At 43.8% G+C, this 61,204-nt stretch overlaps 1 protein-coding gene and 2 long non-coding RNA genes across 3 annotated transcripts; 2 read left to right on the top strand and 1 right to left on the bottom strand.

Moving 5' to 3' along the window:
- The first annotated feature begins 3,763 nt into the window (after positions 1–3,763).
- Positions 3,764–6,452, top strand: LOC140258843 (uncharacterized). Its single transcript, XR_011905303.1, has 3 exons — positions 3,764–3,866; positions 4,401–4,503; positions 6,119–6,452. It is a non-coding gene; the product is annotated as an uncharacterized lncRNA (long non-coding RNA).
- A 6,835-nt stretch (positions 6,453–13,287) lies between these two features.
- Positions 13,288–16,729, top strand: LOC140258540 (uncharacterized). The gene is made up of 3 exons (XR_011905267.1): positions 13,288–13,415; positions 14,241–14,423; positions 16,605–16,729. It is a non-coding gene; the product is annotated as an uncharacterized lncRNA (long non-coding RNA).
- Positions 16,730–19,062: 2,333 nt separating this feature from the next.
- TEKT4 (tektin 4) lies at positions 19,063–31,276 on the bottom strand. The gene is made up of 6 exons (XM_072349428.1): positions 30,683–31,276; positions 24,833–24,903; positions 23,324–23,467; positions 21,880–22,102; positions 21,025–21,179; positions 19,063–19,420 (listed from the first exon to the last, which is right to left on the bottom strand). Exons 1-6 carry the CDS (start codon positions 31,262–31,264, stop codon positions 19,201–19,203), a joined length of 1,395 nt encoding a protein of 464 aa, XP_072205529.1. The 5' UTR covers positions 31,265–31,276; the 3' UTR covers positions 19,063–19,200.
- Positions 31,277–61,204: the final 29,928 nt, after the last annotated feature.

Below are 61,204 nucleotides of genomic sequence, written 5' to 3'. Positions count from 1 at the left end.
AATAGGTTTGGTATGATTAGCATTAGCTGATCTTCTAGGGTTTAGGTGTGGGTTGGGTATGCTGCTCGACCCTTGGGGTGCTCCCGTTGGGGACAGTAGCACAGCTTTGGGAACAGCTCTCATAGCTTCTGCCTGATGGTGGGAGGCGTTTGCTCAGGTTTATGCACACACCATGGAAGTAAAATTAGGCAATGAGCCCTGAGCCTTCTAATCAGACTCTCTACCTGCCACCCTGCTTGGACTCTTGGCATTAAACTCAGCATGTTTTCTGGAAGGCAGGGGGATTACCCGCTGTGTGCAGAATACCACCCCTGGCAGCACCACAAGCTGATCCACCCCAGTTTCAGGGGCAGTTATAGAAACTAGGTGATCAAATGGTGTGCAGGTAGAGATGTGTTATTTAACGACCCACTCTGGAGACAGATCCAAACACAAATACTCAGGACCAGGGGAGAGTCCTTGATGTAGCACCAGCATACAGTGTTCAGGTAGGTTTGTCCCACTGACTGTGTTTGTACAGAAACCAAGATGAGCTGAGAAGGAAAATATTCCTCTTTGTTGTTTTGTTTCCAGAACAAAAGAGAGTTTTGATTTTTCACTTTAATTTCCCTTCCAGTTTTTAGATTACTTGTAATTATATGGTGCCAAGCAAATAAATGGTGCTCTACCCTTCTGTAAATGACTTGGAAGTTTGCTTTAATCTGCCGGTAGGGTTCACCTGGTATATCATTCATCACACCACCACTCTGCGTTCCAGCAACTGGGCTCATTTAATTTGCTAGGCTGAATGAAATAGCTTTACCATGCCTACTTATATGGAAGTAATGATGGGTAGAGCCCCATAGCACATAATAATTGCTATTTTCCACAGAGCCCGCATGCATGTCCTCAGAATGATCTTTAAAAAGTCAAAAACTCCAGAGACCGAGACAGGCTGAGGACAACAGAGTAGAAATGATGGAGCAGTGTTTTTCTTCCTGGCTTTGTTTTGGAATCGCTACTTTTCACCTTTAAAATGGTGTTTGCTGGTTGGTTTGCTGGGCTGTGCTATGCTGCTCTGCCTCACCCAGGCAGTAGAGACAGGAGTGGGTGCAGGAAATGCCTGAGGAAGGCATGATGTCCCCAAGTGTGACTGTTTCACAGCAGCACTGTGTGCGTTCTCCTGGCTCACAGTGATTGCAGAGCAAAGCATGCAAGCCTGAATCCCTCTCCCTGACATTTGGGTTCATTCTCTCAGCCCTTCCTACCAGCCAAGGCAGGAACACTTCCACTGATGGCTCAATACACCTTCATGGACATATTTTTTGTTAAGCCATGGATGCATCAGACAGCAAGACGTGCTTTTGGTGGCAGGGAGTGGTGATTTTGGTTGGTCTGGTATAATTTAGAAGACTGCTGTTTATTGTGCTGATTTGTGTCTCGTATTCAGGCAGATGCAGTGTGGGATAGGAGAAGTTCTGGAAGAATGGGCTCAGGTGGGCCAGCTCCAGGGACAGCCACACAGATGTGCTTTGCTTGCTGGATGCCAGACCAAAGAGCTCAGCACAGCACCTGTACCCATAGCCAGCAATGGCTAAAACATAGCAGAAATGCTAAATCAGGGCTTGAAGCAGTGATTGAGCACCTGGTAGAAAGGCAGGACCAACCCAGGGGAGCTCAGGTGCATGCAGTACACCTGAGTGACTGGAAGGGGTGGAGCCAGGATCCACCCCTTCCCAGACCTCATTTAAGGGCTGGCAGTGGGGAAGTAAAAGTGCTTTGCTGGTGTTCTCTGCATACCTGGGGACTTCTGAAGGTAAGCAGCTTCTTCCCTTTATTTCTGTTGCATTTGAGCAAATTCTGACTTGCTGCAGACTCAGACCTTGCTACTCTCATGTTATTGCTGTGCTTTCCATTGCATTACCCCAAAAGCATCCTTTTTCTTCCTGTTTCTAAGGAAAAAGAGGAAGATGGGCAGCATCTAACAGCAATCTGCAGGAACGCTTGACATTGACACATATCAGAAGTATTTTTAGCATCCAAGTGCACTTTTTCTTGGCCACATCATGACATCTGAGACTACTCCTACAGCATCAGTCTGAGGGTAATCGTTTTACAACGGCAGAGTGAAGGCAGGGAGGTTAAATGATTTCTTCCCGTCTGCACAGCATGACAGTAGCAGTCCTGGGAATAAATCTTAGGATCTGCCCACATCTCCTTCTGCTGCAATGGGGGCTGTCAGCACTGGGTCAAGGACTTGCTGCCATTTCTGCCCCTCAGGAGGACGAATTTGTGAAGTCAAACCTTTGCAAGGAAGGCAGGCAATGCGTCCTCTCAGTGACAGTGGTATTCCTATTGCCCTTCCTAGTGTGCACTGCACAGATTCCATCCATTATGAAGCGCCATCTCAGCACTATGCTTCCAAAAGTGGCTGAAGTTTGAGGCTTGGAACAGCTTCCATACCCAGTAGCAGCAATTTCAATGCTGTCCAACGTATGAAGGGACAGAGAGCACCAGTGACACTTCAGAGTGAGGGTGACACATGCATGTTCACCACCTGAACCTCTTCCTCCTTGCTCAGGAGAATCTGCACTACTTTATTCCAAGAAAAAAAACTCATTCAGTCAGCACTTCAGGTCTCCATAGTACAAGTGCTTAGAGGTCAAATCTGACTGAACTGGGGCCACTGGTACCAGATCTGTTGGGCTGACAGGTCTGTTAGATGTTACTCTGGGAACTGCTTTTCTGAATGGGATGGGGCTCAGTATCTTCTGTTTCCAGGGTGAAAAGCTGCCCAAGCTCATATCTACCCCCTGCACTCACCTCCATCTAGCAACACAAAAAGTCACCTGAGATGTTTCATGTCCCCATGTGGCAGGCAGTGAACTGTTGCAAAGAGGTGTAAGCAACTTGTAGAATGGGTTGAATTTTTGGCAAAGAAGTGCCCTTAATTGGAGCTCTTCCATTTACGAAGGCTGCTGAAAGAGGCTGCTCGTAGCTGGGGGACTGAGAATAAGCAAAAAAAAGAGTTTAAATCAGGTGTCTTGATATTGACAAGCTGGTCTTTGATGGGAAGTCAGTTCCATTAAATCTTTATGGGAGTGGCAAGGTTAGCATGGGGTCAGTGCAACAATTGTAGGGGTTGATTTCATTTTCTCCTTGACAGTAGCAGAAGAGCAAAGCTGCTGGCAGCAGTTACCATTATTACTGGAGTCTGAAGGCCTCCCATGGACTGCCTGGGCATTTAAAAATCCTATTCCTGCACAGCCATCACAAATTAAAAGAGCAATTATGGTGAAATGTGTTTGTGCTAAAGCTACACCATCCATTGTTACATAAAAAAATCACGTCTCTCTGTCTTGATTTCACTTTTGGCTACAGACCAAATTCACAGGACAAAGGCAAAGCTGCCCATCCTGCCGGGAAGCAAAGCCTACAACTCTTCTTGCTGACACCTATAATTAGGCTGGGTTCTTATCTCAGGATGATAAGTGCTGATGGGAAAGAGGAACAAAGAGGAGAAAGTTCCTGCCAGGGGTATGGTGTGGAGCTGAGCCAGAGCAGACCCAGGCCATGAGCAGCAGTTGCCAACAGATGTTTGTCTGGTCTTGAATTACGTTGTTTGCATGCCTGGAAAAGATAGTGTCTTATAAATAACTGTGCTTTGATGCTCTGTGGCCTTGCATATTCAGTTCCCACCATTAGGCACGTATGTGTTAGTCAGAACTAGCTGGAAATGGACTGTGGGTGGAATTTCTTTTGTCATGTCCAGCAGTGGGGTGTTGTCAGCTCTTCCTGGGAAGTTTTGAAGGACCATGGAAGAATGACTCATCCTTTCTGCTCTGCACAGGGAAGCCTAGGAAAGCACTGTGCTTCTGCAGAAAAAGGTAGGAAGGTTTTGGATGTTTATGCGGTTCAGCAAAAGCTCAAATTCTCCTTGAAAAGCAGACACGAATACCTGGGAGATGCAAGCTGCACAGCAGCACTCCCTTAGCCCCAATGCCCAGAGAGCCAGCATGGCTTTCTCCTTCCTCAAGCTCTTCCCTCACCAGCCTGCAGGGCTCTGCTTCCCTCCCACGCTTGCTGCAGCTCAGCTGATTACTAATGGGGCTGTCTGCACCTGTAACCAACTCCTAATGAGCTGCTGCCCATTTCAGACCACAACTTGCCCCGTCTTTGCCACTGCCCATGAGCAGTGCTTTTTGCATTTTGTACATGGAGAAAAACATGTATCATCTAACATTCTGGGGAGGGAGAAGGGAGAGAGACAGTGCAACTCACCCATGGACTAACCTGAATCATTTTGCGTAGCAATTTAACATGATGGAAAGCTGCAATTAGCTCTAATTAGGACAGCCTCATTGCCTTAACGAAGAGCAGATCTGCTGTCAATTCTGTTTTCTTTCCTTTCCATGACACAGGCGTGCAATTCAGCAGCTTAATACTCCCAGCACGACGTCCTCCCCATGTACCACTGAAGAATGGGCACTGAGGATTTATAGTAACATGCTGCAGTGCCCTGAGGTAGGGATGCATTTATTCATTCAGAACAAGAAACCAAAACACTGTTGTTATGGAAGGAGGCTGTGCCCAGGGTGATGTGGTCCCCCGGCAGGGCTGGGGTCAAACCTCCTTCACCTGGCTTTAGGGGTAGGGAGCACTTGTCCAGGCATTGCAAATTGAGCATTATTCACTGCTATGTGTTCTGAGGAGTCTCCGTGACATTTCTGAGAACTGCTGCTGAAAGGGAGAAAAACCAGGAGTTATTATGAAGTGCATCATCTTTTAAATTATTGTCTCAGTCAATGAATACAGCTAGGTTTCCTGGAAAGAGAATTAGGACCCCTTTCACATCATTTTGCGGTCTGATTCCTTTGCAAATGGTTTTGTTTGTAGATGAAGCATGTAACTGGCACCTGCATTAGGATGAGTGAGGGTTTGTGTCCTCTGCCTTGGAATAACAGCCTTGGGATTACAGCTTGGGTTGCCCTTCTCTGTACTCAGGTCAATTGAGTAAAGTGAATCATCCTCATCTGCGATGCGCTGTATTCAATGAGCAGAGCTGCTCTCCTTGTAATTAAACGTAATTTTTCGGTTGCCCTAGAGAATACAGAATCTCACCTCATTAGTGCAGTCAGTCTTCTGCCAACACCAGGAAGAGAGGTTTTTTAATATCTTTGTTGCACAGGATACTGGGTACAGACTGGTGCCATTTTGGGTCATGCTATTAAGTGAAGAAAATCTCTATTACAGCAAATGGATTCACACCAGTGGATACTTTGAATTCTTTTCCTGAAATCAATCATCTTTAGGGATTTATACTGCTCTTGTTATGAGAATGTCAAAGCCGCTCCAAATCTCCTTGTATCTGCCCACACGCTTAAGACTTGTCTGTGAGCTGAATTCACCCATGCAGGAAATTCCACCCCCATCCTTCCCATTTGCTTTTCATTCTGAAGCAAAAAGAAATTGCACACACAAATGCTGAGGCTGTAATGCGGTGCTGCACGCAACTTTCCAGTTCCATAAAATATTGGTGCGTGAGATGAAACCATTTTATCTCAAAACAATCATGATAATAAAAATATCCCTTTCAGGTAGGGTCAGGAGAGGATATTTCAATGCCTTCCTTTGCAGGCAATGTCAGGGGCAGGCATCCTGGTGCCCAGCAGTGCAAGCAGCTCAGAGGTAGCAGGGATCTGGGATCCCTGGAGTAAGGCAATGATATCCCACAAGCAACACCTCAGAGTGAGAACATGAGCTGCCAGAGAGGCCAACTGAGATGCTGGGAACAAGCACATGTCATCGTGGTTAATGGCTTATTGATGGGCTTACAGCTTTTCCTTCCATCATTAACATGCGAGGTCTGGGTTTAGATTTTTACTAATTTGTTTGTTCCTAGCTGTTCAATAGATCTTTTTGGCAAACATGCTTCAATCTCTGAGTTATTCACAAACACGCTCGCTAAATATATTGCTGTCCACTTGATGAATTCCAGTTGTTCATTAGCACACCTATCATGTGATATTACTTCTGCTTCCTGAATGGAAGTGATAAAATAGATACATTAAATAATAGTAAATTTAAAAAAAAAAAAAAAGGCAAGTAGGGAAAAATAAAGTTTCAATTATGTTTTCAGGTGGAAGGTGTGAAAAACAGGTGGACTCTATGCTGAGGATGTCAGTGGTTTCCTGTGCAAAGGCAGAGCAGTGGACAATGATGAAGCAGCAGCAAAGCATAGACAGAAACCATAATGATACATTGGGATGAGTCAGTAAGAGAAGTCTACGCTGCAGCATCCCTAATGAAGGCTCCAGCTGCTCTGCAGAGCCTGTTTTGACCCACACTGTCATACTCCATGTGTAAACCTCGGTTGCAGTATAAGCTTGTATCTCCAGCAGACTGGAAAGGAATGCATCTTCTCTTTCCCCAAGGAGCGTTTAGGATCTCCAAGTGGTCTCCCACTCTGCACACAAGAGGTAATTAATAGATTATCTTAATCTTTGTCAAATACAGTCACAAAACTTTCTAATTTTGGTGTAGCTTATGCTCTGTATTGAGATTAAATTTAATTTCCCTAGAAAATTGCTTCTGTTTCACAATGGGGTTTGAATTCAACCCAAAAAGTGTAAGCCCCATGTTGCTTCCCTCCCCAGACGCCATGCTGGCTGTTTGGACAACTCACTCCCATTCTGTCCCTTGGAAAATGATCAAAGTGGGGTATTTGGACACCAATTCTTCCTGCCATGCCATGTCTCTTGGCAAATTACAGTTTGTAGTCAAGATCCATTAATAATTATATACTTAGTTTTAAATAAACACACTCAAGTGCCACTATAGGATTCCTGGCAGATATGGGATGCCTCCCATCTCCATGGAGCCACCATACCCTGGCAGGCGAGAGAGCTGGGACCACAGGCTGAGGAGCACTGAGCGTTCTGGTGCTCTTGCATGAGTGTGTTTGGGAAGTATTTTCAGTTCCGCAGAGCACCTTGTAATTGAATCAGATAAATACATGGAAGGCACTGTGATTTTCAGGTGCCGCTGAGCTCCGGCTGCATGAATACAGCAAAGCTTTCAGCTCCTCTGAGATCGCTGACAGTGACTTATTTCGGTATTTGTATGAGCTGCTGTTTATGATGGAATGGTTCACAGGGCAATAAACAGGATAAAAAGCCAGGCTGAAGAATCTGATTACTGTAAAATCCATTTATTTTAAGTACACCAGTTATTTCCATTATGGGACATTTTAGAAATAATTCTGCATCTTGAAGTAGTTTAAAGAAGATTAATTTTCAAAGGGAAAAACCTTCCTCCGATCCATTTTATCTGCTTCTCGGACAAAGCGTGAAATTAGGAGCTTATCTACAATCACTAAAATCGAAGGCAGGTCTTTCCCTTGACTTTTAGTGGGTTATAAATCAAACAGGATGTGAATAGCTGAGCGGTGCCATTGTGGTGACTGATCTGTGGAGTGATGGGCTGGAAACACGTGCTACCAATAAGCATGGAGGTGTCACCTGTCAAGTGACGGCTTCACTGGGCTCAGTGGCAGAAAGCCCACCTGGGGGCTTCAGAGCTCACCCAAGAGCTTTCTGGATGGTTGGGAGGTACCAAGTGCATCTTCCCAACAGAAGTTCCTGTTTCTCTGCATCCTTCCTTCCCTAACGCCAAACTCTTGCTACTGCTGAATCTATGAATGTGTTTAGACTGAATTTCCATTGTTAACCCTGATAAGAACTGGTGTTTGATCACATCAAACCAGAAGCCCTCTTTACTGCACATGGGCTAAAATTCCCTTGGATTTTTGATTCTCTTTGATTCTCTGCTCTATTGTTCTTCATTTTGGACTGACCCTTCTACTCACTCCATTCAGTGTACTTGTTTTTCAGCAGCTGCCTGGAAATATTCACAAAGAACCCATAAATAACCTAGAACTAAAATAATACAGAGGTGGCAATTAATAAAACATAACAATTATCTTCCTATTAAGTGGGTTTTATTAACCTTTAAGATAGCGAAAAACATGGTAGCCTTTGCTCTATCCACTTATCTGCTGGTCTGGGTTATTTTGTATATGTAATCAGACTGCTATCCTTGCTGTTGCAGTGGAATTGGTTGCCTGTCAAGGAAAAAAAAAGCTACAATTACTTTCCAATGGCCGCAAGCATCCTGATCTGCATGCGTAAGTGATGGTCCCATATAAGCAGGTCAGAATAATTATTACTGCCTGGAAGGGCTTTCAGAGCTAAATCCCTGGCTATTCTACTGCTTCAGATCCTCTTGCAAATCCAAAGAGTTGGTGGAAATATTTTCCTGGGGCAGCAGCAATATGTGCTGCTCATCCTCCTATCCAGGACCCTTTGGGATTTCTATATGGTGATGCAAGAGGCCACATGTGTACCGGTGTCAGCATGGGCAGATCTGTTGGATTTGGGCTCTGTGCTTCCCATACAGTGTGAGACCCCCATTGTGTCTCCCCTTTGAAACTGCCTGTCTCTAACTGTGCAAAATGCTATTTCTGGTAAAATTAAGAGAGACACAGGGTCTGATCCTTGACTGGATGGCTTTGCTTCTTGGAAGTCAGCCTATAGCATAGGTCTGCCTCGTGATGGTCTGACTTCACGTTAGCAAGGATGAATCTCTGAGCGTGCTGCTCAAGGCATCTCCCTTGTTTAATACAATGCTTTAATTTGCCTTTTGAGCTTAACTGATCAAATGACAAAGTGAAGCTGAGCAGGATCACATTTAGTGTGGAAAGAACAATTGATTCTATTTGGTAGATTTAGAGATAAAGTGACTTTTTTTTTTCCCCCCAAAGAGAACACAGCCATCCATCCATTGCATCTAACTTTAATTTATTAATGCACTTCCTCTTTCCTCAGAAGCACTAAAATTCCTCTGCCCTGCTGTCACCTTCTGCAGGTTGAACACCATCTGTGTACTTTGAATCTGTTCCCCACAATCCTGATGTGAAAGCTGCCCCATCAGTGGGCCCTGTGTAATGAGCTCTGCACAACAAGGAGTGGGCCTTGGCTCACAGACCTGGATTAGGGCATCTCAATAATAAAAAGAAGCCAAACACATTTACTTTTCATTGTGAGGAAGGAGAGCATCGTTCAGATTAGCATTCAGGCCTGGTGTAAGCGCAGGGAGAATAATTGCAGATAGTTAATCTATTCCAACTTAATTCATGTTCCTAATTACTCACAAATAATATAATCTATATAAATCTCACTTGAAGAGGCAGAGGGGATATTATTTTTAATGGTCTGGCGCAGAGGAGAACTAGGCTGGTAACAAACTTCAGCCTTCACCTTGCCCCAGGCACCAGCTGTGAGCTTTGCCCAGCTGCAGAGCATCAGCAAAACCTTGTGGATTAGATGAGGAACTCCCATGCACCTACTTCATACTTACACCAGCTAGTTCTGTACTAATCAAAACCAACTTGGTTAAATGCTTTCCTCCTGAATGCCTCTTTTTGTTATGTTTGGAAACCAGGGGCCGAATGAAGGACTCAAGCACTGCTCTGGTGGATGGCTCGTGTGGACTTCTGCAGCCTTTAATATGAAGGATTTGTGCTCTAAAAGAAAGGAGAGAAAGAAGGGGAAACAACCTGACTTGCCTGCGGCTGCAGAACTCATGATCAGTGGGATAAGGAGGTGAGTCCTGGTACCCAGAACATTATCCATGCTGAACATCATCCACTCACCCCTGTGCTGGTGTAGGGTTTTCCAGCAATGTCCCATTTGTCGTTGCTTGTACTGGTCCTGGTAGACTTTTTTATTGTACCAGCTCAAAGCTTCTCTTAATCCTTCTGATCTAGTCTAAAATAATTATTACAATCTGAGAAATTGTGTCTGTCTTCTTGGGAATTAAGTATTTAAACTCTCAGACAAATGGGCCTTGCTTGTTTCTGTTAAAGGTTCTTGCTCACAAATGTCACAGTAAGTTAAATGTACCTTGAAAAATAATCTCATTTCTGGTTACTTTACTTTTCATTCCATTTTATCTCCCTATGAATTACCCATAGTAATTCAATCAGAGGGCTTGACACTGTGGCTCCTTAGGGGACAGCTGGGAAAACAACTGTCACCTCCAACAGGGTGACTGAAATGGTTTGGTGAGAGAAGTGGAAAGGGATGAACATCCTCTTTTTGGCCACACTTGTGGTGAGATGCTCCTTAGTTTCCTTTGGATCAGGGCTGGTTTAACAGCATTTTCCTGCTGGGAAGACAACCTTCTGCCACGGATGGTCACACAGAAATGGCAGCACGTTGCAATGGTCCCAAAGTCAGAATATTTGGGTATGTGCAGCTGGCAGCTTGCAAATGGGGTTGGGAAGAACCAAAGGATGGAGCAGTCCTGCAGTGCCCATACCCTGCTGAGGCTGCACAGCCCTGAAGGAACATCAAGGAAAGCAGCCCAGAGCCTGAGTGATATTTGACATCCAAATCCCTCCATAAACCGTGGTTGGAAAGTCTCTACTTCAGTCAAAATTGACCTGTGGATACTCAGCACTGCTTTCAGTTAAGAAAAATCAAATTGCCACTGTCTCGAAGCAGAGAGTGTGCTGCTGTGGCCTGATATGTTCATTTTAGGGCATTTCAGTGTACAAAGCCCCATAACTGACTGCATCTCCTGGATGTGGCTGTTTTTGCTTCATTTTGAAGGAGGTTGTTTAGCCTACTGAAAGCTCCTATTGCCAGATTGGGCCGGGCAGTTCAGCAGCTGCTCCTCTGTGAATGGGGATTGAAGATGAAAGGATCTCCAGCAGGGAGTTTATGGACTGAAAGCCTCACAAAACCCCAAACTTAAGAAGTCCCTCGTTAGAAGAGATTTTCCAAGTGGTAACGCTGCACTGTTTCAGTCAATTCATTTGACACCCACTCATTTTGAAGTAATTTATCACAATTAAGATAGACATTGTAGCACTGCGTTGAAAACTCTGGCAGATTACATACTATTATGCCATTCAGCGATGTTTGCAAGCCTACTTTTCCTTTTATCTTTTATGCAAAAGAACAACGTTTACATAAATCCTTGTTTCTAAGCCTGGAACCCATCTCTCATGGAAGGGAGGGGCCTGCAGTGTTGCACTGCTGGTCCTGGGCTGCAAAGCTGGGATTTGGGATGCTGTCACCCAGCATCACTTGGGTCACTGCCTCTGAAAGCCCCAGCCCTGAGGGCCCAACCTGGCATTGGGGGTTGTGTTCCCATCAGTTCCCATCCATGTCTAGAGGAAACTGAATCTGATGTAGTACGGAGCTGCTGCCAGCCATGTAAAAGCCAGATGGGAAATAACCTGGTCCATCCCCAGTGCTGTTTTTCTGTTCGTGAGTCTGGGAATCTTTCTTTCTCATCAGTGATAAGAAGATCCTCCTGTTTCTCAAACCATGGGATGTTCCGGGGGGCTGAAGTAGGAAGGTCAAATAATTTCTGTTAAATCAACCAAAGCTGCAGCTCCCCAGGCAGCCAGAGCAAGCAGAGCAGCACTGATGGCTGCTGGGATATTTCAGTCTGAATTTTCCAGAGAAAATATTTCTATCTTGAAATTTACCAGGCATTATTTTTTAAGTAGCGGGGTCAAAAAAGATCAGGCTCGGTAAGCAAAGCAAAGTGCTTCGGTGCAGGTCCTGCAATATGCCTTGATTGAGTCGTCAAGCGATGCATTCCCTCCCCGAGCTTTCATTTCAGCGAGACAGATACACCGCAAAAAAGAAGTCTCAAAGCAGCAGAGGATGACAAATGTGTTTGGATTATTTTTTCCCCCTCCCGTTTCTCCATCTTCTTGTGCAGTGTTTTTCCTCTCCCTTCCTGGAATGAAAAAATGTGTAAAATGCTCCTTGAAAAGAAGACAAGAGAAACTCATCCTGGGGTCTTCTAAAGCTCTAAAGCAGCTCTTTTCTTTAACTATGAAAAATACATAGGAGTACAAACGACAGCTGGACTTGCAAGTGCTTGCAGTTCTGTTTGGCTCTGCATAATGGCTCTGCGTCTATCCAGCAGGACTGAATGCAACCACAGTGGATAGATGGGGACAGCAGCATCCCGGCTGCCCCGTGCCACCAAAGCTCCGTGGCTCAGTGCTCACCTGCATGAGCTGCCAAGGAGAAAATGTAACTCTTGTTCGGTGCCACCAGCAGCCAAACAATACGCAAAAGGTAATCTTTCTGACAGATCATATCCCTTTTCCTGCATGAAAACAACTTGCGGGCTTCTCTTTCCCCTTCACCAAGGTTGTGTTTTTCCCAAGCGTTATCAGTGGATTTTGGTGCAGCAATTCAAGAATGAAAGTAGAAAACTGCACAGATTTGGGCTTTGCAGGTGACTCCAACCCTCAGTGAATGCCCCAGCTCATTTCTTTGCCTTTCTGCAGAGCTCAGCCCTGGCTCTGTGGGCAAACAGCCCAAGGTCTAGCTCCCAGAGGCCCAATTTTGGTCAATCTCATCCCAGTTGAGTGAATAACAGAGGTTTTGGTGACTTGTGATGCCTTCTTACCTGTGCAGGAGATGCCTCACAGCAGCCCCAGGCTTCAGACCTCAGCAACGTGCTCGGAATTCTTCTCCTGGAGACTGCTGCTTTTCTGTGAGTTAAGAAAGTGATTATTGGGGGCATGAACAGAGCTGAGCATTCATCACCATGAAAAGTAATGTCTGGATCCATCACCTGAGCCAGGTGCCAGGATTGAGGACCAGATGCTTTAGGAAGCATCACTCCTGTTTTAGAGCTTACATTTCCCAGAGCCACAGGAGTTATTTGGTCCATACTTAGTGTGGAAGTCCAGCTCTGGGTTTCTTGGTTTCCCATGAAGCCACTTTCCAAGGGAGAATGCTGTTTATACAAAACCCGCTTTCTTTTTCAGGATGATATCCAGCTTTCTGTGCTTACCATGTCAGTCTATGAAAGGTGATAGCAGTAGTTGGGATTAAAACAACACAACCTTTTTTTCCTTGCTGATGGAGTGTTTTGAACCTTAAAGGAAAAGACAGCTGGGAGCATGCATAGGTCTCTCCCTCCTATGGTAGAACGCAGTGCAAAGGGTACAGAGCTGGAGTGGGCACACAGTGCTGGTGGTTAATGGGGACTTGAAAACAGGCACTGCAAAAATCCAATTCTGGGAAATCCCAGGGCTGACATTTATTTACATAAAGCATATAATTGAAATGTCAGAAGAGAACAATTAAAAGCATCAGCTGACATTAATGTTAATGAAAGCAGCACCGTGACTATCTGCTTTCTGTGTAAAGGGAAAGATTGGTTTGGGCTGCTTTTCCCTTTCCATTAATTTCCTTAATCTGCTCTCAGCGCACTGAGCACTCTGATCTGCTAACTACAACGTGCCTCCAACAGCTCAATAGATCTTCCTTCAGCAGTACAGAGCAGCTCTCACACTTCTTGCTGTCGGCTTTTTGCCCTGGAAATGATACTTTCCTGTAGGTGTTTTTTATGTCTTTTTGCTGAGGATGGGAAGCAGTGCAGCTTCCCACGGGATGCTCCATCCCCTGCAGCCCCAAGCAGTCTGTTTGCTCTATGGTGTAATTGCACACCCTGCACAAGAGTCTCCCATCGTTAGCTCCTCTCTGTGTGCTGTCGCGGGGTCTCATTGGGAGAATGGAGAGCAGCAATTGGGACAAAAGTGGATGTTTCCCACAGGTTTTGGTTCATTGCAGCACATGATGCACCTCCGGAACACGGCAGTCATCAGAGCTGGAAACCAATGGCAGAAAATGTATCTGTGAGAGCTCTGATTAAACTGTCAGCAGGAATGTTGGAGCAGATGCAAAGCATTTAAATAGAGGCTGCTTAGTTTAATTTAAATGCTGGTTCAGGGGGAAAGCAATGGAACGCATTTACTCTGAGTGCATCCACACATCTTGTGCTGCTACACAAACTGGGAATTAGGAGTGTGTGTGTGATCACAGAGACTCGGTGCTCAGTTTTTGGCAGGATGCTCCATTGCTGGCATTACCTCACAGTGCTTCCCTTCTCTCAGCCCCTGCACACTTTTCTATAGGGTCACAAAGTGGTGACAGCTGTGACAAACCCATATGACTTTAGAAGAAGAATCCTCTCCCATCTGCCTTCAGTGATGTGTCCAATCTGCGCACAATAGGACATTCTCTCTGGCCACTTCTTGATAAAGGACCTTGGGAAATGTGATTTCATTGCTAAATGAGGTATTTTCTGAACGTTTCTGCTTTCTCAAAGTCCGTGATTTCTTTTGTTTTACTTCTTTTGTGACCGTTTTCACGTTGCAGGGACCACGTTAGAAGAAAGATGCTGAAATAGTCCCATGCTACTGCAGCAGCACCAGCTGGATCAGCTGGTTTAAGTACGCTGCTGGTAAGACCACATAAAGCAGTAGATGTACTTGCACCGGAGGGAGCACAAATCATAAGGAGGATGGATCCTCATGCTTCAAGGCTGAGCTCAGGGCAGAGGTAAACATGAGCGGGCTGCTCTGGGGATGCAGTGGGGCCAGGGGGTACCTGGGCTGGGTGTGAGCAGGGGAGGCAGGGATGGGGCACCAGGAGTTCAGGGTGCAGCATTGGAACTGTGCTTGTTGGTGCCTGCCTTCTCTGCCACAGGTTTGGCTGGGGGAAGGAATGGATCTGCCTGTCTGTGCTTCTTTATTTTATTGAAGGAGACAGCTGTGTATGGGTTTGCATCACCAGCTCCAGAGACACAGAGAGCTTGTAAAAGCCACTCTTGCCTGTAAAGTAAATCGAGCGTGTAACAGCTCCAGTCACCAAATCGTGTTGGCAGCCGGCTCAGGACGTGCAGGAGGATGGCAGGTTGAATCCTTCCCAGTAGGGTTCTCTGGGGAGGGAGGGTAGAACTTAAGAAGTTTCTATTCAAGATCTACACGTGCCATGATGCAGGAAGCAATAATCAGAAATTAACTAAACATTTGAGCTTGCTCATTTAGCTTTACCATCACTCAGCATAAGCTGGGCTGTGCAGGTGAAGGTCTGCCTTCCTGGTAGGGACTTCATACTGGGCTATGTAGGTATGCAAAGCTCTCACTAAGTTCTCTGAAAGTATTCTCAGCCTCTGCTGCCTTGGTCCATCATTTGATGCAATGCCACCCCAAATCTGCATCTCTACTGGGTCAACATTGATCCCTGTGCCCAAGGCAGCATGGTTTTTAATGGTCCCCACTGCCAGATAGACGAGCAACCATTGTGCTTGTGTCTCCTGGACTTTTGCAGAAAGCACAGAGCAGTTTTGCAACCAAAATGGCCTTCACAGAAATAAATTGGACTTTGCAGACTGAGATGGATGCATGCAGGCCCACATTAATCTTTTGTATGCTTGAACCCATTCCGATTTTAAAAGCCTCTTCTATGAAGAGCTCATACACTGCAGCAATCATAAAAATGATCTTCTATACACAAGGCCCTAAGGCAATCCTTAATCATGAGCCCATATCTGAACGAGGCACTTCATCATCACGGGCTGAGTGAGGGAAATGGAAATGCAGCCAAGGACTTTGGTGGATTTTAATTTACCCACTGTGTGAACCTGCTCTGCACTGGGTTGCTGACCAGCCTCCTCCTTTGGGAAGCGCAGTGATGGATAAAGTTGAGCACATTGGAGCCCTTCAGCCTTTGGGTGGTTCAAGCTTCAACCCAGGAAGCTGAGAGAGAACAGTCTTCCACTTTTTTTGCTGCTCATCCTTTGGCAATGAATCCAAACCCAGCAGATGATTTGCAGAACAGGGTAGTTTAACTGGCACGGTGTTTACAGCTCTTGAAATACTTTTGCAGTAACTTGAGAGCTGTTTCCCAGCTGCAGCCTGTGCCTGGCTCACGTGGAGGGGAGCTGCGCAGCTCTCCCTTAGCATGGAAGGCTACTGGCAGTGGTTTGAATTTTTCAAGGCTGAAACAATGTAGGTTTCTAAGAAGTAAGTCTGGATTTTCTCCCCATTTTTGGAGTTATTTCCTTTCTGGAAGTTTTGTTTTACAAATCTTGTGAATTATCCTATGACAGACATTTCAGTTGTCTTGATTAACCGTGCATGACTATGTGAAAAGGTCATTCTGGTTTTCATCCCTGCCATTTTAATATAAATCCTCCAAGAACCAGCAGTAAAATACTTCATCTTCCCGTTGCCTTTAAAAAGAAATGATTGCTTTCCCCTCTGCGGCCCTTTCCCCAAAGGAACAACCCATGCAAAAACCCCGCAGCAATCCTGCAAACAACTCTCATGTGAGGAAATGACACAAGGATCCCTCATTTCTGTTCTCATGTGGCATCAGAGCTGGTGTGGCTTTCACACTCTGGGGATGCTGAATCTTGTCCAGGCCCAGGACAGGACTCTGCATACTGGGAACTGCCCCCTGCGTGACAGCACAGAGCTCAGTGCATCCTGCTTGCCCTGAGAGCTCAGCAAACAGTGCTGCAAACAGCCTGGCTATCAGATATATCCCAGGAATCGCACGGGGCACTAACGAGCATCTACGTGGTCATAAAGTTGTTATTGTGACTTTTATTACTGCCGAGACTGATGGTGGGACACAGTTTGCTTAGAGAGGCCAGCAGGTCTAAGAGAATATTCAGGAATTATTCAGAGAAATTGCTCAGGAAAAGATTTTAAAATAGATTCCCATTCTCTGCAGGTTGCTTTTATAATTACACTGCAAATCAGCTTGAAAAGAATCCTGAAGAACAGAAATAACCACCTAAACTCAGATCTTCTCTGTAAGACATCGGTGATGTTACTGGCTGTCCTTGTGCCCTTCTACCACGCAAGCTGGATTTACAGGTCAGTATTCTAAGCACATGCTGCTGATGTCATGTGTCAAGGGTCCAAAGTGGAAATGGGGATGTCTGAAACATCCTACCTGCACACCCCAGAGCTGCTGTCTGCCACTATTACATTTTGAGTGACCTGTGACATGGTACTGGGCTGAAATGATGAGGCATTTTAGTTGTTCTAAGCTTCAGAATGAGAGAAAATAAACTACTTTTGGGTAAAAACACTGCACAAATGTGACCTCCCGTTCTTCTGTATATTTCATGGCTCCCCTTGTACAGGGCTGTCTGCTCATAAATAGTAAAAGAAACAACAGTTTTTAATGGGTGCATAAAGAAAAAACGTAATACTTTTCATATGGATTAGCAGGTAGAGCTGATGACCGTGATAGCAGCTCACACGAGAGCAGCTACAGCAGCTTCTGAATCCTTCATTGGGAAATCCTCAGCATAAAATGCATTCTGAAAATGCAATATAGAAGCAGGTTTACATGCCGGAGGAGTGGCTTTAACTATGATTTTCCACTAATGGGTAATTAAAGGAAAAATAGTTACAGAAGCTTGAAGTTCTTCCATGTGATTCACGGCCTTACAACTTCCTCGTATCCCTCTATTACCATGTGAATAGAGCAGTGATTACACCCTGCTAATGTATTGGGTTTGCCCAGCCAAAATTTCCCTTGATTGGCCTAAAGCAAGGGCAGAGTAATTTAGTTCACAAAGGTAAATTAAACTGATAGGCCTTAATTAGGGAGAGATCCATTTACAGCCCAATATGGGGCACAGGGTTATTAGTTCTCAACACAGCCTCAGTGAATGTGGCAGCACTTTTCCTCTCTTTAATGCAAAACTCTTGAATCAAAATAATAGTTTTGGGGCCTGGATTGCAGGCTTTCATGGTCTCATTGACCGTAATTGAAAGTTGAAGTCCACTTTGACCCCAGCTGCTTCAGTTCTTTGCTATCTGAGATTTAGAACCCCTTTTGCTCTGATGTAAGAGATGTCGGACTGAAGAAATGACAATTGTTCACACTGCCAGTATTTTCCTCCAGGACTACTACAGTATTGGAGATAACTGGGTCAGCATAAATAAAACCAGCAGAGATTGCTTTTTCAGTCATCACGTAACCTATAGCTCAGATTCTCTCTGCTCCTGTGCTGCCAGCCAGAAATAAGCCTTTACAGGAACTGTAGTGACTGAGAGGTGGAAGGAGCGGGGGAGAAGGGGCCAGCTGGCCCTCTGTGGCCCTTTGGCCACAAAACAGATGTTTGAGTCAAAAGCCCTCACTGACAAAGCTGGTTTTCAAAGAAATAAATGGTAGCATCTTTCAGCAGGAGGGCAATAGCTGAACACTGCTCTGATGCTCTGTGTCAAGATCATACAGATAGATAGCTATCTCTGTGCAAAACAGATCGTCTAATGGCTTCTCCTGCTCCGGTTAGCAGAGCCGGACTATTCAGAGATGCACACTGACTGGCTTTTGGGGCAGATGGGAGGGAGGGGGTGATGTTTTTTTCTCTCTTTGGTCAGCTGCTTTTTGAAAGTAAAAAGCTGTAATGCAGGAAACTGTAATGTAATTGTGCTCTGTGTCATCACTTCTCTTCTTTGACACACGTCGCATTTCCAGCCGAGTGGCCTACTAAGCTAATGAGTGAATGACATTTGTTACATTGCTCTACTGGAGTAGATGAATCTGATGTGCTCTCCATTAGGGGTAATAGTTCAAACACAAGCCTTGCTTTCAGGGAATAGGTGGAACAGATCAAGAGCTCAATTAAACATCCAACTGCTGAAGCTGGAAGGCACAATTGCTATTCAGGCTCTGTTTCAGCTTATTTTTTTTTCCTCCCCTGAAAAAAAAAAAGTCAAATGGAATTGACTTGAAAGTTAAAGATCCTTGATCTCGTTTTCAGATTAGATGCACAGGTGTGATGGGTTGGGAGTGTCTCTGCCAATAGTCAGATTGCCATCTAACCTGTGCAAACTTTTTGTTAACTAATAGTGTTTGAAGAGCAGAAAGGTCCATCCTCTATTTCCTCGCTGATCATGGGACCTTCTATCAGGCACGCACCTTTATTGCTCTTATTTCATGCAGCTGTAAAATGCTAGAAAGCTATAAATTTTATGGGTTCACATCTGTGTATATCATAATTACTCCACATATTTGCTTCTTAGGTTGAAAACCATACCATGCGGGTTATGCAGTTGTGATACAGATATGCATCAGATACAAGGGATTGTCTTTAAGCTTCATTTTAAGCTGACTATATACGCCTGCACTCAGACCGAATTTCTAAAGGGAAGACTCAAAGCCAGCCATCACATACTAACGCATTTTAATCCAAACAACAAGAAAACAACCACCAACACGGTACGTCTGTGTGTAGCAGTATCCATGCCTTTTCTATGACAGATGCTTGGTGACACTTTTCTTCCAGACTGTGCCCAGTTTGTACAGATTATGGCAGGTAACCTGCTAGTTTCAGAACAGTTGGGTAGCGGGTGCGATGGGCCATACACTTTTGCCTATCTATAAAGATGCTGTTTGTTTTCACAGCTATGTCTTTTTCTAAATTCATCCGTGTGTCTTCCAAGTTCCTCAGAGACTGTTCAGCTTCCTGCAGTTTTTTCTTCAGAGATTCAATGGATTCTGTTATTACTTCAACTTCGTTGATCAACCTGAACAGAATTACATAAGTCGTATAAAAATGAGCAGAAACTTGTGTGCGTTACTAAGGACACGCAAACTGTAACAGGAACAAAAATCAATAGCTATAGAAGCATAACACTCAACAACAAGGGCAGGAGGTATCGATCCCAGCACTTTGAAGAGAACCTGGTAAACGCTGGAGTCTATGGGCTACAGATTCAGAAAGGTTGGTCCTATTGGAGGTTCTATGCACTTAGTGAAAAACGCAACTCGCTTTCATAGCTTTTGTATTCGAGTTTCCCTTTATTTAGATAGTACTAAGAATGCTTTTTGCCACCACAGATGAATTATCCATCCTCACTTCACAAGTATCCCACTGTGTAGGACACTCGTTTCAAGGAATATAAAACAAAACTTGTTGGATGAGTCACCAGTTTAACTAAATCTGCGTTTCCTTAAGCCTGGCTTTTGACAACTGTTCACTGGCACAAAGCTCAAGTATTCAAGATGACTCTTGTACCAGAGATCAGGAAGCAATTTTTAAATGACTTTTTAAAGAAGTGGCAGAACAGCAGCAAGCCATTTTTAAGAAAGCTCATCCCTTCATCTGGATGTCAGTGGTTAGGTACTTTCTGCACTCTCTATCTGCACGTATTTACTTCCTGGGAAAACAAAGTCCCTGCATGCTATGGGAACTGAGGAATTATAAACAGTGAAAGCATGGCAATTAAAGACATGCCAGTTCAGCAAAGGGCCTGCACGTTCCTTAAGTTGCATTAAAAGCAATATACACACTGAGAGGCTTGCACAAGAATTATTTGCTAAATCAGGACTTAAATGAATGTGCCGGCAATGGCATAAAGCATTCAGCTTAACTGAAACTACTTCCTTCCTATGTAAAGAACAGCTTTGAATTGGCTTTGAATGGCAGGCATCTTTGCTACAAGTACACTGCAAGCCTGCAAAAGCTGATCCCCCACTTCTCCTAAGGGCAGAAACATGTGAAGGAGGAGAATCAATTACAAGGCTTCTAATGAGATCAAAAGTGACAAATGTGATGTTCAGACCTTTAATTTGAAAGGATTTATTGACCTCCAGTTCTAAAATGGATTATTACTGAAAATCAAATGCCACCAGCCCAATTCTCCTGAGTACTAAGGACATGTCTCAGGCAATGGATGTGCGCAGCCCATTTACATTCTCAGCACTAGAAACATATTTCTTTCAGCACATAGTCCACCTTGTGGTGAACTTTTGCTAACAGCAAAAGGGTTGCAAATTATTCACAAGTTGTCACGTATATATATATATATATTTATATATATACATCTACACACGCACATATCTATATAGGATCATCTAAATCATAAAGAAACCACACAGTTCAAAGAAAAAAATGCCTAAAGGCAAATGGCAGACTGGTGTGCATAGCTTTTCTATTTGCCAACACATTAGATTAAAATAATGTCTTCCTTGCAGTGATTTCAGACAACTGAATTATTTCTGACATATCAGAATCAAGCCTAATAATAAAAGAGAAAAACCACACGTTTCCAAAACAAAGTGCAAATGTTATCTTACATCAGCCTTGGATAGAACGGAAACCTTGCAAGACTTGTTAAGCAGTTTTTACCTGAATTGTGCTTCATCTCTGCAGAGCTCAACATTGGGTCTAAAAGACCTGTCATACAGCCTCGTTTGAGCCACTCTCATGGGGCCTTCTTTGTCTCTGATGGCTTGTTTGAGAGCAACAATGTTAGCTTCTTGATCTCCTATTTCCTTAAGGGTCTGAAAAAGATACCCAAGAAAAACTGTTTTAAGAAAAAACCAAACCAACACATTATCTGAATCTGAACTCCCATCTAAAATGAGGCAGAAAATATTCTGTAGCCAGTTTAAAAGCTTTCCTGACAACACATCCCACCTCCTTAAACTGCTTTTAATGGTAATTTTTTTACTGTAAATTATCCAAATAAATAAATAAATAAATAAAGTTATTTTGAGTGAAATTAAGAACTGCTGAACAGCTTGGAAATGTATAGATTTCTAGTGAAGAAAATAGAAAAGGACAGGAAATTCTGAATCCCTTCTCCTTCATGGCCACTGACACACAAGCAGAATATAGTCTGGCAGCTGCCATTACCCACCAGTACTAAGGAATGACTTATTCCTTCTACGCTACCCAGCAGCCTAACACAGAAGTAGAAGCTGCTCCGCATTGGAGAGGATGCAGAGGCCAAAGATACTCTTTCCATTTGGCAGGAACAGCTTAATGAAGACACTACAGATGAAACACTGCAGACAGCAGCACAAGCTGAACTGGAGCCATAATCCAGCACTGAAGATTCTTATCAGATCCTAAGTTGACACAACAGTATTTTATACCTGACATGAACTAAGAAGTTTTTTCCTATAGGATAAGCCCACCGTGACTTTCTCAGAACAATGCTGTCATGCCTATAGCCAGCATTCAAAAAATGACGCTTACTTGTTTCAAATGATGCTCTAGTTTGTGTTTTGTATCATCCAGCTCCAAACAGTGTTTGGCAAAAGCCTCATTAACAGCAGCACACTGCATCCTCAGGTCCTCAGATACATCGTGAAGAATATTATCAATCAAAGTGCGAAGGTTAACTGAAGCCAGTCTTTCTCGTTCTGCCCTATAGATGTTGTCATGACTGAACTTGGCCCATGTCTCTGGTGTTGATGCACTGGAAGAAGGGAATAGCATTTAAACAGAAGCTGTAGGGGTTGGAAGCTTGTTCTTTGTTCAGGTTGCATTTAGGAATACAATCTGAAGTCAGTTCTACCCCTGCAAAAGCACTGGATACCTCTCCTTGTGTTAGCTATGTTGTATGCTGTCTAGACTTACCAACAAGAAAGATTAAGAGTCCTTTATAAAATTAATGAACTCTCGCTTCGTTGCTTCTGAGGGAACTAATATGTGACAAAAAAAAATCACCAGCAATCTTGCGCACAATAATTGCGAGCACGAGCGGTTAAGTCACCACCAAATAAACACATGAATATATGCATGCATTGCAGTCTCTGTACATTTCAAAACAAAGACAACATGATCTCTGCTTATATTTTGACATGGCAAGCAGAAGAAGACACTGCAGTACTTAGGACACTGTATCAGAAATGCAAAGTCATGACTCCAAACAGTGATTGAGCACCTGGTGGGAAGGCAGGGCCAGCCCAGGGAAGCTCAGGTGCAAGCAATACACCTGAGTGACTGGAAGGTGGGGAGCCAGGATCTTCCCCTTCCCAGACCTCATTTAAGGGTTGGCAGTGGAGGTAAAGGTATCTTGCTAGAGATTCCTGACTGCCTGAGGCCTCCTAAAGGTAAGCAGCTTTTCTCCCTTTTTCATGCTTTCCTATCAGCCCCCTCTGCCCTTTATTTTTGTGCCTCTGGCTGTTGCATTTGAGCAAGCCCTCACTTGCTGCAGCCTGCGTCCTTGCTGCTCTGCTGTTATTGCAGTGCTTTCCATTGGGTTACAGATGCTGTGTTATATGCAAGTTATCTGAAAGGGAGGGGAAGCATACAAGATTTACTTCAAGTAGTTGTGTTGTGCCACTTTGTGTGCAGGAAGCTTTCCAAAAGAATGGCGTGTCTGTTGGTGTTCAGTAACAAGTCTCAACAGGAATTAGATCAGATTTTAGAAGTATAAAAGTGATTATTTCTGAGAAAAGCTTCAACAAAACCAGTTTGCATGTAATAAACCTACATTGCTATCAATGATGTGGCATGCTGAGGTGGTAGCACTACCATTACTACTGAAATAGCTGTTTTTTGAAGGTCTGATGTCACACGTCCAAAGAAACAGCAATAACACCAATAATTCAGGGGATCGTTACAGCTTTCAGTGATGCAAAGGATGTATTGTATCTGAGCAGCATTACTGTGGGGGGTGATGATAACTGCTCACCTCTCTTCAAACTTCACTGAGCTCGGATGGAACTGGATGTTGGTGCTCTGGTTCTTGTATCTTCCACATTTATCATCAATGTTGTATGTTTCAACTTTGTCTGACCAGTCCATTTCACAAATTTCTTTGTGGTCTCGATTTAATCTGAAAAGCTCATCGTTGTTGTACATGGTTAGTGGGAAACAATACAGCTCAAAGCTAACGCAAACATTAATGAAGCTGGGTTCTGATCCTTTACCTGTCAAGTGAAACTGTGAAGGTAGACTTGCCTAACCAAACCTTCTCCCCAACCACCTGCTAGGACAGTGAGCCTGATGTGCTAACAGCTCCCCTAGGCATTCAGTGTTATTCTGTGTGCAGTGAAGGCTCAGGGTTTCTGTAGCCTGTGGAAAAGGTTTTAACTTTGGGTTTTATACCTCAATCCTAAAACATGGATTTTTTATTATTATTATTATTATTATTATTATTATTATTATTTTCAATAGCAGCTTCAGGTAGTGGTTATAACAAGAGAATACTCTTCCCATGACATCAAGCAGGGCTTCCTGCTTGACTCCCTCTTGTGCTAGCACATTGAATGGGACTTTAAGACCTCCAAAAAAGGACCCTGTATTATCCTGTGAGCTCTCTTTGCTAGACTGTGGCACTTAGGCAGTGTAATTCCTCCTCGGGAAATATAGGGGGAATGTCATTCAGGGTGGGAACTGATACGTAGTTAATTTTGGAGTCACGTTGCTCCTAATTAATCAGAATGACTTCAAAGTACAAAAGACAGCGTGTCTTTATCAGCTGTTGACACCAGATGTCGCTCTTACCTAAAGAATTAAAAAGATCCTGCTGGCCAACGATAGTACTAAAAACCTTGAGACAAGCATAAAAAGCAAAGCCTGAACTCCTCAGGTGACTCGGAGGTTGTAACTGATGTAACAGCAAATGAAATTGTTCTGCTTTCTTATTAATAATAATAATAAACTCATTTTATCTGGTAGAACAGAATAAATTTCACTTTAAATAAATAAATAAATAAATTGGTTCAATATCAAGGATTCCAGCAATTGACTCCATCATATGGATTTAATGGATAATACCTTCTTTCCAAAGGATTTGATATAAATTAAAGGCAAATATTCCTTTTGAAGTGCAATGAGTATTTGTACTGATATGGAAGGCAGAGTTCAGGTCTATATTGTAAGTTCACTCTGACATCTGGTGGCAAGAAACTCATCTTCAAAAGGCCCTTTGATCAGGTATATTATTGTAAAAGATCATACAGTACAAATACATCACATGCTGTAACAAGACAGTGATATCTGGATAGTATTTTGTTATATTTACATTTAGCATTGGAAAATTAGGCAAGTGAATACACAAAATGGAAATGATGAAAGGGTATGGCTCTTACTGTACCTTACTTTAGCTGATTATCCTTAACTATCATCACTGAGTTCATCTTTTCAGTCTTATTTGACTATATTAACAATGATTGAGGCATTGCAAGAGCTTTCTTACCGCATCTGGTTACTGGCTTGCATCAAAGTTCTTTTCAAAAGCTCCTGGACATTTCTGATAAGCTCAGCTTCCTAGGTAAAAACATTGAGACTTCTATGATATTCAGTGCAGTATGTACCATCCTGCAGAGTAATCTAGTTTCAATGGTTGTGGATGTATATACTTAAGTCTCTCACTCACTACCCACTCTTGCCATATTATTAGAAGACAAGATCCTCTCTGGAGTTAGCAAATACTGAGTAACTCGGCTTTAAGTCTACAAAGGCAGTATTAATTGAAGTACTTCTGAAGCTTGGGGTTTTGTTATTTTCACATTACATGTGAGTTCTATGAAAAAGCATATGTTCTGTTAGATTAAATGGAATGCTTGAGTTACCTGCACAGCCTTGAAATAGGGAACGGATAGGGCTCAACATGAGTCCAGTGTCACTGCCTTGCACAAAACGAGGCTGCCACTTTGGAGTTGGGCAGGACAGAGGCAGCATAAATTCAGCTGCAAGGGACTGCTGCCTTGTGTGCATGTGATGGAACAGACCAGCTTCTTTAGCAGGACACTGGCAGCCAGAATCTGCACAGACCTGCAGACATCTCCAGAGCATGCTGCCTTGCTCTGCAGCAAGCACTTATCTTGGAAATGTGCGAGGCAGCAGCTTCCTGCAGATCTCCAAAAATACTGTTTGTCTGAACTATGGTGATAAGTAGCTACTTAACAGAAAGGAGTGGCAGTATCATAATCTTTTGTTGGCCTCCTTCCTTTGAATGCTCTGCATTAACTGAAAATAGAAGTTGCTGTTCTGTGGTTTGAGTAGTTACTGTCTACTTTGGCAGGTACAGGAAAGCCAGCCTGAGATAAACCTGGTGGCACATGGCTACAGATTGACTCTTGTTATTAGAGCAACTGCTTTCCCCTCTGATGAGGGGTAGCATCAAGGACTACAGGATTACCTGAGCTATGTAGCGCCGTTGGAGGGGTTAAGTTTCTTCAGCTACAAGAGGTGATTGCTCACAGCTACAAAGCTCTGCCTCACCTTGAGAACAGATCCAAAGTCTGAACTTACAGCTTGTGCTGCTTTTAGCAGGGATGTTTGTTGCAGCATAAACATCAGAACAAAAGAGACTGTCATTTGTAGTATTTTCTCACAGAACAAGAGGTACCTGGTGCTTGTCTTTGATGGCAGTGATGTTGCTTTAGGGGTTAAACATCTGTGCTCTTTGAAGTACTTTACTGAACTGGTAGTTATGCATTGCATAGAGGCTGGACTAACTGATGCTTTTCTAGTATATGAAGGCACTTAATGTCTGAGGACTGCATATCTTAAAGAGCTTTTTTTGATAAGATGAGCTTCTAATTAATGTAGCTATTGTGAGTTAATGATAGTCATCCAATGACAATTAAGGGAGTATATACTGCCTAATGACTTATAGCCAGGACATTGCCGGCATATGTTGATCCTCATAGTGCTCTTGACTAATAAATGAGAGCATACATCCCTGCAGGGTCAGTTTCTCCATCACAAGAAACCAATGCGGAGCATAAGAAAGATCACTTTATCCTAAACAGAAAAGGACAGTTGAGATTGGGAAGAAAACATAATTTCTAAGGGTCTGAAAGAGCACAATTAAAATAAGCACATAACTGAAGGCATCAGTTTCTAAACTGAGAACGCTGAGACTTGTTTTCTGCAAAAAAGGAACTATTACAGTGGCTGAGCTGTCAAAGAAATAATCAGAAGGATTTTAAAGTGTTGTAAGAGCTGGCACTTGGAATTACTCTTACAGTAATTGATATTGTTTGTGTTGGGCAGTCAGTCTCCATGTAAATAAAGAGGCGATCATTTTCCTGTGAGTAATATGCGCAGTCTTAAATGAGAAAAGCTTTCCTTTAGCGATTACGGTCTCTCACATGGAAAATGTGAAATAGCCTCAAAATAAAGAACTCCCTTGTTGAATGACCTAAAATGGAATTAAAAAGTAGATTTCCTTTTGAGGAGATATGCACTCAAATATGGTATTTAAAACTGAAGGTACTGTTCTCATAGTTAATGGTGACCTAAGACTACTTAGAGTGAATAAGCAGGTGTAGATGATGATGAATTTTCAATGCTTATCTAATCAAGGATTTCTCTTAGCTTTTAAGGCAGTTGAAATGTCACACTGCATGGCTGGGAGGAGCCGTGGCACTGTGCTGAAGGTGGAGATCTATTGATGCAGGTCACGCAGGCCTGGCTGTGCTGCCAGCCATCACAGAGCAACCTGGCCGGTTGACAAGTGTAGCTGTGGCTAGCTCATGGGAGGATGGCCACAGGTCAACTCTGCATAAACATCAGGTCTGCCAGAGTCAACTGAGAACTCACTGCCTGCAGGCATTGAAACAAAGCTCTCTGCTTTTACGGTTGTCTATGTGGAGGACTGTCCTACTGCATGCTGGTTGGTTTGGCAAAGCAACAGACAGTGCTGTTTGGAAAGGGGTTTCTGTTGATTTCCTTGCCCTGTTATTGCGTTTGGCAAGCATACACACAACTGTATCCTTTATCCACTTTTTTTAAATTCTATGTAGCTGACAGGATCTTGGCTACTGCCTTTGTCTTCAGCACCAGGGAATAGTGGGGCTGATTTCATCGTTCAAGTAAATGGATAACAAATCAACATTCTGAGTCAAATACAGTCCTTGAGTTTAAAAAAAAACATGACAAATGTAACTACATCTGCTTAGAACACAGTTATATCTGGCACTCACTTAATGAATTTGGACACTGGATATGCAGGAGTAACCTTGAAACACAGAATATATGGAGCTGAAGCATGATTTATTGGCAGTATACCACTATGTGGCAAGACCTGTGCTAGAGTGTATGTTTTCAGTATTGTGTGCACATAAAAATACTAAACCACCATTAAACTGATGCAAAGGGGATTCAGAGGAGATGTCATATGGGCTATGAAAGCAAAAACCTCATGGAAAACAGATGCATGTATTGCTTTTACTGAATTCTGCTACTTCCACTGCAGCAGCTCGAAGAAATAACTATTTCACTTGAGATTTTGTCATCTTTTTAGTCACTACAGATTACTCTTTACAGGGAAAAGGATTGTGTCCTTCAGATTCTTCTTAACCAGAACTATATTAAGGAAAGATTAATATGCTGCTAAGTGGAGTCTATGAAGTTCTGAGTAACGGATGATTTTATTATGCATGTGAGGAGCTTTCACTTAAATACCTTAATCCCTCATTCCAGCAGCTGCTATTTAATTGGGGTATGTATCACAGTAGGTAATCTAAATATGACTTTATCCTGCAGAACAAATAGGAGAGATGAGCTAGAACCAAAATTCCCGTAGGGAAATAGGTTTTGTGGCAAAGGAATAGGAAAAACTGAAAGTTTTATCTGGTTATAGGAAACTTTCAGCAGAGATACTTCTGTTTTATTTGTGAGTCATCTGAAGTGATTCCTGCTCAACAGATAGTACAATTAAGCGTAGGGATTCAAAACTGCTTGTATATGTGCATTTGGTGTTCCCTCATTAAATGTCATCTGCCAAGGGGCTGCAGGAAGGTGGTTATCTCAGCAGGATGCTCTGGGAATCTCATTGTTGCAGAAAGGTGAAAGCAGCAATGAAACCCATGGCCTGTGCAAAGCTTTTCTAAAACCATATGAAAGGCAATCCTTTGTCCAGACATGTTCTTCCCCTGAGCAGGCAGATTCCCCGTGCACCTATTCACAGGAGCTGGGAGGAACACAGTGAAGATGCTGTCCAGTGAAGTCAATACAAGGCTGAGTTGCTAGTAGAGGAGGAAGAATTTCAAATCAAGGAAAATTCTTTAGAACATAAATTAACACTCTAGTTAAAATTCCTTGTGGAAGGAAAAGAATGTCTGTTTCCTCATACAGCTGACTCCAGGGAAAATGTTTCTTTTCCATGCAAATACAAGAGAAGAATGAATGACTTCTGATCTCCTGTGAGTTACCATTTATGAAGTTAAGATTAGAAAGTGGCTGGACGAGAAACCGAGATTCATAAAAATGTGAGTGCTTTAGTAATAAAATTTGCATACCTTCTTTAAGTAAGCAAATGAATGCGGAGTTACCAGTGAAGTGGATCATTAACTCTGAAGTCTGCACAGCGAACAGTCAGGATTCATGGAAGTGCAGCTCAAAGTGTCAAGAATTCAGTTTTGGAGGCAGTAAGAAATAAAAGGTGCTGGTTTTTTTTGCAGTGAAAGAGGTACAGAGTCCAGCTGCAGCTTATAGAGCTGGCAAAGCCACAGAGGGCACGTTTAAAAAAATCTCTTTGCAAACGTTTGTGTCATAAAATCTATCCCCCTGAAAATGGGAAGGGTTTCCTCTCATATTATATACTCCTCTTCCTTCTGCACTGCAAAGGTCATTGGCATGGCAACAAAAATCTTCATTTCTCAAGAGTCCATCTGCTGCTGGTACACATGCCTCAGCTGAACTCACATCATTCTTTTTTGATGACATCCCACTTGGCTGTGGACGCTTTGCCATCACAAGCAGAGAATCACAATTCCAGGTGAAGAATTAGCAGCAGCAGATGGACTTCTTAGCAATGAACAAACTATTCTCTGGCACAGAGATCAGGAGGAAATAAATGCAGGAGAGAAATCCTTCCAGAAAGTTGAATTTTTGAAGGGGTAGGTCTTACATTTCATACATTGCTCTAAAATAGCAGCAGCTGGTGAAAATAATTCCTTTTTTTTTTGTTATGTGAATCTTGTAACTACAATTCACAAAGCAGATGAGTACGCTGCTAAAATATTCCATACGCTAATTCTCTCATTTTTCTATTTTTGACAAGAACAGCCTCTAAATATTGATCACCACTGAGCGTTATTCCTCTCAAAAATATTACCAGGTACTATCACCTCATCAGCTCTGTAATTCTCTTAAGTATTTTTCTAGCAACAAACATTAATCAACTGCGTTAATCAGTAACTGATCATGGATATACTTCCACAGTATAATGGAAGCTGCAGGCCAATAAATGATCATTCATTTATTTATGGGACAGTAGGAAATGTATCATTCAAGAATGAAAAAATGACCTAGAATCTGGCCTCTGTACCATAAGCAATCAGAATAATTACATCAGTTTGAAGGCAATCTACATGCTGTGCTGGATTTTGGTGACAGATAACAAAGTGTCAGCTGGAGTAGAGCTCTCTAGGGGAGGAAAGGATCAAGCAGACTTCAGGAGAGCACCAGGTCTGTTGAAGTCATGCTGTCAGAAATACCATCTGTCTGTGCCTCCTAGCGTGTCTGGAGCTGTCATCTCATACAGGTATCACAAAGCTACATTGTACTGCTTAGAGCGAGCCATGCTGCTGCTCCGCTGTACAATTAATGTGATGGCTTGTGCTGAGACTCAATAAGTTTGATATTAGATCACCACCTTGGCAAGACTACAGTGTTAGACTGTAGCAGAGACTGCTCACTCGAGCATGGAAAACAGGCAAGCAGCATTTCTTTGGTCCTGAGTAGGCTGCTCATGGGGTACTGCATTTTCAAAGTGTAGCCTGTACAAATGAGGAGACTGAGATGAGGAGGAGCTAAGATGCTGAGCCTCAAAATGGAAACCTAAGCTTTGAATTTGCTTGGGTTTGGTCTGAGGGAAGGGGCCTGGTGTTCTTTGGGTGCGCTCATGTGAGTTTTAACGTGTTTTGTTTGTTTTTTTTTAAACAAAGAAAGGATTTTAAATAATTCTTCCTCAATTTAGGATTGAGTTCCAGGCTGCCCAGGAGTGGGAACAGACCTTTGTTAATTGCTAGAGGGCACCTTCATGAGGTCAGCACTGCAGAAGGGCTACCAACACCCTCAGCGTTGTGCTCACCTTCAGCAGCTCCCTCTCCACCTCATCACAGACCAGGTCTGGGGGCTGCCTCCTCTCCCGGCACTGCAGGTTATCTGTTGCGATGGCATAGGGCACCTCAGTGGCATCGAGTGCCCTTTCCAGCCTCAGCTTCTGAGCTGCCAGCAGGTTGGTCTCTGCATCGAGCTCCTCAATCTCCTTCTGAAGCTCTGTCTTCCAGAAGTGGATGTCCTGCAGCCGCTGGCCCAGGGCAGCAGTGGAATCTTTCTGTGCTTGTTGGGTAGCAGCTTCGGTGCTCACGGACAGTTCTTTGGCTTCATCTCTGTTGTTCCCGGATGCCTCACAGCTGGCGAAGGCCTTGTGGAACAGGTTGTAGTTGGTCTGGTGCCATTCGGGTGGCAGGTATTTGGCAGTGCGGAAGCCGGCCGTGGCTAGGCCGCTGGAGGAATCGGGCCCCGTTTTCAGCGCCGCCTCGTAAACCTTCATGGGTAGCTGAGTGGCGGGCACTGTCTGGGGTGCCGGCTCTTTGGTCAGAGGCATCCGGGCAGGTCCCGAGCCGCTGGGGCTTCCCTGCGGTTGCTCCATGGCGGCCATGTCTACCATGCGCCGCGTCCTGTCGTTGCCGTGGCAACGACAGCAGCCAATGAGGAGGCGGGTCCCCCTACTGCGAAGGGAAACCCGAGACTGTGACGGAAGAACGGCCCGCCCCTCGTTACCCCATCCACCAATCAGAGCGTCTTTTCGCTTTGAGGGCCCACTGGATTGGGTGAGCGCCGGCCCCGCCTCCAAGCTGATTGTTGCCGTGGTGTCGGGGACACCCAATGGAGACGAGGGGCGCTGCTGGTGTCATGGCGGCGCCCCTGAGGGGGTGGCCGGGTTTCCTTGCATAGGGCTCGGCGTCCGCATTGCTTTCCGGCTCCCCTTTTGTGCTGAAGAACTTCTCTTCCTTTGTGCAACAGAGATCTTATTTTCTTTAAATAAGAGAAGAGAACAGGACTCTGGCCCTTGGTGCTTGGGGAGGGGGCCTTGTTTCCCCAGTCTTACCATCACAGAATGGCTTCGATTAGAAGGGACCTTAAAAGATCTGTTTCCAGACACCCTGTATCACTCCAACCCCAAACGCTCACTCCTAAAGCAGTTGGTGTGATCCGGTCGCGGGTCAGGTGCTGTGAAATCCGTCTGCCGCGGCATCCCCACCTTGTAACTCTCACCTGGAGGCACAACGGGCAGCTTCTGCTCGGATTGAATCGAGTTTCGAGGGGTTTGCCATCATTAAGCAGGAGGGGAAGGCAAGGGCTCCGTGTAATGGGAGGGTGCTGGGGAGCGACGTGACAACAGAGGGCGCTCTCGTCCTTGGGCTCTCTCCTTCAACGTCTTTTTGGTGTAGAAAATAGAGAAGGAAAAGCCATGTGCTCTGCAGCCTGCCCAGTGCCAGCCAGGCCAGCGGGCTCCTTGGAGTCCAGGAGAGGGATGCCCGGACTGTGCTTCGGCTGCATAAAATAGTAGATGAATGCTCTGAGCCCTCAGAAAGTCCACAGTCATTCTTCCTACAAGACTTTGTGCTCTTTGGAGGTCAGTTGGTTGCTACCGACAGTGAGCTTTTGAATGTGAAAAACGCAGTGTGCATCCATGAGCTGGCAGCACAGCCCCAGCAGAGCTTCCCTGCCATCCAGCAGTGTTGGAAAAGGAGACTGAATTCCAGCAGAGATGACAAAGTATTTTTTCCCTGGAGGTTTCAAGGGAGCTTTTATCAGTGGCTCTTGATCATAGACTGCTCAGTGTCACCCAGGCACTTCTGCAGAACTGCCCATTAGGGCAGCAATGGGATGTGTCTGAGGCTGGAAACAGCAGCAGGCTGGGCTGTGTGACTTGATGTGACTGGTAGGTTTTGATATTCAACAACAGAGAAACACTGCGTGTGTGCACACACACAAAGTAAACTCATCCACTGCAAGCATTACTTCAGTGAGCAGTTTTATTATTGTTATCCCAAATGGACATTGCTTCCAGGAACAGATGGAATTGGAGAGGGTTTTTGTTGTTGTTTGTTTGTCAGGCTAGGTTATTGTTGTTTTGGTTCTTATTTGCTTGTTTTCTGTCGGTCTAAGCCTGCTTTCAGGTGTTCACAGACACATCTTGTCCTAACAGATTGTATATCACATCACTGCAAGAAAGAAAAGCAACACCTATTAGCACCTGGCAGATTCAGGTGTTCCCATCATCATCCAGGGCAGGCCCAGGGACCCTGTATTTCAAAGCTCTTCCAACAGCCAAGTGATTTAGTATGCTTACTGTAACATATAAATTATTAACAGTTATCCAAGATGTTTCCAGAGCACGAGATAACAAAACATACTGGAAGAGAAGGACAGAAATGTTTTCCAGCTCAAATATTTCGATGTCCAGTAGATTAAGATTTCTCTTGACTAGAATCCTTTCTAAGGGAAACAGTTTCCCCTTCCCACAGTGGATGCTCCTGTTTGTGTCAGATGCTCCATGAGGTTTTGTGACTGCTGCTGTTGCTTTTCCCTGTCTTGTTGTTGTTGTTTTATTTATTAAATAAGCGTGAGAGGAGTACAGTTCTTGTAAATGCAGAAGGGAAAGTTCTCTTGCATCCTAATAGCAGAGAAGTTTGTTTCCTGTCTGCAGCATGGCAGAAATAACTTGTCCAAAGGAAGCTGGTCTAAATCCTTTCTTTCTCTTTGCAAAGGCATTCAGAAGAGCTTGAAAATGTGACCCACTTCCACTGTAATATCTCTCCAAACAGGGACCAATACATTATGTAGTATTCTGAAAGTCTGATTTTTCAAGTGATGAAGATGCTTTGGAAGCTGCTTCTCAGCATCTGTTGTGCAAATATCCTCACCTTGAAGGCAGGGAACCTACAGAAGAGAAGAACTCAACTTCTTTCTTGTTCTAAGTGTAACAGAATCTCAGCACATGGGGGCTATATCATGGTCTCTTTCTCGGAGTAAATAAATATAGGTGCTAATTTAATGCAGTCATATCAGCAGAGAAATCAGAAGCAAGACCAAGAGCACACCTCCATCTTTTGCCATGTATTTTCATGGAAGAAGGATCTTTGTTCTCATGTACAATTCTGGGGAACCTTGCTAAGAATGGAGGGCACGTTACAATCCTTTAGTTTGCCAGTTATCAAGGGATCTACTGCATATAAGCTATAGACTGTTTGCTAGGAGATGTAGAACCAAAATCTGAGCTGCTGCAAAGCTGCTTGTGTTGCTTTGCCTGGGCAGATAAAAGAACTCAGGGGAAACTGTTACTGAGGCAAAGAAGAACGTGGGGCCAACAAATTCTGGATTGCAAAGCCTTGATTTGGAGGCTTTAAGGCGGCAGCAGAGATATGGTGCTGTCTACACGTGCATCCTTTGTCTTGGGAATAGGCTTTCTGCTCCTAGCACCCAGCACCAGCTGCATCTGTGCTTCAGGAGAGAGATGTGGATCCCCTCCCAACTCTGTCCCAGTTCCTGTGGAGAGAAAATCTGGATGCAATGGTTGGCAGGGAGATGTGATTCCTTTGCATAAAAGCAGTACCATTGCTTTCATATCTCTGTTGTGAAGTGCCGGAAGGTGTTTGCTCCCTCTCAACTAATGTAGCGGGGTGGGCAAAGAAAGCTGAGCTGCTTCCCTGGGCAATTGGACTGGTTGATGGGCTTTGAAGTGCTCACTGCTGACAAATAACCAGCCATGCACAAAGGCAAGCAATCAGTCACACAGTCAGGAAATACCATCTAGCATTTAACTGTAATTCAGCATTTTGCAATGAGGAGGGGAAAAAAAACACCATAACTGAGATGGGCTGGTAGTACATTGAAGTTCATATGGTACATTAAAGGCGCATTGACCTGAGCTGCCCGTTCTCAGGACAAACTGGCTTGAAAATTCAGTCTCCCTTTTTGTTTTCACAATGGATATTCTTGTGCTGAGTTGTCTACAGAGCAATGAAAGGTGGCTTTCACTGCCTGCTGGATGCCAGACCCCAGTCCTGCTGTTTGTATTGGTGCTACCATCGCATCGCAGTTCACACCAAGGATCCTAAGTAGTGCACTGTTTTACATACGTGAAATGCTGCAGCCAAGGATCCTGTGAATCAGACAGGCATTCACAAATCCTCTTCAGTTTACATCATCTTGTCACATTTGCTGCTGTTTAAACGCTCCCGTTTCTTGAGTCATCTTGAGCAGATGGCTTTCCACATATATACACTGACCAGGATGAGTAGTCCTGGGCACTGGTGAGGACTTGTGGAGCCGAGGCAGGACAGGAGATATCTTCTTAGCATTGCAAGACAAGGCCTATGAATACTGGGGGCTGAGAGCGCTGCTTCAGAAAAGCCCACTTGATTCAGGGCCTAATTCTCCTCATGGCAACCCACTTGTCACAATTTGACTCAGTTTTACTGCGAGTGGAACATCGATTTTCTTTATTTAATATAGCATCATTATACTTTTTATCTGCTGGCTGCATACCCCAGTGATGAGTACCGAAGCAGGGTGATGGATAGAGAGCACAGTGCATTCGTCTAGATGATAGATAGGAAGAAAATGTGGTGAATTAGTTCAGAGGAGAGAAAATACAGTCAATTATTTTACATAAGGCAGCGTCTGGTACTCACAATCCCTGCCTGAGAGCAACAGAACACACAAATAAAAAGATTAGAGAGTTCAGAAGTGAGATCTTTGTTTTAGTATCAACATATGGGCAAAACATTACATTTCAGCTCTAGAAATAAACATGTGCTAGCCTCGGGAGCACTGATGTTTAGCGAAAGACCGAGACCAAAGGTTATCTAAGAATATAGACATTGTTTTTATACCGTGTCATATTGCTGAAATTTGACGTGTCTCTGCTGATTTAAACCTAATCACCCCCTCCTGTAATATGATAGTTTCAGATAATGTTAATTATTTGTAGCAGTATTAGCGCTGCTATCTAAAAGCAGTTATTTTACCAACGAAATGAAGCGTAAATGGAGCCATTCCAGCATGGATGAAAACCCCATTTAAAGCTTCATTTCCCAGCCTGATATCTTGGAGGCAGCCTGTGTTTGATGAGAGCCTTGCAGCGGGTGGGCTGTTTGAGGGACAGCTATCTGTGCCAGGACAACACTGGTTTTGTTTTTATTTTCCACCATCTTGGAGAGTTTGCACTTCCTCAAGTCCATCTTGATGGGACAGCATTAGTCCAACCAGTTTCATTATAGCACAGGGAATGGGAGCCTTGTCAGGAGGTCGGGATCTCTGTGCCAGCAGGTTTGATTAAAACATTGGTAAGACACAAGAGTGAGGGCAATTTTGTCTCACCTGTGTGACACCCTGAGCATTGTGTTGAGTCACAGTTCATTGTTGTAGACTAGTTTAGTTCAGTAGGTCAATGAAATGACACCGACAGAAAATCTGATTGCATGCTTTATAACAGGACATTTTCCTTCTTCGTTGTGGGGGAGTTGGACTAGATGACCTTTAAGGTCCTTTAGGACCTTCCGACTCACAGCTTCATGCTGTGGCCAGTGCTTCTTCCACAATCCAGGACTCAGGCTAACCAAAGCAGCTTAGCTCTGTGAGCTCTTAACTGCTCATGCTCCTTTTCTGAGAAAAAGAATATATCTCTAAATTAACATTTACCAGTGTAGGTAATGAAACCCTCAAATGTTCCCTAAAACCAGGCCTAGGCAGAGGAATGAGTAATGGGGAATTAGAAATTAGAATCCAGAATGGGAACATGAAGAAGGATTTGAACGTGATTGTCTTTAATACATAGGGAAGTCTACAACCAGGTTTGCTTTTGAGGAGCTAAGAGTTACTTCAGGACACACTTCATTTGCTAGCAGCTATTTAGTATGAAATTTCACAGTGACATGGATGCTGTGGAGTGTGGTTCTGTTCTGAGATCCTTCCAATATCAGCCACTGAGTAAATCTTCATAAACTAGAAGGAAAATGGAAAAGTAATATCCTTGTCTTAGGAGGAAACTTAATCAAATTTGTACATTTGAGTAATATGCATGGTATATATTACTCTCATCTTACTATTAGCAAATGTGACACTAACAGATCTCCTGCAAAGCTATTAGTCGTTGGTAAATATTTACTTAGCAGCATCAGCTTATTTCTTTTCTCATGAATCATTTGTTCTTAATATCATCCTATTGTTATTCTTATTGCCTGATCAGTCCCCTAAATTGCCAACACTGTTTCTGCTCCCTGTTCCCCAGCTGACACCAGCTCAGCAGTTGACTTCCTGGCACACTGTTTTGGGTGATAAAACGTTGGTTCTAGAAGCCCCGAAGGCAGTAGATGGTGAACATTTTCTGTAACTTCCAAATATGAAAAAAAATAAAAAAATAATATTCCCTTAGGAAAGAGTAAACAAAACAAAAAAAAAATTGGCTTATTTTCTCAGACGCTCTAAAGCAGAGGTAATGAGAAGTGAAGTTATTCAACAAATGCCTGGACCAAACTGACAATAATTCTTTGGAGAAATGTGGGTGTATCTCTGCTGGGAAAGTGAAAATTAAAGATGAGTACATTGGGTTCAGCACAGCTCAAGGTCTCTCTTTTTTTTTCAAACAACAAGTCACGCATCCATGACCTAACCCAGAAGGATGCTGTTTGCTTCTGTCTCTCTGCTGACAACACCTGGCTCTGTCTCAAGCTGGCTTGGCTGCTTGGGAAGCTGCTTTGGGTGGCAGAGAAATTGAACCCAAGCCTTGGATGCTCTGGGGAGGCCAGTGTGCTGCTGTGGGATTTACAGACATGGGCTGCGCTCCCAATGTGAGACAGCCTGACACCAAGCCTCACCACTGTAATTCCCTGGCCTTACATATTCCCCCGAATATATCTTAGTTATCATACCTGGCTCCTTTCCTAGGACTGAGTCCAAAACTGCTTCTGATCTTGACTGCTGGAGTATTTGTGTAAACACAGCGTGCTGTACACCCTCCAAGAACAGTCCCCAGTGAGTCGGCTGTGGTTCTCCCAGACAACAGCATGATATTAAGATCCCCCATTATCAATGGTTTGACTTTTAGAAAGCCATCTACATAAACAAAGCCTATTTATCCTGTGATTGTGCCCTGGAGACTGTCCTACAATCACTCTCATTTCCCCTTCTGCTTTCCAAGGCAGTGCCTGTCCCTGTGGCGCCGGAGTTCAGCATGGATCCTCTCTCAGCTGCATGCCTGTATGGTGTGGTGTGGCATGGCGTGATGGGGAGGTTTGGTCGCTCAGTTCCTTCAGCTAAATAACGAATGTTCTGTCTGAAAATGGTTGAGAGAGACTCCTGGCCCCCTCCAAAAACTACACAAGAATGGCTCAATAAATGGAAATATGAGGGAAATTAAAATGTAATGGAAATTAATTGCGGACAGAATGAACAAACAAGCTTTCGGTCTTAAAAAGATGCAGCAAACATGATTTCAAGACCTTTGGTTGTTGATGACAGACACCCATATTTCCTTACTAACCATCCCTCAGACAAACTCTTCTTTTTTAATCTTGATTGTCCTATAACAAATGACATTCAGGGAACTGCCAGCACTTCCACGAAATTACAGTGAAAGAACATTGCAATGAGTTTACTCTCTTCTTGATTACCGCATTCTCTTCCATCTTACCAAAGAATTGGTGCCTTTTAGAGTGAATAGGGAATATACTGACATGGTTGAGCATCTTGCATTCTTTGCTCAGAGACTGAAGGCACCGGGTCGAGTGTTGAAAGTGGAAGTGAGAGCCCAGCTGTGCCCGTGAGTGCTCCTTTTTGACTTTTTAAATCTATTGCTTGTTTAAATTGGAAAATCAGGCAAATTAACCTGTGCTAATTAAGGGCTTGAACTTAAAGTGGATTCGTCAAACTGCATTCAGCCTCCGTATGGACAGAGTTAGAGACCTTGATTTGGTTTGTTGAGATTTGCCTCCCAAATGCATTGTGGTAAACCAAATTAAGGCCATTTTTTGGTTGCCATTCCAAAGAAACATGTGATGCGTGTTCATTTGTTTTAAAAGTTCTTAGGTTAATTCTGCAGAAAATGTCCCTGTGCAGACGCATCAACATTCCTAATAATATTTGGCTGAAATGCAAGATAATAGCAAAGTCCAGGCTCAAATAAAAGGGATGAGTCATCTCTAAATCACATGTTAAGATAAAGGACAGTTGTTTTGCTGAAGAGAAACTTCTATGCACTGCCCAGCTGAAGGGTCAGCCACAGCTCTTGCCCAGCTAATTCACTGATGGTAGTGTTTGATTCGTGAGGATTTGTCATTCAGGCCTCCAAAAATGAACACAATATTGAATCATATCCAACCCAAGGACATGTGAGGGCCCGGTCCCCACCAAGCTGTAAGGTAGCAAGCACTGTTTTGGAGCTGCATCCCACATCCCGCATCTTTTGGTCCATTATAAGAGCCATGGGGTCACGCAGTGCTCCCATGCACACAGCTCTAAAACCAGGGGCACTCTGCAAGAGCCCAGAATGTTACTTCATCTTTGCATCGGTACATCCCCAAATAGAAGCAGTGAACTTTATAGTGGAGGTGACTCCCTCTGCCAGATAAAAAAATTAAAAGCTGAAGTGCCTACCCATTACTTAAGCACACACAGACCCATTTTCACAGCCTTCATCTCCTCTGCCCCTGGAAAAAGAACTCCTTGGAAATTACAGTAATTGTTTTATTCTCTTTGATCTCCGCTAATAAAGCTATGGACTATCACTCAGCAGGAGCTGTTTCTCTTAGTTAGGATCTTTCCAACTGTACTTACATTAGGAGGGCTCTGGGGAAATTTCAATAAATGCACTTGAAAAGAGCTCTGCAAAACTGCTTAGACTCTCTGTGAAAAATATTTCCCCTGCATTCGTTCACTGGCTGCTCAGAACACTTCTCAGCTTGTTTGTTTTTCCTTTTATTGCAGTTGTTGTTGGACCTGGGTGAAAGCTAGAGGAGAGAGTTGTGACTCTGTGTCAAGGGATCTTATGGCAGCCAAAGAACAGAGCAAAAATTTCTGCATCCCAGGCAAGTCACTGTGGAAATCACACTTGAGAAAAGCAGCTCTTGCTCTGAGTATTTTACTTTCCAGCCTCAGTAGGGAAGATGGAGGAGCGATGAATGTGCAACGATCCTCCAGCAGGAAACCCTTCATTTCTAAGGTGTAACATAAGAGCCTCCAGCATCTGCAACCACATCCCATTAGAGAGAACATCATTTAGTTCCCTGTGCAGGCAGCATGGGCCTGACTTAAAAGTAGCAGGGAACCTCACTCATGGATATCAGTGTGAACTGAGGCTCCTATATTTGAAAGTCCCATTGCACAATATTGTGGTTGGAACTGTTGCCCTTTGGTTGTGGTGGGCAAGTCACTGTCAAGGTCTGGGAAAGCTGGTGGGTCAGTACATCACTTCTCCAAGTTATGGCTTGTGAAGTAAACTGGGAATGTGCTGGATTTTGTATTTAGTGCCCAGGCTTTAAGCAGCATAGCCAGAACTAAGGGTCGGCTTGGTTGGTCAGTGAGGCAGGGACCAGCATAGGCAGCAGTGAGTGGTTCCTGGCAGGTAGAGCTTCCGTAGGGCTGGTGAACATAGGGACTGTAGGAAGATGCAAAGATAAACCCAACCCTTTGAAGTGATTCTGCATTTCAAGTGAAGCAAACAACGAGCTCCACACCCTGCGATATTGGATGTATATATTTTTGCTGCTTCTTGATGTTGGAGAGGAGGGTGGCAGTGGCCTTCATACCAAGCATGGAAGGTCCAATCTGTATCCATGTACCTGCCTGTTGCATAATGAGCAATTGAAAACTAGAGTCATTGCACCAGCTGCTCTCTTGTTGTTTCTTTTTCCCTCCAGCTAGAAACTCTAAAGGTCAGAGGACTGACTGCACAGCCCTACAGTTGTATTTACTGCACCCAGCACCCTGCCACAGGCACAGGGAGTGCGGTGTGTTCTTCTGAGTGATGGAGAAACGTCACCCCTGGTGAAGGCAGAGAGCAGGACTGGTAAGGAATAAAAAGCCTCTTCCTTTAAACTGGTTTTAATCTTTTTATGGCTGGAAATGGAAGATCAGTAATTAAAGCATCACTGAAGGAGATCAGAAAGCTTTTGAAGTTAATAAAACCTGTAACACACACCAAGGGTGATTATATTTAAAGCCCACGCAGGCTGAAGTTGCTGGCAGGACCTGGAACCTATGCTTTCCCCTACCAATATATAGAGTTCCTCTGCTGAAATTCTTTGGACCACACCAGGAATGTCCCAGGTTTGCCCTGGGCTGTCCCACCAGGTGACACACGAGTGTGATTCCCAGCTCAACCACTCACCTGGGTTGTGTGTCCTCTTCTTCTGCTTTGGCCCAGTGGTTTGCTCAACTGTTTTCTAACGATGGTACCATCAGTGCAGGAGTTGCCTCCAGCAGCTCAAGCATCTCAAGCTGAGTTAATCAACAACACTGAAAGAAATAAAGAAATAAATTCTCCCTTTGCAATGCTTTAGCATGTAGCACAGCTCTGGGCTCTCAGCAATTTAGCAAAGACATTTCTTTTCCAATTTAAATAACTTCTGGACAGAATTAATGCTCTTTTCTCATCTCTAGAGCTGACATTTGGGAGAGGAGAGAGAGAAATGTTCCACCTCTCCCCTGGTCCTCCCTGGGAGCCAATGAGAGCTGAGACTTTATCTGCACTGAAATGATGGTAGGGAAAGGGCCAGGAGCAGCCACTGTGTCTGGCTGTGCTTGGTTGGGGGGAGGGTGGAAAAAACAGGATACTTTAGCCCTTGACTGCCATTTATTTCAGCATTGAAAAAAAAAGGAAAATTCTAATGCTGAAGCAATGATTAAAACAAGTAAATGGTCTTGGATCATGTCGGAGTTAACAATTGGGTTTTAGTTGTCAAGTGCATGCAAGAAAGGTGCCTTTTTTAACTCTTTATATGCCCAACTTATCTTTTTCATTGGATTCTCAACATCATGTCTCTAGACCTCAGCCTGATGCCCAAACCCTGCCTGCTTCACCTTTCCTTCCTCCTGCCATCCATCCTCTGCCCGCATCTGGGACTCCAATACTCTTCGTTTCTTCTTCAATCTCTGCCTTGGCATACTGAAATGGTTACATGGGCTCACTCAACTGTGCTTGATTGCTGATGAGCTGCTATATCCTCCTTCTGGCATTGCCTCTGCTCTGGGGGAGCCTGCGTGGTTGGAGGGGTGGTCTGCAGCCTCATGTGTTGTGTTCCTGGCTGCAGTCAGTCTATAGCTTATGAGCATTTGTAGGCATGGTAAAGCCTAACAAAATTTGATAGCAAATCCAAACTGTTATTATATCCTTTGATATTGTAGCATTTTTGAGAAAGAAAGCTCTGTGCTGCCAAATAACACCAAGAGCAGAACATTCTTGTAGGGATGCAGCAACTCAGTTTGCAGCCTTAAATCCTTATTAGGGATTAGCTCTCTAGCCAAAACCTCTTATGTGAGGATTGCTAAGAGACAAACATTTTCAAGGGATGCCCAAGAAAGCTCATGTTATTCACATTTTGTCCATTCTCAGCCAAAACTTAAAGCAAGAATTCTCATGGGATGTGCTGGTTGTGAGCAGCTCAGAAAGACCCAGAGCAGAAGCCCACATGATGATCTTTTCCCAGGGCATCATTAGTTGCCCCAAACCTATTTGCTTGATTTCCCAAAACCAATTTTCTTTGCAGGAGCTCTGGGCTAAAATAAACATTGCTTCCCTGTATGGGAGATTGGTAATCACAGCCTGAACCTCTGATTAATCAGCTGAGGCAAGTGTGGGGTCAGCTGTGGGAGCACAGGTGAGAGTGATGTAGCTGTGCTCCCGGAAGGGGTGGATCTTGACTCCATCCCCTCTGAGATCTCATTTAAGGGCTGACTCCCACTGAGGCAGTATCTCTTGGAGATTGCTCACTAGTGAGGACTGTCCCAGCTTCTTCAGCCAAGGCACCACCACCGGTGAGTTTTCCTTTACTTATTCCTTCTATACATTTGCTACCATCTGTATATTAACAACCAATACACTTCCCACACCACATTTCATACATTCTTGTGCAGAATTCCTTTAAAAAAGCCTGAACAATTGGCTTCCCTGAACGTATTGCACAAACTCTGTGTTTACTGATTACAAAGCAGCAGCGGATCAGAAGGAGACTCCCAGGATGCTCCATATGCGAGTGTGTCACACAGCTCGTTTATATTTATCAACTTCTGTCTTCAAACTAGTGAGATTTTTGCTTCGTTAATCACGTTGCGAGGTTGTTCCCAAACCTTGTGCCTCTGGTGGTTAGAATTACGTTTCTGATTTCCATCCTTATTTATAGCCAGTTGATTCATGTTGCCACATAGGCAATACTAGAAATACAAAAATTAAAGAAAAAAAAAAAATGACATTTAACAATCTGTCTAGACTGAGTACAAGGAACAAGTCAAAAATGCACATTCTTATTGTTAGCTAAGCTTATGATGATGCTTTTTGCTAACAGCAATTTGAATTACATAGGCTGCTCACCAGCACCTGAGGATGTCACTTTATGAAACCAACTGCTTCCCCCATCAGCACAGTTCCATGCAATCCATAGGCTAGGGCAAACACGTCTAAGCTATCTAGACCTGTATCTCTTGAATGCTTTGCCTTTGAGTGGCTGAAAGCTGTTGGTGCAGCCTCCTTTATTCGTGTGCTTGTAGGATTAGAGGTCATCTCTTCTGCCCCAGATTGTAAAGCAGTAAAGTTCAAGTTACAGCCAAATTCCAGATGCACAGATACTCTATTGTCTTCAGGAGACATTGTCCATCCCATCTCTTGAAAGCCAAAAAGTATTTCATCTTCAGAAGAATCTGCCTCCCACAAGAATACGTCTGTTTGGCTGCTATGAAAAGGTAGTTATTTGTTAGTGTTTCCTAGCAATGGCATAAGTAACATCAGTTAGAAGTGCTGAAGAGTCGTATTCCACAAAGAGGTATCAAGAGGGTATCTCATCCCTCTCCTCTAGTGGAGGAAATGCAGTGTAAAACTGCACAGCTTGCAATGCCAGCACTGAGCTGTAATCAAGCTCTCACCATCCGTGTGATTCAAGGTGTCTCCTGGTGCTTGCATTTCCCAGGGATGGCTCAGGCTGCTCCACAAGCTGGAGCAGCTCACAGACAGGTGATGCCCAAAGGCTGGCAATGGCCCGGCAATGGCTCATCAGGAGGAGGAGGAAATCATCACCATGCTCATGTTCCCTTTGTTCAGATGCTGCACCAGCAAAGGCTTCTGCTGTGCATGGCATGTGATATTTACATGGAAATTCTGCTCCTTGTGCTGCTCATGGGTCCTTTCCAAATCCTGTGGAGCACAAAGGCTTGCTGCTACAGTGAACAGGAGCATAGGAAACCTGATTTTCTCCAAGCCAATGCAGACAGGCTTGTCCTTCTGCCTGGATTCCCTTACAGCACCATTTGCTTGAAACCTTTACTGCTTTGCCCTTCCTCCCTTGCCAGCTAGCTACCCATGTGCAGCTGTCGTGTTCATTGCAGGCACAAGCTCTGCATCTTCTCTTGGCTCAGAGGATGGCTTGGGAGGAGGCAGGGAGCACGGTGGGTCTGAGCACAGAGCCAACCCCTGGCCATCACCTCCTGCAGGGATTGGGGTGTCCCATAGATCTGAGAGCTGATCTCCATCACTGCAGGCACCGTGTTCATCTGGCCCACAGGCCATAGTCCCAAAGCTGGCACACTGCAGCTGGTGAGGCTCCAACATCTCACACACGCTGCATTTTTTTTCCCTTGACACATATACATATCTGTAATACAGCATGTGTTCCTTTTTTCATTTGATAACAAGAGGCATCAGAAGTTGTATATTGATTTATTGCCTACAGAATACAACTGCAAGATCCCACTGAATCTGCTAAGTTCTTAGCTTCAGCCCCTTCACAGGGTGCAAATAGAGTAGGTTGTGGATTCACTGTGTCCCCCATCTCCAGCCACAGGAAGAGTTAATGCAATAACCTGTGTCACATCTAGAAGGCCAAACTGCCTCTGCCAGAGCCGCCTGCACCCACAAAAAATAATATGAATAATAAAAGCAAAGTGAGAAAAAGCCAAGAAAACTTAGGGCTGAAGGAGAAGTGGAATTATGGGAGATGGAAAGGTTGCAGCCTGGCAGCAGGAGCAGTTGGTTTATACACTGGCTACATCGTGCCTTCATCTTGCAGAAGTGAATTGGGGCTCTGTTTCTTCAGCCAGGATCGGCTGGGCTCTGTGGGCCTTGCACTGCTCAGTGCTGCTGGAAGCTGGGGCTCTTTGCAGTGCCATCAGCTTGGATTGCAGCTCATCTCTGCAGCACAGCACTGACCTGTCCCTACCAGCTCAGCCCACAAGCAGTGCTCCCACTGGTCTGGACCTTGTAGCACTTCAGCAGTGTTTGAAGGATTCTGCTTTCATACTCTGCTCTCAGCTGCTTTATTGCTTTACCAGACTTTAAGTAATCAGCATGAAATTTCCTCTAAAACATATCAAAACATATTCCAGCTGCTCAAAAGGAAAGGGGGGGGGGTAGGGGGGGGGAGAAGAGAGGATAAAATTTCTTTGTATTCCTCATTTGAAAAGCAAGGCGATTGTGTGCTTTGCTGTGAAAAGTCCAGATTTCAAATCCTGATGTGAGCTTCAAGGGGTCAAGGCTTTGCTCTTCTCTCCCTGTGTAATTCATGTTAGGGGGGGCAGCTGCATTGCATATGAAAGCACTTAGCAAGGGGGGATTCCTTTTGGGGGTGACTTCCAACTGGAAATGCTTGGAAATGATAGAACAGCTGCCATTGCTTCTTCAGGAAGCTGAGCACATCAGTTGTGAGCTGGTGAATTCAATATCATAGATCTTATTAAAAACACAGTCAGCGGATGGAGCTGACCAGAAATCGTTGCCTGCAGGAGCAGGCTGATGGCAGCAGGCAGAGCCCAGTTGCTTAAGGGGACCCAGCCCAGCTGCTGGGCAGTGACTTGTATTATTTTGCTTTTGGATTACGGGACTCGTTAATTAAAGGTCTTGACTTTATAATCCAATCAATCTAGATAAATAACAACTCTCTTTTGCTGATAAAGTTGTCAGCTTATCGCTGCCCAACAGCCATATTTTAAAGACAAGCTGTAAAATTGCCCAGCAAATCAGCTTACATCACATCTGATGGCCACAGCTGCATGCAGGCAGAGCTCTGTGTGTGCTGACAGCCACATTTCAGTGCCACCCCGGGCACATGTCCCATTCCACCACTAACTCACTGCTTCGTCAGCACTATTATGCTCTCTGCTACCCGTCCCATTCATCCCACGAACCCTTGGAGTTGTTGTAATCATAAGGGGGAGGTTACAGTGCTGGAGGATGAAATGTAATGCAGTTAATAGAGTATTTTACCCATTTTTCACCTTTTCCTGCCAACTAGCTTTGTTCTAATGAAGGGTATCAAACAAGCATTTCACTGTGATTTTTAATTGAGCGGTTCCTTGTGACACGCAGACATCAATGAACAGCTATGGGAATGCTTTTTAGGGATCAGTGGAGAAGGCAGCATGCTGGATTAGCATACAAATTTGCAAGGGATGGAATCGTGCAGGTCTTGCTGCACATACCTGCTTGTCTGCAGGAGCCTTGGTATGCCCTGCCTCCCTCAGCCTGTATAAAAGCTCAGAGCTTGCTTACAGGAGCAGCACAGGTGATAACACAGCCTTTCTCTGAGCTTCCTGAGGTCCATGGTTACATAGGAGCAATCAGAATAGGAGCCCCATTTCTGAGACTCTGAAGTCTCATTTTCTAAGTATGGTTTCATGGTGGCATTGGCAGAGATGGAAGCAGGGGTGAGTCAGGCAGCCACTAGGGCTGGGGATGGAGCTCTGCAGGGTATTGGCAGAGCTGAGACAAAACACCTGTACAGACCCATGCAGGCTAAATGTGGCCCTAGATAGCACTGCTGTCTCATTTCCCTCAACGTATTTCCTAGGCCTAGCTGACAAAAATAAACAGAGAAGGAAAAAAGACCATTCTGTAATGCAATCAAACTTCAATTGCCCATTTGTTTTTGTCCTTTAAAAGAGCTAATAACAAGGTAATTGGTGGAGATATCTCCTGGGCTCCATCAGTGAAAGCAAGAGGGAGATTTTCCCACCACGAAATAGAAGAGAGGTACATTTTTCTAAAGAAGGAAGCGAGGTATTACCCAAATTAAAGGAATCCATATTGATTTCTACCTCATGTCCAAACCAGCAAAACCTTGTTCCTTTGAGTGTTGACTTTTAATGGCTCTGAGACTGTGTGACAAAGCATCCCGGTATTTATTTCTTGGTAGGGAGGGCTGTGAGCCCACAGCAGTGCAGCAGGGGCCAAACCTGCCTGAGCCATCCTCCTGTTTATTGCCATGTAGCACCTATGCCAGGAAGACCCTGGGGCACAAAGGAAGCATAAATTTTCAGTCCTCCATTACCTTGCACGTTAATTAATATTATTAAGATCCTGTTTCGTGCTGATTTTATCCTTTGCAAAGTACTGAGGGTTTCTTTAAGATCCAGGAGCTGTATAGGAGCAAATTATCATTTTATTGAAGTGATTGGCTTTATCCTAAAGCAGGTTCTTAACGAACAGGCTGTAAAGGTTAAACTCTGTGCCAGGGTAATATGTATATCACATTCCCTGGTGCCTTTTGTGTTCAAAAATTGACAGTTTCCATCTGTGAAAAGCGGAATTTAGACATGCTGATACTCTGACATTTAAATGTGAGCAGTGGAAGATAAACACAGTCTGACATAAAGTAAATGGGGTGATATTAGGGAAAGTTAAATTCCAAAGATGCTCCTGCTTCTTCTTGCTGGGGTTCTGTGCAAGGAGGAGCACCGCTGTGAGTCCTGGAGGCTGCAGTCATTGTGCAGCAGTACTGGATGGCTCAGAGCATCCCGGATAGCTGCAACCTAAGCAGGTCACATTGCAGACAACTGATACAGTGATACATCTGTGTTGGAAGGGACCCATAAGGATCACTGAGTCCAACGCAGGGTCCTTCCTCCTTAACAAACAAGGTCTCTTCCATTGCTACAGCAGTTTCTATAGCAAATAGCGTCATCACAAACAGAAGCACAGAAAGACAGAAAACATGGGTACAGTGTCACCTTGGAGTGGTCTCTCCACTCTCAGTCTCTCTCAGTCTGCTCTGATTTTGGTATTGACACATTTTGTCCCATCCTATATCTAGGCAGCATTGAGCTAAATCAGGGAACCCTGTGTTCATGAGCATTTGTGACATCTCTGCCCCCTTCAGTAACCCCATAACTTTACACCTGTATGTGAAAAAAGAGCTTTTTGGGATCTTGCCTGACTTTCTCTCTTCAAAGCCCTAGGGATGTGTAGGCAGGTTAAATAATGCAAAAGCTGCTAGAATTATGCTGCACCATTTCTCTGGAAACATTTAAAAAATATTAGCAAATTGCTCTTTTTTCCCCCTCCAGCCTCTTCTGGAAGGGGGTTCGAACAAACCTAATGGTTTAATGAGACATATGACAACATATGACATGAAAGACAATTCTAGTGACTTTCATTACCCAAACTCAATTAGGGGAGAGTAATCAGCAAGTTCTGTGCTGTGAGAAGTGCAGAATGTAGTGTTGGCAAGATGGGACAGGTAGACCCATTGCAGAACAGGTACAGAGGTGCTCGGTGTATACCCCGAAGCTCGGTGTGCAGAGGAGTGGCAGCACATTGGGTCAGTTCATACTCATCCATTTCTGATCCTGCCACTTATTCACTGCAGGCTGCTAAAACTGAAAGATGTGTCTATTTTATCCAGCCAAAGCCTTCATGCTGCATTAATTTGTGGCATAGAACACCCCCCCACACTTTGGGTTTGGCTTTGAGCTACCTCTGCTTTCCTTTTTCCTCTTCTCTTAACACCTCTCATGTCTAGTCATGTAAATCATTGGGCTTGGAAAAGACCACTCAGATCATTAATTCCAACAGTCATGCTAAATAACAAGTGGGCAAGCAGCCTATCTAAAGCTCAAAGACAACTTCTCCAGTGATCCCACATCTCCAGCTGTGTGCACTCACACCACCCCTCCAGTGTCTCTTCCCAAAGGGCATTTAGCACACAGTCCTCTCTGCAGAAGCAGCTGGAGCCCAGCCCTCCATCTATCAGTCCTTCCAGCAGGCTCCTTGTGCTGTGAGGGTGGATGGCAAGGAGCCCACAACACAGGAGGGATTTCCTGCTTGTCTTTAGGTCCAACTTAGCTGTGCCAGCTCCTTATGAGCTGCTTTGGGAGGCCACCAGCCCTCTTCTTCCTCTAGACCCATCTGCACACTGCCTGCTATGGGGTGTGCTCCCAAAATCAGGGCTCTGGGGATGTCAGCATCAGCTGTGTGATGGGGGCAGGGTCATAGCATGTGCTAGTGAAGCTGCAGAGCTTTGGTAGGCTGTTTTCATCCACTAGACACTTTCAACTGTTTTGCTGTCTGATGCTGGCTGGACATTGATGCCTGGCTAGACAGTACAGACTCCAATTTGTCTCTGGCACACCTCTCATAAATCTAATTCTGTTCACGAATGAAGTGCAATAGAGCACTGCTAACAGAGGTAACCAGGTAAAGTGCTCTGAAGAGACGTATGATGAGTGACTTCCCCCAGACAGCTCAGTTGGTGACAGCTGTACCTGCTGGCCCACACTCAGATGTGCTGCAATTTCACTTGTGTTCAAGGGTAATCTCCATTAGCAAAATGCATTCATGTCTGCAGCGTAAATTCTTTTACCAGGAACATGTCAGTCTGCAGTCAGACAGCTCTGGCTTCTGCAGGGTTGGATCAGGCACTTTCCCAAATGGGAGTGAACTGAGATCAATTTAGATGTGTCCTTGCATTGTTGCAGGAGGGCGGTAACACAGCATCATGTTGTTTGCCATCACTTCCAGAGAGCAGGGTGTGATCTCTACTGCAAATCGCCACCTGTCAGTGCTGGGGGGAGGAACTATCAGCTGCTGGGAAGTAAGTGGCTATTACTTTCCAATCCATTTCTGTTCAGAGATTCCTTAAGTGATATAGATTTAATCCTGTCCAAATGAGGAAAGCAGATGTGGGTTACAGGAGAGGCAGATAACTGTTCAATTAAAATTCCAGACAGGACTTTTGCTTTTCTTACCCTCATTATTGTTTTAAAGACATAACCAACAGCATATGCAAATAAGCTCCCTAGATTATTGGTGGGGAAAACCCTTCTGCATATTTAAGTGCACAAATGTGACTGGTGGCAAGCACTCTGAGGAGATTTCTCATCGTCTCTGACATCCTCTTAAAGCCTCCAGGTTGCCAAATCAGTTTCTTAGGGCTGGTTGCAACTGGAGTTGGGCTGAGCTGTGCCATCAGAGTGGTCTTGGGGCACAACCACCTGTGCATACCTGTAGCCTTTCCATGCCCATCGCTTGTATCTGGCTCTATCATCTTGGAGCCATCCTGCCCAGAGGGCATGTGGGCTTATAGGAAAGTGCAAACTGAAAGCACAAAGACACACACAGAGTTGTAGCCCTACAGAAGTGCCTTACAAAGCATCCTGCATTTCCGAAGATGTGACTTCAACTTTATCCCATAATGTTCTTTGACAAGATAATTTAGTCATCTTAGCAAGTATGACATCCATCCCAGCACTCACCCAGCATCCTGGGTGTATCTGACACAGCAGTCTTAGTGCAGGATGTCTTGTTTAATAAGTAACAACATAAAAGGGGGGGTGCTATGGAGGAATATGGTTGCCAGATATTCAGCAATGCTGACAGTAACAGCAAGGCAAAGGGGATTCATTTGATGGAGGAGCTGAACATTTGCTGTGCTACGCAGGTTTCTCAATACATGAAAGTTACTACTATTATGATTATTTATTATTATTATTATTATTATTATTATGATTATTACAACAAATAATAATTACCAGAACAATCCAAGAGCAATTTATTTGCATTAAATGCAATTATACCTTTGCTGGTTTTGGAACATTTGAAAATTATTCTAGTGGAGTTTCACTCATTAATATTTAGACAGTAACGATGTATGGAAACAATAGACAAGGTATTTCCTCAGTAACATCACTGTAAAGCATCACAATAGAAAAGTCTACACAGTGTTGTATCCAAGGAGCCAAAGGTTAGGAGCTGCACATCATAGAATGCTATGGGCTGGAGGGGCCTCTAGAGATCATCCAGTCCAATGCTAATGTTGGTCCCCTTCAATCTTGGGACAAAAAGGAGATGAATTGGGTGCTTATGGAGGTCTTTTGCTAGCATGTGAGATGATAAGGTGATAATATAAACTGAGAGTGTTTTTATGACAACTAGCATTCATCTGTCTACAGGAAATACTGGGATAAAGCTGATAAAATAAAAAGCTTTAGGCAGGATATCATTCCAACGCAGTAAATTTCATTAGTTTCCTGGCACGAAGCAGAGCAGCTCCTCAGATTCTGTCCTTGCATACCTACCACAGGTCATGCAGAGTGACTGAAAAGGTGACAGCCCCTGTTGAGCAGAGTGTTACCAGATGCAATAGCTCAGCCCAGCTCCAAGCAGGAAGGCATAATGCTGGGGATCGTGACACACCAGAATCTGCCATGGCTGTCTTGAGAGGCAGCAGGACATTTATCTCCTTGCCACCACAGCAAATCAAGTGTAATTCCTGACCATTTGCCAAACAGGAGCAGTGGCTGTGCTGAGTGCCCTCTCTGAATCATGTGGTGGATCATGAGCTCCCACTGGCCACAGTTATACAGGGCCTGAGTATCCCTTGCAAGAGTGGCTCTGCTAACCTGCCCAGCAAGGTCAGCACTGTCTTTATTACACTATGACTTTCTCCTGCATGTGGCACGTTAATTTTCTGGATATTAAGTGACCGCGTCATGCCGTCTGGTTGCCAAACACTGTCCGATTAGTTTATGCTAGCTTAATGTTCCCTGCGCTTCATGGTCTAGAAGAATTTGGGACTTTACAGGCACTCAGAAAAATTTCTCCTCTATTATTCAGGGCTTTTCCCAGAAAACCTAAAGTGTAAGTCCTTGCTCCTCAACCTTTATTCCAAGGACAGTTGGTCCATTCCAGCCTTTGCTTCCAGGGATGGTAGAGAACTATGCAAGACCACTCTGGGCAGTGAGGGAGGAAATAAAGCTTCATTAGCAAGACTGTGATTTAGCTGCAATGAAACACCTACTTAAAAATGCCCACCTGGCCATGCAGTTTGTCTGCTGCTTTGTGGTTAAGCACAGGACTTTAGGCCAAAGTGATTACTTACAATACAGCGTAGTATGGCTGACCCTTCACAAAAGCCAGCAAAAAATGTTTGGAAATCTTCCAAATAAAGTGAATCCTTTTAAAATGAATACCGTATGGCTATGCAGGACGTGCAAAAACAGAACTCAAAAGTCACAGTTTGCAAATTTTACTCGGTGCACTGCATGGAGTTCAGCTTTCCTTTGGTGCCCTGAAGCCGTTGCCAGACACTGCTGCTAAGTAGCATTGAGTTAATATTTGACATCCTCCAGCTATTCCCTCTAGCAACTGAAGGGCTGTAAAGACAGTATTGCAAGCTAGTCGAGATAATGAGCAGGTGGAAAACACTGGTGAAGTGTTGTGTATTTTCTCCTACTGCAAGAGCACAATGGCAGCATTATGCTTGCAAGTCTTGGTACAGTTCCCTTGTGCGTGCCTAGGAGCCCTGTTCATGGTTGGGAATGGAGGCTGGAATGGGGCCTATGCAGCAAATGCTCAAGGAACAAACATGAGCCTTCATTTTGGTCTTGGTGGGATGATGCAGCATATGGGGTCACGTTAAGAATGTCATATTCTAACTTCAGCGTTGCCAAGAAATCCAGGTGATGTTTTTTCACACCTTGTCCTTTTTGATTTTGGATAGGACAAGCAAATCCAGCCCTTTGAAAACAGTTGGCCTTTCTACCTGTTACCTCTACTGGCAGATCTAGTGTTTTTGGCCAAAATATGCAGCAAAATGCTTCTTATAAATGTCAGGCTTTGACTTGTCAGTGTGGGTGGAGACATCTGCGGAGAATGGAGGAGTCATGCTTTGAATGTGGTGTTCTTTCTGGCGCTGCTAATTCATGTTTCCTTTTAGACATCTTTTCTATGTTTCCTTCTTGGCCATCTCTATGTAGACAATGAAATCTTCATGGAAAGGATTGATTTGCCACGTACATCTTCAATACCTATCACTCAGCTGGATCTCTCTGCGGTAACTGTGCATCAAATGTAATATTTTGAGATCTGATAATGTGTCTGGCACAAACTGCCAGGGGCTGAACAGCACTGAGCACAAGGGTCCTGCTTCTTGTCAGGCTCCCAGGAACCACAATTGTGCAAGAAGTAAAACCAGTTCAGATCTGGATTTTAGAAGGCCTGGTTTTGACAATGATTTGCTATGTATCCACAGTAATGAAACAACAAACACCAGTGAAGAAGTTCAGAGTCCTCATTTGTATAAAATTAGATGCTTTCCTTTCCCTCTCTGTCAAAACTCCATCGAAGAGTGGAATCTCTGTGCCCCAGGAAGCTTAGCTGTGAATATTAGAGCTGTTCCAGCTCCCATGTTATAGCTTGGTGCCTACAGTCACAATTTATTAATTTGTGTATGCATTATTTCCCACCAGGCTGCCTGGAAAAACACTTTCTATCTTGGTATGTATTTTTGCTTCATTTGCAATGGCTTGCAGACTCACGCTCCCTTTAAATGTTATGTACACTGATCTAATTTATTTACAATTAGTTCAGATGAGAAACTGATGGAAGATGATAGTGGCACCCAGTAAAACAACTGGAGAAGCCAGTCCTCCTAGCATGCAATTGCTTACCTGTGCCAGTCAAACATCGAGGCATGGGTATCAAGTCCACATGTGGCATTTAGGCCTTAAGACAGCAGTTGCCTTTACAAAGGCAGTGAATTAAGTTAGATGACTGATGGGATCAGACTGATAGATGATGGTACATAGATTTGGCCAAGCATCCCTGATTTCTCTTTCATAGCTTTAAGTGTCATTGCAAATCGTTTTAACATAATTTTGAATGTGTAAATCTGACCGTAGGTAATAAATCAGCCTGAATGCATCAGCTAGTGGCCTTGCCTGTGCATTCTAACACTTTGTTGTGTCCCTCTGGTTTGAATATAGCTGTCATTCTGTGACATCCAGAAGGAAATTTATGTACACAGAAAGGGAAGCATTTAAGTGACTCAAATACAAGAAAAAAATGATAAGTAGCAAGAAAAAGGCTTGAGCTACAGATGGCTGGAGTTAGGCACCATAAGTACAGGTGATGTTATGGTAGGATTGCTGAACCACATAGGCTCTGATGGATAGATTCTTGGTGTGAATTTGGCATCTATCTGCTCAGCATCCATTCCTGGGTTACAGTCTTGCCTGGCAGGGATTGCTTTGGAGGATTACTCATGCTTTAAAAACCCATGGCTCCTACCAAAATAAAAGGATCCTTAGATTGGCAGAAATGACTGTTACTCAGACTCGTGGTTGCTGTATGTCCAAGCTTGTTCCCAGTGCCTTTGAGCTTCAGGGTAAAGCTTCAGAAAAGGATTACAGATTTCCCTTCTCATTACAACAGCTCTAGTAGAATCTGAGTCATCAGTCATACTTGCTCCAAAGTCTCTTTATGCTCGGAAGCTGATTAGCTGTTGAAATAATCCAGCTTTGATGGCAAGCAATGCCTTATTAATACAGCAACTGACTGCTCTTCTCCCATCATTTGCTTTTAATGGATCCCATGTTCCTTTGTTCCTCCTTCTGCCTGTGGAGCTTTCAGAAAGGTTTGGTGACTGTGATCCAACTGTCTGCTTGGATGCACATTCTCTGCTTCAAAACAAAGCCTAAAATGCAAATGCTGCTGGTTGTGTTCTGGCTTTAGGATCTCTTCAAAGTGTAAACATGATCTGACAGTCTTTCTTCTGCAACTAAGCATTACACAGGGATTTACTGTACTCGTCTGTGCAGGGATGTGTTGGGTCCTAGGCAGACTGCAATTCTTTTGCATGGTCTCCATCTGTTCCACTGTGCATGAAGAGCAGCCCTGGAGGTGATACTCCTCTCCCCTGTGGACCCATGGAAAATCTGATCCCACAGCCCGTGATCTCAAGAAGGTGAAGCACAGTCACAACCCCAGATTGGATGGGGGGGACTGATTCCAGCAAGAGCAATGAGCAGGGCAGAGAGATGGAGAGACACAGCTGGTACAGACAGACCAACTACAGCCCCTTGCCAGCCTTTCCCTGACCACCTTCCTAGCTGCAAACAAATGAGAGAGATAACATGAAAGAATTCAATCTGCAGCTGTTAAAAAGTACATATCCTGTCTTACAGAACTTCCTTCCATCCCATGTAAGTTACCTCAAAGACATCCTTGAGATGTAGCAGTGAGTTGATTTCTTTTTCCTGTTCTTGTTAAGTAGCAGCTAAATGGCAAAATTTGTTTCTGAACACTAAGCAATAGATGCTAATTGGCTTTAAATTAGCCTACACTAGTACTGCAGCTGGCAAAGCTACCTTTGCTTGGCTTAGTCAGTTGCTGGGCATGAACTGTGGCAGAACCCAGGTTTTACCTGGGACCTTTCAAACACCAAATGACCCTGCATTAATTTTTCCTTTCATTTGAAAAAGCAAAACTCCCGACCAGACTGCTGTATCACAGAGGAGGCTCTGCTGTCACTGTCTCATATTTAGGGAAGTTATGGAGAAAGGTCATTGCTGCTCTCAGGCAGACGGGTAGTTGCAGTGGGAATCTCCTGGGCTTGGGTTCTGTGGTGCTGCCTGCTCTCCAAGCACTCATCTTTACATCAGTTCCTTCTTGAGCTGAATGATGAATTATGGATCTAGTGCAAATATTTAATCTAAGTCTCTTAAAACTTTGTCAACATACTTGGCAATGTTTTGGGGAAATAAAATTACCCAGTGATGCAATGTCTCATTTACATGTAAATTACAAAGAAATTAGGGAAAGCAGGGGACTGCCACTGTAAACGTTACATAGATAACAAGTAGTTTGTGTTTTTACTTCCTTTTTTTATTTATTTTTCTTTCTTTTTTGCCATTTTTCAGCTTGGGTTATAAAAAGAAATGAGTGTTTTGGGTGTGTAACTGGCTGGCCTGATTGTCAGAGCACAGCGTGGCTTCAAATCATGCTCCTTTCATGTGCCTCAAAGCTGGGCCACAAGAATCATCAGTCATTTCTTTAAATACAAGCCTTTGGTATTACATATGTATTCCAGCCTCCCAGTGATATACAGAAGAGCTATATGCACATTTTCCAAGGGAAAGGAAAGCTCTCAGCCTACAGCATGCCCAGTTGTTCTGGTTATGAAAGAACACAGCTTTGCAATGTAAGAAAAAAAAAGGGCACGAGGATGAAGATATCAAAACAGATCAACACTTCATTTATAGTGGAGCCCCAGAGGTGGGAGGCTCAGAGCAGCTCCTGGTGGAGACAACTGAAATTCATAGAACATCGATAATGTGTGGAAAGACTTCCAGAGAAAGCTTGTTGGGTTGTCATCATCAGTAGCTCACCAGGGTTATTTGTCTGAGCAAAACAAACATTTCCAGGCTGCAGGAGTGAAAAACTCATGATATATCCAGGTTACTGTGCAGGGTGATGCCAGGCGTGGCTGTTTGCATTCTCATCTTCTAATGAAATAGAGGACAAACCTTCACCAATTTAACTTCATTGTAATCCCATTCAGTTGGCTCTGAGTACATCTGGGTTGAAGATCACAGCCATCAGTGGGATGATCTGTTGCCAAGAGCTATTGTCTCTTTGTATCTGGTTCCAAAGGTCAGGAAGGCTAGACAGTTCTAAAACCATCTCTGCAGCACGATGGCTCCAAAGTTAATTTCAGAGATTATAATCACACTAGGCAAATACTCAAAAACTGGAGATGCCTGTAATCTCAATATGCTGCTCTGTCATTGCCTCAAAACGGGGCTCATAAATGGCAGGAGTTTGGTACAACAAATGAGCCGTTCTGCCTTGGGTGCATGAAAAAAAAACCTCGTGATCTCTTAAAAAAAAGAGCAAAAAGTCCAAGTTTGAATTGATTGGCTGAGTGACTACCGTGTCCCCAATTAACAGTGTGCTGTTACCAATCGATCTTTGGCAGAACGTCACCGGTTTATGTCAAGGGCTGCTAGCACTGAAGGCCATTTTAGGGAGGTGGTGGTATAAATGCCGAACCAGAAGCCACTGGTTTTTATTGCAAGTGAAAGGTGAAACAAGAAAGGTGATATGCATCCAAATTTCTGTCCTATGGAGAGCAAGGGAGCAGAAAACAAGGAAAGTGATATGTCATATCAGGATTTTAATAAACATAATAAACAGAAATAAATGTCTTCAGTGTTGGTAAATATATTGCATAAATTAAAACAGACAAGCAAACAAACAAAAACCACATAACAACTTCTTTTTCCTTAGCCCCAGAGAGCACAAATCATTCTGGGAAGATGCAGTAAACATTAGAAAGATGGAAAGCAACAGTGATGTGACTTCATAAGTGTATACCAATAGCCATCACAGATTAACTACTTATTAAAACATCTCTCCAATGCTGATTAATATATTAAAAACTACGCATAACACTAGTGCCATGTAATCCATGGTGATTTGCAGTTATTTTTCTGTTTGTTGTAAGAGTTTTCATCACTTTAACCCTGCAACTGCATATCCACAAATGCTGTATTAACAAAATGCATGGCCAAAACACAGACAAAGATTTTAAGTGCAGATGAACAGAATATGGGCAAAAGATGGAAGGAAAGAAGAGCTTTACAGACTGTCTCTGAGTGACCTTCCCAGATGCAGCTAATGGACTTACAGATGGTCAGGTGTTACAAAGCCCTAATTACTGGGTTCAAACCCAACCCAAGTCCTTACCACCTTGGCCACTAGCTTTCTGTATAATTGAGCCTTAGTTTCTCTAAACGCCAGTAATAATATTGAGTACATTATGAAACACTGTTGTTCCCTTCACTGATGTAGAAATTGTCCTGAAAATACACTGGGCTCCTCCTATCACAAAGCTGCTGCCTAATGCCTTTCTAAGTCTCAGGTTGTTTTATCTTGTTGTTGTTGCTTTGTTTGTTTAAAATTCAGGCATGTTCTGTGTGTTCTGAAAATTGAGAGTCTCCTACTACCTGCTTTTCCACACACTCATGAACTGCATGTACGCTGACTCCAGGTATCTTTGATAGGACAAGATATATTTAACAGTCTGTATGGGAATTGCTAAGTCGTGGCCTGAAACAATGATTGAGCACCTGGTGAAGGGATGCAACCAGCACAGGTGGAAGGGATGGAACCAGCTTCTCCCTAAGCCTCATTTATGAGCTGGCTGCCCTAAGAGAAGATTCTTTACCTGGAGGTCTCTCTTTTTGGAGTACTTGGTGAGCCCTGGTCCTTAGGACAGGTAAGCAACTTTTCCTTTCTTTAGCTGGTTTGTGATGATTGTGATCGTTGCTTTTTTGGGGTAGTTTAGAACTGCTTATCTACCATTGCCTTTCTCTCCACAATCCTACGTGGGTGCTATGAGCAGTACTTCACTATTGAAGAGTAGTGTTTTTTTGTTGAGGACTTATATTAAAAGAAATCTAGAAGGTAGACTATGATATTCTTTAGCACGATCAAATTATCTATAACACAGTGGATCCATATAATTATGCAGCTTGATCTGGGAAAGTATTAAAGTACTAAACTAAGAATGAGGGAGAGATGCTGTGATAGAATCTAGGCATATTCTTAGCGGCTTCTTCATGAAATCATAAGAACGTTGTATTGCACATTTTCTTTGCACTAAGATGTAAAGAATAAAAGAAGGAACAAAGACCACAGCGTTATCAGCCAGATTCAATTGATCCAACTGTTATGATGAAGAGGCTCTTGTCAAGTCAGTGCAGGAGAAATCTTTCAGAGCTATTAGAGAATAAAATCCAAATCAATTGGTGACTGTGTTTTCAGCTCACTGAGAGCAGGTAGAAAGTCTGACTTGGAGTGCATGAAACCAAGCTGTTCTTGAAAGGCTTGAGATTTGTTTTGGTCTTTCTGTTATATGCTTGCAACTGTTTAAACATTTAAGTATGAGATGGGACCTGTGCATACTGATGCTCAAGTCCATGTGGTCACCAGTCAGTGGTCCATAGTTGTCCTCGTCTGGAGCAAAAGTCACTGGCACTTTGGTCATAGTGAGTCAACCCTGTCCAGACAGTTGTCCAGGTGCAGGCTTCCATGAGTAGCAGTTAAATTCCTCCAAAGACAACTAGACAGTTAATTGTGTTTCTCAGTGTAAAGAGAATCCTACTTAGGTTTTGTTTTATCTCGAGAGTTTAAGGGTTTTAGTGAGCCTTTAATAACAGGCAGCCTTTGAATGCGTCTTGTAGGGAAGACTCAATTGCATTCCCCAGTGCAGGCAGGAAATCTAAAGATCACTGTATTCTTTAAAAAGCCTTTGTAAAGCCTTAGCATGAGGATTTAAATGCTTCTCATGTGGTGGAGAGGGCTCCAGTCTCATTCCCAGATAAGACCATCAATGAGTCACATGGTGAGGCTTGGGGAGAGCAGCAGCACGAGGTGCAGCACTGTGACGACCTCATCTCTACTTCCATGGGATGTTCTTTACACATTTCTTTTTTTTTCTTTTTTTTCCATTTAATTATATGTATTTTAAGGAAAACAAAACACCAGAGTGTATCTAATTACAAGGAGTTTATTGACTTGAACTTCATTCACTGCAGACTCCTAACCTCATCATCTGATGAGCCAGATGAGCCCAAGAACTGTTTCTCCCCACTCTGAAACCTCATAACCCTGCTTGGATTTAATTGGTGTCTTACAATAATTGAGTACTTGCCAAGAGTCAATTTAAAGGTGCTACCATCTGATTTTGTTCCCAATTGAAGGATTAACCCCATTAGCAATGAACTTTGTGCTCTGTCCATAACGTTATAGAGGAACATAGTTCTGTCTCTTGCTCCACTAGCTCATTTCTTTCTTACAGTAAAAACAAATCATTAAGCATCTATTATCTTCTGGCACAGTTTGGACCTGTTTCTTCACTGCTTGGTCAGAAACAGATGGTTGTCTTGGGTCAGGCACTAGTTCTTCACCTCTCTCTAACCCAAAGCTGCCATCTGCACTTTGCTCCTGTTGCACCAACCCAGCGTGTGTCCCCAGTGCCCTACATCAGCCTGACCCTGCCTCCGTCTTCATCAGCATCTGTCCTCCTTGGAAATAGCTTTGTAGCATGCTCAGAGGACACCTGCATGGGGCTGGGATTTGCTGAGGTGGCTGTTCTGTTATGGCTTCAAAATAAAGGGTGAGATTTTGGTTGACAGCCGGTTGTTCTCAGGTCACAGTGCTTAGTGCCATGGCAGCAGTGGAACGGGGGCACACAGGAGGGAATGTGTTCTCTGGGAGCCCCAGCTGCAGTTTTACTGAGACAATTTTTAAACTTTTAGGTTATCTTAAGCTATAAGAAATAATAATTAGGAGAGATGTGTTTTCCAGTTTCCTAATGAAATACCCCTTATGTGTCTCTGCACTTATCTATGGAGTATATGTCACACTGTATAAGAAACAGAAGGTAGATGTCTCCAGCAGCCTAATTTTACATCCTATAATGCCTTCTTTATCATTAATAACACTGTCCCACATTTAAAATGCTCATCTCTTCTCTAAGGACCCAGGAGTGCAGTATAACTTTCAGCCTAGTCCTGAGGACAGGTAAATTGTTAGCAGTTTTAGTAAGAAATATGTCAGATTCAGACCAGTGGAGGCTGATGCCTTTTCCTAAGGCTGAAGTGCAGCTCCTGCTTGGAGAGGGAACAGCAGCTCAGCCCTGACATCTTGAAGCCAGGTGGTGGGAGCTGGCTTGGAAAAAGGCTGAAGGAAAGGAGAAAACTCACTCCAAAGGAGCACAATAGGGATTCATGGGCTTCTGGGACAGAGGAAGGGCCTTACGCTTTGCTGATGCTCTGTTTGTGGGATGTATTAGCAGTGTGACTTCTCTGAACAAGCCCATGATGAGGTGCTGTTGGTAAACACTTGGAATATGGCACAGATGAGGATCACGTGGTGATCAGGAGGAATGCTTTTATCAGAAGTGTGAAGATTTTGTACTCAAAGCCCAAGAATGGCCATTCAACAAACTTCTAATAGAGGAACCTGTCACTTCTTGCTTGCCAGCAGAGCACATGGGATTGCAGAATGTGGTTGTACTGTCATCAGGAGCTTATGTAGGCTTCTGGTGCTTTCAGGATGCTGATGCTGAGCAGCTGCCCTGTGTGTGAAAGTCTGCCAGGGTCAGCTTGAAATCCTACCTCTGTTGAACTCAGAGGATTTTGGCCATTGATTTCAGTGGGATTTCCACTTCTGGCTCTTTCAGTTCTTGAAGCAAAACACAGTAGAAGACCCTAACTACTGCCTAGTGGAAAGAAAAAAAAAATAATAAATCATATATTGGTTTTGGCTCTGAAGTTC

The sequence above is a fragment of the Excalfactoria chinensis genome, chromosome 14, assembly GCF_039878825.1.
Source record: "Excalfactoria chinensis isolate bCotChi1 chromosome 14, bCotChi1.hap2, whole genome shotgun sequence".
Lineage (NCBI taxonomy): Eukaryota > Metazoa > Chordata > Aves > Galliformes > Phasianidae > Excalfactoria > Excalfactoria chinensis.
Note: the sequence above shows the minus strand (reverse complement) of the source record. Positions and strands in the feature narration are given on the sequence as shown.

Coding starts and splice junctions, on each gene's coding strand:
- TEKT4 (XM_072349428.1), bottom strand. CDS start 31,264: ATGGTAGACATGGCCGCCATGGAGCAACCGCAGGGAAGCCCCAGCGGC. Junction 22,103..23,323: donor TCAGTGAAGTTTGAAGAGAG/GTGAGCAGTTAT, acceptor CCCTTCTTCCAG/TGCATCAACACCAGAGACAT. Junction 21,180..21,879: donor TAGAGCATCATTTGAAACAA/GTAAGCGTCATT, acceptor TATCTTTTTCAG/ACCCTTAAGGAAATAGGAGA.